The sequence below is a fragment of the Silurus aristotelis genome, assembly GCF_946808225.1.
Source record: "Silurus aristotelis genome assembly, chromosome: 24".
Lineage (NCBI taxonomy): Eukaryota > Metazoa > Chordata > Actinopteri > Siluriformes > Siluridae > Silurus > Silurus aristotelis.
Window position 1 is genome coordinate 9,830,140 of NC_139597.1, and position 72,089 is coordinate 9,902,228.

The 72,089-nt window shown below is 37.5% G+C and overlaps 2 protein-coding genes and 1 long non-coding RNA gene across 12 annotated transcripts in view; all 3 read left to right on the top strand.

Moving 5' to 3' along the window:
- The first annotated feature begins 31,236 nt into the window (after positions 1–31,236).
- Positions 31,237–33,832, top strand: LOC310719351. Its single transcript, XR_014531443.1, has 3 exons — positions 31,237–31,406; positions 32,934–32,965; positions 33,115–33,832. It is a non-coding gene; the product is annotated as an uncharacterized lncRNA (long non-coding RNA).
- Positions 33,833–34,106: 274 nt separating this feature from the next.
- tnni4a (troponin I4a) lies at positions 34,107–38,792 on the top strand (the record flags this gene model as incomplete). Its single annotated transcript, XM_083528907.1, has 5 exons — positions 34,107–34,175; positions 34,371–34,502; positions 36,951–37,040; positions 37,899–38,069; positions 38,350–38,792. Coding segments are annotated over 5 exons (549 nt in total), but the record flags the coding sequence as incomplete, so codon positions are not given.
- Positions 38,793–53,224: 14,432 nt separating this feature from the next.
- Positions 53,225–72,089, top strand: part of cald1a (caldesmon 1a) — a 51,362-nt gene continuing 32,497 nt past the window's right edge. For all 10 annotated transcript variants that reach the window (XR_014531337.1, XR_014531338.1, XR_014531339.1 and 7 more), the window contains exon 1: positions 53,225–53,381. The gene's annotated coding sequence lies outside the window, so the exon portion shown is untranslated. The remainder of the gene's footprint in view (positions 53,382–72,089) is intronic.

A 72,089-nucleotide genomic window follows, 5' to 3' on the forward strand; every position in this document is an offset into this window, starting at 1 on the left:
GATCATAAAGATGTTTTCTGGCAAAACTTAGACGAGCCTTTCTGTTCTTTTTGCTCAGCAGCGGTTTTCGTCTTGGAACTCTGCCATGCAGACCATTTTTACCCAGTCTTTTTCTTATGGTGGAGTCATGAACACTGACCTTAACTGAGGCAAGTGAGGCCTGCAGTTTTTTTGGATGTTGTTGTGGGGTCTTTGTGACCCTGTTGAATGAGTCGTCACTGTGCTCTTGGGGTAATTTTAGTCGGCAGGCCACTCCTGGAAAGGTTCTCCACTGTTCCATCTTTTTGCCATTTGTAAATAATGGCTCTCACTGTGGTTCACTGGAGTCCCAAAGCTTTATAAATGGCATTATAACCTTTTCCACACTGATAGATTTGTTTCTGAATTTCTTCAGAAACAAGGCAGGTCCTATTTAAGAGATGTCTTGACTGTGAACAGGTGTGGCAGTAATCAGGCCTGGATGTGGCTAGAGAAATTTAACTCAGGTGTGATAAACCACAGTTTTAACAGTTGGGCAAACACTATTTACACAGGGCCATGTAGTTTTGGATTTTGTTTTACCTCAATAATAAAAACCTTTATTTAAAAACTGCATATTGCGTGACATTAAAGTGTGATAAACATGCAAAAAGAAAATTCACACCACTGTGTGTGTGTGTGTGTATGTATATATGTGTGTGTGTGTGTGTGCGTGTGTGTGTGTGTATGTATGTATGTATGTATGTATGTGTGTGTGTGTATATATACAGTGAGGAAAATAAGTATTTGAACACCCTGCTATTTTGCAAGTTCTCCCACTTAGAAATCATGGAGGGGTCTGAAATTGTCATCGTAGGTGCATGTCCACTGTGAGAGACATAATCTAAAAAAAAAAAAAAACAGAAATCACAATGTATGATTTTTTTAACTATTTATTTGTATGATACAGCTGCAAATAAGTATTTGAACACCTGAGAAAGTCAATGTTAATATTTGGTACAGTAGCCTTTGTTTGCAATTACAGAGGTCAAACGTTTCCTGTAGTTTTTCACCAGGTTTGCACACACTGCAGGAGGGATTTTGGCCCACTCCTCCACACAGATCTTCTCTAGATCAGTCAGGTTTCTGGCCTGTCGCTGAGAAACACGGAGTTTGAGCTCCCTCCAAAGATTCTCTATTGGGGTTAGGTCTGGAGACTGGCTAGGCCACACCAGAACCTTGATATGCTTCTTACACAGCCACTCCTTGGTTATCCTGGCTGTGTGCTTCGGGTCATTGTCATGTTGGAAGACCCAGCCTCGACCCATCTTCAATGCTCTAACTGAGGGAAGGAGGTTGTTCCCCAAAATCTCGCAATACGTGGCCCCGGTCATCCTCTCCTTAATACAGTGCAGTCGCCCTGTCCCATGTGCAGAAAAACACCCCCAAAGCATGATGCTACCACCCCCATGCTTCACAGTAGGGATGGTGTTCTTGGGATGGTACTCATCATTCTTCTTCCTCCAAACACGTTTAGTGGAATTATAAACCAAAAGTTCTATTATGGTCTAATCTAACCACATGACTTTTTCTCATGACTCCTCTGGATCATCCAAATGGTCATTGGCAAACTTAAGACGTGCCTGGACATGTGCTGGTTTAAGCAGGGGAACCTTCCGTGCCATGCATGATTTAAAACCATGACGTCTTGGTGTATTACCAACAGTAACCTTGGATACGGTGGTCCCAGCTCTTTTCAGGTCATTGACCAGCTCCTCCTGTGTAGTTCTGGGCTGATTTCTCACCTTCCTTAGGATCATTGAGAGCCCACGAAGTGAGATCTTGCATGGAGCCCCAGTCCGAGGGAGATTGACAGTCATGTTTAGCTTCTTTCATTTTCTGATGATTGCTCCAACAGTGGACCTTTTTTCACCAAGCTGCTTGGCAATTTCCCCGTAGCCCTTTCCAGCCTTGTGGAGGTGTACAATTTTGTCTCTAGTGTCTTTGGACAGCTCTTTGGTCTTGGCCATGTTAGTAGTTGGATTCTTACTGATTGTATGGGGTGGACAGGTGTCTTTATGCAGCAAACGACCTCAAACAGGTGCATCTAATTTAGGATAATAAATGTAGTGGAGGTGGACATTTTAAAGGCGACTAACAGGTCTTTGAGGGTCAGAATTCTAGCTGATAGACAGGTGTTCAAATACTTATTTGCAGCTGTATCATACAAATAAATAGTTTAAAAATCATATATTGTGATTTCTGGATTTTTATTTTTTAGATTATGTCTCTCACAGTGAACATGCACCTACGATGACAATTTCAGACCCCCCCATGATTTCTAAGTGGGGGAAAAAGCAAAATAGCAGGGTGTTCAAATACTTATTTTCCTCACTGTATATATATACAGTGGGTACGGAAAGTATTCAGACCCCCTTACATTTTTCACTCTTTGTTATATTGCAGCCATTTGCTAAAATCATTTAAGTTCATTCTTCTTCCTCATGAATGTACACACAGCTCCCCATACTGACAGAAAAACACAGAATTGTTGACATTGTTGCAGATTTATTAAAAAAGAAAAACTGAAATATCACATGGTCCTAAGTATTCAGATCCTTTGCTGTGACACTCATATATTTAACTCAGGTTCTCTCCATTTCTTCTGATCATCCTTGAGATGGTTCTACACCTTCATTTGAGTCCAGAAATCTTTGATTATACTGATTGGACTTGATTAGGAAAGCCACACACCTGTTTATATAAGACCTTACAGATCACAATGCATGTCAGAGCAAATGAGAATCATTAAGGTCAAAGGAACTGCCTGAAGAGCTCAGAGACAGAATTGTGGCAAGGCACAGATCTGGCCAAGGTTCTAAAAAATTTTTTGCTGCACTTAAGGTTCCTAAGAGCACAGTGGCCTCCATAATCCTCAAATGGAAGACGTTTGGGACGACCAGAACCATTCCTAGAGCTGGCCGACCGGCCAAACTGAGCTATCGGGGGAGAAGAGCCTTGGTGAGAGAGGTAAAGAAGAACCCAAAGATCACTGTGGCTGAGCTCCAGAGATGCAGTCTGGAGATGGGAGAAAGTTGTAGAAAGTCAACCATCACTGCAGCCCTTCACCAGTGGGGCTTTATAGCTGAGTGGCCCGACGGAAGCCTCTCCTCAGTGTAGGACACATGAAAAGCCGCATGGAGTTCTCCAAGATGGTGAGAAATAAGATTCTCTGGTCTGATGAGACCAAGATAGAACTTTTTGGCCTTAATTCTAAGCGGTATGTGTGGAGAAAACCAGGCACTGCTCATCACCTGTCCAGTACAGTCTCAACAATGAAGCATGGTGGTGGCAGCATCATGCTATGGGGGTGTTTTTCAGCTGCAGGGACAGGACGACTGGTTGCAATCAAGGGAAAGATGAATGCGGCCAAGCACAGGGATATCCTGGACGAAAACCTTCTCCAGAGTGCTTTGGACCTCAGACTGGGCTGAAGGTTTACCTTCCAACAAGACAATGACCCTAAGCACACAGCTAAAATAACGAAGGAGTGGCTTCACAACAACTCCGTGACTGTTCTTGAATGGCCCAGCCAGAGCAATGACTTAAACCCAATTGAGCATCTCTGGAGAGACCTAAAAATAGCTGTCCACCAACATTTACCATCCAACCTGACAGAACTGGAGAGGATCTGCAAGGAGGAATGGCAGAGGATCCCTGAATCCAGGTGTGAAAGACTTGTTGCATCTTTCCCAAAAAGACTCCTGGCTGTATTAGATCAAAAGGGGGCTTCTACTAAATACTGAGCAAATGGTCTGAATACTTAGGACCATGTGATATTTCAGTTTTTCTTTTTTAATAAATCTGCAACAGTGTCAACAATTCTGTGTTTTTCTGTCAATATAGGGTGCTATGTGTACATTAATGAGGAAAAGAAATGAACTTAAATGATTTTAGAAAATGGCTGCAAAATAAAAAAGAGTGAAAAATTTAAGGGGGTCTGAATACTTTCCGTACCCACTGTATATATACACACACACAGTGGTGTGAAAAAGTGGAAGATAGAAGATGCCACTGGATGTAAGAAGGAAAGTTAATCTTTAATGTCTTTCCTTCTTACATCCAGTGGCATCTTCCATTGTAAATAAGGGAAAAAATATATACATTTATTGGATTAAATTCAGCTGTTTGAGATTTCTTTGTGGCTGCATTCCAGGTTACAGAATACAGGATTATTCTGATTATTAGAATGCAAACTTGTTGTTTGCTTGGAGCAAATTTTTACAAATTTCCAACCTGTACTTTGAAAGTCCAGCTGTATATTAAAATAGGGGAAATTGGTTTTAAATGGTGAGCGCGGGCAACCTAATCTACAAACTAATGTTATATAGAAAACCCAGGTGCTCTTGTAATACAGCTTGCTTCAGTCTGCATCAACTGAAAGTGTGAAAAGAATCAGTCTGGCCAAAGCACAGTGAAAATACACATAACAGTAAAGGTCCTGCAGTGACTCTTACACCTCAAGTGCCATTCCAGATCACAGCAGCAAGGTTGCTAGGCAACACCTCGAGGCTGGTTCACACCACTGCTACCCTGATTAGTTAATTATGAGTGCAAACAAAAATTCTGGGCAAAAGAGCCGATTCATGAAAAGCCCCAGGGGTAATATTCAGCTGACCACTGCCACACATTGAGCAGGTCAAGCCTCCAAGCACAACCACATAGGGAAGAAAAGTAGATATAAATGCTGTAATTTCAAATATAATAAAAAAAAAAAAAAACAATGTAAAAACATTATATTTTGTGGTAATAGTACTAAAGTATTATAATTTGTAGTCTCAGCTGGAGGATGTTGTTCATACCAGACATTTGTTGGCTGATTTCTGAGCAGGATGGTTCATGTGCTTTTTTGAATGAGGTGTGTCTCACTGACCTGCAATCCATGGCACAGACAACTCTGGTCATCACTAACATGCATCATTTCTCCATAGCAACCAGCCAGCTTTTCCTGTGGATGTAAGAACAAATGAGCATTTTTAGAGAAGGAACCTGCTGTGTTATGAGCATGCATTCTGTCTGGCCTGTGCCTTTTAGACTGGGTCAGAGTGGACTTTTATAACAATGCTGCAAAGATGGTATTGTCCTGATCAGGCAAACACAGAGCTGTCACATATAAATTTGCTCTCGAATACACACATCCTAAATGCCACATATTCCAAAAACAGCATATGTCCAAGTCTTACCCTTCCTTCAAAGTTGGTCTGTGATGTTGATAATTAAAGGCACTATACTGTAGAAATAATAAACTGAACTAAAATGTAACCTGCAGTATTGTCTGGTTTGTCCCTGTCATAGCTGCTGAAGTTTTAATTAAAACTATGTTTACAGTGTACAAAAATACAAGAGGCACCTTACTCGCTCTCTTGCCCTAGATTAATCAAGACATAAAGTATCTTGTAAATAATTTTATGGAATTAGCTATGCCTGTGATGCAGCTGGACTAAACCCAAGCAGTACACACGGTCAGATCAATTATCCCTAAGCCTCTCCATCACAAATTGAAGCGAGGCAAGATTTTGACTTCTGCCAGAGATGACCTTTGCTTCAAAAAAAAAGAAAAAAGAAAAAAGAATCTAGCAAGGAATCTTTGGTAGTCTAATTAAAAGGAAATGTCACCCTGGTAATTACAACTAGCAATGTGAATCATCCACAGTGCACGGCTGCCACCAGCTCCGGCTGCCCGGAGATGAGGAGGCTTTGAAGGCTGCTTTTTCAGGCAATTTATTGGCCAGCCTACAGAGTCATACAGGAATGGGGTACGAGGTGAATGTCTAGTCGGCAGACATTTGTCACTGAAGAGCAGCATGGCAAAAAACCTTGACTAAGATTAGAACACACTTGGTTTCAGATGAAATATACACTACCCCAGGAAAGGAGGTGGAGTCAAGGATTTGGGGAGTGTAATTTAACCGATGTGTAAAAAAAAAACAAAAAAACAATTTAGCTAGATTTTAGCCTTATTAAAATTCCCGTTTCTGTTTATAATCTGTTTGTGTTCACTTCTAAAGTATCTTCCATTCATATTGCAATTTCTTTAGATTCAACTTGTCACTGTGCAGAGTACAAGTACAGACCAAAAGACATGCAGTACCCATATGCTATAATTGCTATATATTTGTCATACATTCTAAATTAAACGTCTCGCAGTGCTCTGGAATTGAGATGTTTTCAGGACAGATACGGCAAAACAGCTTCAGAGCAGATGGACTGACTGGTCATCTCTGGTGAGGCAGATGGGGAATGTCTGCTTCACAGCAAAGCATTCATTTCATTCCCAGTTCCAGTTGTAAATTAGCTTTGCTTGCTTTTCTCCCAGCTCACTTTTTTTAATCTGTCAGTCCTGCATCTGTTATGGGATCATGGGAATATTCATTTTGCAGAAAAAACCCAAGAATCAGAATTAGAAATACAGTAGCTTTATTGCTAAGTATGTTTACACACACAAGGAATTTGATTAGGCGACATGAGCTTTAAGTGCAGGAGAAAGTACTGACATTGTCCAACATATGATAGAGCAGATATACATAAAAATGACATAGTAGAGATGGAATATAAGAAAAACAGACAATTAAATATTGTATATTTGTGTGTGTATATATATATATATATATATATATATATATATATATATATATATATATATATATATATATATATATATATAAACAAACTAATAGCCTTATTAAAAGTAAAGAATGAATGAATGAATGAATGAATGAATGAATGAATGAATGAATTCTAAACAAGCAAGTCTTCCCTTGTGTTGCAATTTTAATATCGGTTTGTGTCCAAGGGAAATGAAAAACCTCAAGCTTGCAGGCCTTTGGTGTTCCATGGTGTTCCAGTTATAATGCACAGATCTTCTTCCAACCAGATGCTCTGTGAATCTTTGGCAAACCTTCTAAAAAAAAAAAAAAAATTTAAAAACTAAAGTATCTATATCTGTATTTACATCTATTGAGAAAATGTAATCTATTCATTCCAAAAAAATCTTAGAATATGTAATGTATAAATATTCAGATTAATCCCACTTTCCCGAAAATATACATAACAACTTGTATGGCATTGTCAAAACCAAAATTAGTCCAAAAGTGGAAATAAAAATATCAAATATTTAATATAACATGAGTGTGCTGACCTGCATTGGTCATGACTGATTGATGTAAATAAATAATTACATTTAACATTTAAATCACTTCTGACATCATAATAATTTTTTTATGTAGTTTATGTATGTTAAAATGCAAATTATATAAAATTTCTGTATCTGTTTACATCAGATGTCATTAAGGGCTAATGTAGTTGTCATGTTGTCCTCCCTCTCATACGAGAAGCATTACCCTATATTTATTTACTAGAGAATATACCATCATGTGTTTTTATTACTATTGTTTATGAAAAGGGAATCACTTTAATTATCAGGTATGTCAGGTCACATTCTACTTCATTACTTTACTCAACCTCAGCATTATTAGCATTATTAAAACATGGATGAAATATTTCAATTAAGAAATATTTCAATTAAAAGTTCACAGACTTGATTTGAGAATCATAACACAGGCATCAGCGCTCTGTACAACACATTTATCCTACACTATGTAACGCTCTTACTTGAAAATTATTTTATTTAATACGTTTCTTGCAAGTTGTGGACAATTTTAAAGTCCTTCTTTACTAACCCAGTGTGTTGCAGTCAAAATAGAAATTTCACTACTTGGACAAACACTAATTGGATGTCCAGAATAATCTCTTAATCTGTTTCTCCCTCACACACAAACACACACAGCACTGCTGTATGATGATAATCTCTCTGTCTACTGGGTTTGACCTTTAATGCATTTCACTTTTGATGGAATTATTTGTTCCATTAAGACAGGCGACCAGGCCTAGTAATAAGGTGTCCTCTCTTTCATGCATTGTCCGTATCTATAATTACTTCGCTTACTGGGTGTGAGCAACCTAATATGTTAGGCTAATCGGATAAGAAAACTGAACAAATATAATTGCAATAGATGTCAGAGTTTTAGCTAATCTGAACTTTTGGGCTTGGTAGGCACCTGTCATTGTCTGGTTTAATAAATAATTAAGTCTTATTCACAGCCAGGCAAATGCAACACATTTTTTTTGTCTTTTATCACTAAACTACAAACATAATGGATGGATAAATTACTTCTCAAATTGTAGCTCTACAACCCCCTAGTCTCCTGTATGAGTCATCAGTAATTGCAGACAGTTAAACTCTGGGTGAGAACCATGCAAATGTCAATCAAATGGGACTGACAATTATTTTTCACTTTTGTCTTAAGATTATTATAGAAATGGCTTTGGCTAATAGTTTAATCATATAACATGAATTAGGTACAAACAACAATTTTATATTACAGATGTATTCTAATTATCAATTTTGATTGTTTATGTAAGTATGTGGTATTACCTGCTTTAAGGAATTAAACATCCACTATGATCAATGGATGGATAAGCACAAATGACTACATTTACATAGTAAAATCTAGTCACATCTACCCTGCTCAAAAGGATTAGAGGCTGTTACACCATCAATGAGGAAACAACTGAATGTCATTTCCTTTTGTTTGGGAATGAGATCAATTATTGGATGTCCACTTGCTTTTGGCTATACAGTATAATGTGTTTCTGCAGGTAATTAGAATGCATATATTTATATTTTAACTTAAAATTAAAAGACAGCACCACTGTCTTGACCTCTCTTTATAAGCTTTTAGTGGCCACATTAGTAAAAGACGTGTTTCATGCTTTTGGAAATGCATTCTCAACAACTAAATGTCTTGCAATTATTTATAGCAGTCTTTGTCTATTTAACTGTTTACACAACCATATGAGGGTTGTACTAACCACAGCTAGGATGTCTTTATTGGCATTCTGGAAGAGGAGATAAAAAAAAAACGATGGGTAAATTGTGGCCATAAAGGGATGCACATGATTAGCAACAATAGCCAGACAGGCATTGGCCTTAAAACAACTGCAAATGACAAAACTGGCAATAAGAGACTCAATGTCCAAAGAAAAGCAAACATTCCCTACAACATTACATCAACTCTATCCTAGGATACTTTGGATGCCCGGTGTAGCCTCAGATTTCAGCTGACAGAGGTGAAACCCAGTGTAGCATTTTCCTGGTTTAGCTCATCTGCCTCAAGGTTCAATGTTGTTCATTCTAAAATGCTTATCTGCTTACCACAATTACCCATTTCCTTTCTTATTTTTTCCCCCGCCAACTCTTTCCCACAAGCTTGTTTTCCTCTGTAACAAGACAGCTACCAACCAGTGATGATGTACGCTTACCAATGCTTTCACCAGTGGCAGGCCGTGCATTTGGTACCTGGGCCTTTAGTGAGGATCAATACTATACAAAAGTGCAATATACCAACGAGTGGCATTACAAAGAGAGAGAAATTTCCTATCACCTACATCATCTGGAGCAGTTCAGAATCAATATTTGTCTAATAACATGACAAAAACATTAAAATGTAAAAAAAATACAACCTTTGCACCACTCCTCAGAGGCTGTAAGTCAGTGGTATCACTCGTATTCACTGGTCTGGAAGTGGTAAACAAACCCTTTCCCAGGCTGAGACAAGCTAGCTAGCTTCGGGGTGGGCCGACCTCCTCACGATGTCTAACTTTTTTGGAAAATGAATCTTTAAGTATGTCCGAGACCAAATCAATTTCTCTTCCTCCGTAGGCATAAAAAAGTCGGACTCAGATGTATTCAGCGCTACACACGTGTTTTGCCAGTCAAACTTGGCTGTAACAGTTTCCCTCTGACCAACCAATCAGAGGACAGAAAAATGCTGACGCTATTCTGGGCCAGCTAGCTAACCCTGTGAGGAGAAAATGAAATCTGATTGGTTAAAGAAATAGACAAAGAGCCAGTAGTATTGACTTTGCAGGCCCTGGGCAGATTAGATTGACATGGCAGCACATAGAGGCTGAAATCTAATCGGACAAAAAATCGAACATCTACATACACGTACTGGAAGCAGTGAAGCCAAGAGAAACGCTACGAAATGAAGAGAATAAACTGTTGGGAATAAATTTATACAATTTCATGGAACAAATGTTAGAATTTAGGTTGTAAATGTAGGACAGTGGTTCTGATAGTGTTTAGACCAGCAGAGAAGACTTTGCTGGCCCTGACAGCACACCACTGCCTTCCACCAAGCGTTTTGAAGCCAGCCAACTGTATCTATTTTCCCTATTCTGATGACTGATAAACATTATCTTAACGTGTCTTGACCAGTACCAGCATGCTTTTTTATATGTGGTAAGTCATGCATAATGTGCCCTGACTAAAACCTTAGTCAACTTAAATCATAAACCAAGGAATACTGAATATTATGATTTAGGATCCTGTTGAGTGGCAGATGTAAAGCTCTAGGAAATTATTTGGAGTAAATGACATTTAAAGTCTCTTTCTGTTTTAATTAACAGACACCCCTAATACATTTTTAAACCTTTAGCGATGACTATGCCACACGGAGACGCAAAGGGCCACACTGATCTCCCATTACAAGCACACTGCATCTCACTAAGCTAAGGCTGTGCACATTAAAAGCAAGGGAAGCATTTACCAAATGTTAGTCGGGTATGAAATTATCTGTCTATTTTATTTGAAATGATCAACATTAGTTTAACAGAGGATGAATTGAAAGGCCATATGCCATTCATCCTAGTCCACAAAGCAAAGTGGCAGCTCAGGGAAATGGGCAGGGAACTCTTTCACAAGGGCAAATCTTCACATCATCAATGCCCTCTGTTAGTTTCTGCATCTCCATTGAAAGCTAATTAACTGATTAGCCTGATTTGAGAACCAAATGAGCTTGTCTGTTGGTGCTGGAGCGTCTGCCAACTGCCAACGCAGCGACGTGAATGAGAGAGTGGGGACTTTATATTACTGGATAACTGCTGGGGATTATTGGACTTCTCTGATTGAGAGACAATGTCTGTTCTTAATGTATCTCCTTTTCATAATGTATGTGCTGGTGTTTCATTAGTATGGAAAGTGCTGCTTTAGGTTTGATCACTGTAAAAATGGGTCATGCCAATGTTTTGTGTGTGGTTTGAATTTGTTGAAAATTTCACATATCCCATAAAATTTTTCCCCAACTTGTAGTCTTTGTGTCGAAGTAAAATACCCTTACATGCCAGTCATATTCCAACTATTGTGATGCTGGTCCTCACTTGGTCCTAATCTACCTAAGAAATTAAACAATGTTTATTTTGGCTTAAAACACTAACTGGGTAATTTTCATTTTCCATTCATTAGGAATGGCAATTTCTTTTGCTGAGGCAAGGGAGAGGGGCTTGATTGAATTCTGAATAAAAAATGAATGGCTTTAAAAAAAATTACCCACCGAGAATGTAACGGTCCATTTATTCAGCTGATAAGGCTTTTTTTTATACCCATTTATAAGATATTGGACTTAAAAGTAACAAGTCTAGCATTCAATATATATTGGCTAATTTAATACAATTTTACAAGCTGTTTCCATTATCTTTACCTTTAAGTCCTCTTCAGGGATATTTTTAAAGCAGCGTACTGCTCTCCCAAAGGCTACCATGCCAAATATATGTGTTATATGTTTAATCAAGTGTAGGCAGTGTTTACTTTTCCTTGCTCTATTTATTAGAATGAATTGTTTCTATTGTATATTATACACATTTTATTTACCATTTATGGTGTATCTTTTCAGGTACTGAATCAATAAGGCTGCTGGTTTCTACAGAAAACAAAAAAAGATCTTAGATAGATAATAGTGATGTCTTACACTTACTGGTATAAAGAACATTTGAAACCTATCTTGAGATTTCTGTAATTTCTATTTTTTGGTGGTGCACACCACCACATCAAGGGCAAGATTAAGATTCAAGTTCAGGTGGCATCAATGGGATCATTTATCATATGAATGAGCAGATCTACAGAGAGGTTTATCCCCAGAGAACACCATGACATCATGACATTTGCGAAGATCCTTCCAAAAATGAAAGATGATCTCTCTGTGTGTCAAGCTTAAAGATGGATGTGACTCTTTGTCTCACTGATGTGCCATCTCAGATCTAACAGAGTCAGAGTAATTACGTGCCCAGGGGAACATGATTTATCAGGGATAAGGGTGTACGATTTGGGGGCAGAATTGCATTCTGCCTATGGAACCCATATTTCTGCATGTCAGGCTTTGAGAACCCTAAGTAAATATTTAAGAGAGAACTCACAATTATGTGCAGCAAGTGATTAATGCCAAGCGAAGGGCTCACTGTTTACTGGAGGAGTCGGTGGCAAGCTAATTATAGTGGGTGCATTTAGGCCAACCACAGCATTTAGAGAAGATCCTAAACGGTTTTCTAGGAGCAATACTCTACCTTCATGGCTCCCTTGAGACTAAACAAGATTTACAGTGTTTTCTAAGCCATGTCGTTTGTTTTAGCAGCTGGCAAAATGTCTCACCAAGGTGATAGCAGAAAAAGGTATATGCTCTATGGGCTTCTTGTTGGACAAGCTGTTTGTCAAAAGCTGTCCATTGCTAATTTACGATTGTCTGCTACTTGACTGACATTGCTCCTGCATTCCTTCTAACACTGCCTTCTGCATGTTGAAAATTCACAAGATGGCTCCATTTTGACCATCTGAGCTCAACCCAGTCTCATGGGTTATATGATTACTCACCTGCAGACAGACCCTGAACCCTGACTCGAGGCTGACTACTGTTAACCATAAGGTTTCGGTACATGTACAATTTGTTTCACATTCAATTTGGAAATGTATTATTCCAAAAACTTTCCTTTCAGATCCAAACTTTCCTCTCAGATCTGTTCAAGTATGATCCTAATACAATAATTAAAACCCCAGTGAAATTTTCTTGATGTTTACCACAGGCAGTACACAGAACACAGGCAGAAGAAATTCATCTTACACTCTAATTAAGTCTTTCATAGCGGTATGTGGGGGTGAATACACAGGTCATACTCATGAGGAAAAATATTGGGATGCTTACAGCAAGCAGGATAATACAAGGGGGCCACCAAAAAAATAAAATAAATCAGATGAGTCATTAACAGAAAACACATTAATGCGGAGCTGTGCATGTATCATATTGTGAGTGGTGAATAATGTGGTGTGCATTTTATCCCTCATTATCACACAGAAATATAAAACTGCATTTTAGTTATTAGCAAAAGAAATGTCCAAAGTTAATTTGTGATGTGTTTTAAGTAATTACATTAATCAAACTCCATAAGGGGGTTAGAATGGTCAGGTACTAATGTAAGGTGAGGAGATCTGGGATGTATTTAGCATTTACATTTTTTTCCAAAGGTGTTTACTAGGATTGAGGTCAGAGCTCTATAGCAGGAGATCTTTCATGCCAACGCATGTAAACTATATGGTCATAAAGCTGGCTTTGTGCATAGTGACATCGTCATGCTGGTCTGGGTCTCCTAGTTCTTTAAGTGAAGGGGGAAAAAATGATGATGCCCCATTCAGAGACATACTATATACCAACCTTGTGGTGGGAAGAACCACATATGGCTGAAAGTGTCCCAATACTTTGTAAATATAGTTATTTTACATATACTGGAGTGTGGGCTCATTCTGTTCTAAACAAGAAATGTAAAAAATATATTATTATTCAATTAATAATTATAATTTAATTAATAATAATAATAATAATAATAATAATAAAACACACCACTTAATTAATAATGAATAATTGAATAGGAATTTGCATAGATGAGGACATGTTTGGAAAGGAAGCCTTCTAACCCAAAACCTGTTAATGGCATCTGTCTGCTCTCTAGAACTCCTTCTATGCAATCTTCAGGAAAGGTTCGATGCAAAACCGATAGCATCAGACAGTGGCATTATTCTCTTGTAGCAGTGTGTCTTCAGTATTGGCAATTCATTCGACTTAAATGATTTGAATTAGCACTGCTGACACACACTTAGTGAACGGTTAATGAGAAAGGATCAGGTGCCGTGGGGAGGCGTTTGGACTTTTAAGGTTGACTGATGGATACTTAGATATTATTAATCTTGTTTAAGTAATAAGCATTTGCAAAGGGCAAAATGGAAAAAAAAAAGGTGTGGTTGGTGACCTTTCGAAAGCAAGCGCGAAATTGTGAAAATGACATGATGAAACATGTCTTGCTCCCGTGCACCACCATACACCTGCATGTGTGTTCCAATTTCTTTCTTTTTTTGTTGAGAAAAGAGGGCAAAGTAATGAATAAATAAAGCCAGCTGTTGGATGTTAGAAGTCTTGACAGCTTTGTGAAGACAAGTTAGAATCTTATCAGTAGCTGTCACTGTATATCCATGGCTTGACTTTATCTGTGGAAGAGCAACACCTTACACACATATACAGTATGACACAATGTGACACATACATGTATAGGAGAATAACAAAGGAGCAGTCTTACACTTTTCTAATAAACTTGATTACCTCAATCACTATAAATCCCTGCAATTTATGGGGTATTTTGCTTTTTTGTCTCCAACACACATACATAGTGAGACGTGTTTGAGTCACAGAAGCCCACAGTGATGTACAGTATGCATCAGCATTGACTGCATGCACAGCTCTTGCTTGCTCTCTCTCTCTCTCTCTCTCTCTCTCTCTCTCATGCACACACACACACACATATACATGCACACACACATGCATACATAGTCTTTCCACTTGAGACACAATACCATAGAGGAATAGTGGATAACTTACCAGGCGTGAGTGTAAACATTGCAACACAAAGAAAATGTTATTTCTCAAGGCACTCCTCATGGTTATGAATTCAGATGAGCACATCTACAAGAAAATAACAACTCAACCATGCATCACTTGATACAGAATTTTTAGTAAACATCAACTACAATACTGCTGCTTAATGTTACAATTCAATTTTGGAGTTGAGAACAAATTTAGCGAGAAAATGCTGATGTAACGAGACTTTTTCTTCTAGGGGGCCTAGAGGCTACATGCCTTCAGAGGCTACATGCCTTCAGAGGAGAAACTAAAAGTTATATAGACAAAGACCTCATAGTCCAATACAAAGGTTTGTGTTTTTTGGTTTGAAAGAAGGAGCTGTCTCATGGCAATGGCAAGATCGATTGGAAGATTACAAACAAACATAAATCACAAATAGTGCTGTTACCTCTGTGTGTGTGTGTGTGTGTGTGTACCATTATTTGCATGCTTATACCTGCTATAAAGACCCAGTAATAGTAATAATGTTTTCTGATTATTATTTCTGACAGTAGATTTATTTATTTTTTTTTTTTTTATATATATAAGACCCACATATTTTGAGCATTAAAGTCAGCCATGTAAAAATTAATTACAGTGGGGAAAAGGGTGAAAAATATAGCATAGGATATAATACCTTTAAATAGATAGTGGATATTTGTGACCTCTGAACCTGTGCTTTACTCATGTCAATACACAGGAAACCTGCATAAAAATAGAGACAACTTGTGAACTAAAAAGATTCAGTACAATAAATGGGGTCACATGTTTAGCTGCACTGCATGTCTCAGAGTTGGTGACAACTGAAATGTTGGAGAAAACAACTCTTACAGGCATTTTCTAAGATAAACAGCTAAAAACACGACAAATTGCTTTTTACGTACTATACACACATTTCTATCAACTGCATTTTAGCTTATTAAAATAAATTATGGTACATTTATAGTAGTGTACAATCGTGCTGTTTCAATCACATGGTGATTCAGGACAACAATAATAATGAGAACATGTGTGGCATATTAATTTTGTTATTGGTCGTCCATGCAATTCTTATTAATGCAGATAAATTTTAAAGTGTTGTATTTACTGTTAAAGACGTTGTGTTAAAAAATGTATTCCATTATCAATCGTTACTTTCATTTTTCAAGTAACGGTCTTTCAGAAATAGGATGTGACATTGCAGGCTTTCCAAAAGTCAAGAAAATATAAATTGGCCATTGCATTTGTGCTGAGACAGGGTCTGAGAAGACCTCTGCGCTGGCAGATTTCTAATGTCACACTTGTTTCACACTCAGCCAAATTAGTAATATGCCAAGATTATTTGGTAAATTACCCTTTCGAAGTGCATGAGTACAGAGTCCCTCGACTTTATTTTATGTATTTGTATTAGTATTATTGGGTGATGCATGAAAAATCCAGTAGCAGACACTTTTGTCATCTGATCTGCCATGTATCAAAACAGGACTATGTCTGGGAGAATCACTTTTCCGCTTTGTGAAGGCCAGTGAGATGGCAGGCAGAGTAAATTGAATTGATGGGAGTTGGTTAAGAACGTACTGCAGGCAGAAGGGAGACAGGATGTTAAGGTCATCCTCTGTATCTTAAATAGCATAACAGCTCCTGGGTGCTACTGGTTCAGCCACCCATAATAGCTCATTATTCATGGGTCACTCCATCAGCATCCCTCACATGTGTGATGCTTTTGCAATTTATTCCAAGTCATTATTTTTCACTGAGGCAAAGAAAAACAGTGGGGTTAAGGCTGTGCAATCAGCAGACAGTTATCCGAGTTTAAATGCATTCAGCACTCAAGATTTTAAAACTCCTCCACTGGGCTTTTGGCTATGTCAAAGCAATTGGCACTGAAATGGGTCTTGTAATTTTATGAGATCCCAGGCCTGTTAAAATAATTTCTGTCTATCAGTAGTGTCAGAATCCTGACCTCGCACTCACGCCTGTGTATTCTGAGCTATTATTGATCAAAAGAGGATTTCATGCCCAAAACTGCAGGGAGGCAGAAGATCAAAGTGAGGAGAGCGATTTTTGCTCAAAAGTTGGGTGAAAATTCTGAGTTCATCCAAGATTACAGTATTGATAACACCAGATGACCATTGAGAGCTGAGGTTTTTAGATAAGGCATAGGTTTTTCTGCCTTAACTGAACAGATAAATAAGAGTAAGAATGAATATTTAACAGATGGAATATGAAAATTCAGTTTTTCAGTGCTCTTTGTTGTTGTTGCTGCTATCTCTTTCAGTGCCATAATGAGAGTTATCAGTTTATCAGCTCTGTGAAAGCTTGTTTAGAGGAGGAGGACAGCCTCATTTAAAATAGTGTTTAATCTCTGAAAGGAAAAAAAAATGGTCCCAAGGACATTACTTTCTGAAGAGGTGATTTCATCAGTATGCAGTCTCTTCAATCAGAAAACTCTCTCCTAATAAACATGATGATCACATCAGATGCACAAGCTCTTTAAATAGGGGACGGGTGGAGGAAATAAAAACCTGGCAAGTTCATTATTAGGAGATCAGTTTTACTTATTTTACTGTGGCTGCTTCTGTTCTTTTAATTATTTTTAGCTTATTGGTAATTAAGTCTTAAGAAAGTTTACTGCATAAATATAGGAAATTGAGTTTACTTTGACATTATGTGAAATTCAGTTACATTTGGGTTGGTTGAAAGATAAAGTTGTCTACTATAGAGACGCTTGTGGACAATGGGGTCTAAGAATAATATCTGGGAAAATGCTTCCGTTATATGTTTTTTTATTACAAAAAAATAAAAAAGATACCATTTTTTAAAATTCAATAAAAAAATATACTTTTGAAAACAACCAGAGTAACATATTAAAAAAAATTTATGAGTTTCTTAATATGAGTTATTTTCCTTCATTTGCCTAATAACAGTGTACACTTGAGCTGGCATGGAGCACAGCAAGTGCAAAAAACCTATAATTAATTTAAGATTAAATACAGCGGTGTTTCCTCTGAACACAAGCCAATAAACAAGATCCGGCATGAAGAAAAATCAGGCCTTCTGAATAAAGCAGATAACTTGGGCCATATTACACACAAAACACACAGGTCCAAAAGTCTGAGACCACAATAAAAAAACATAAGCAAATGTGTAATATGGCTTATATATATATATATATATATATATATTCCCTGAGGTTCAGGTTGTTATGTGTCTGTGAAGAGAGATGACAGAGACGGCAAAGAGCACAGTGTTTTGTTGTTATTATGAGTTTATACAAATAAAAGTAGACAATTTACAGATTCAAATGATGTATTGCTCTTATCTGTACGATCAAAACATACAGAGAAATGTGGGTTTGTTTCGGCGTTATGAGGAAAAATGGCAAAAACCGCGCCGGCGCATTTGTCGACCCCGGAGGCTTAATTGCCGGATGTGTGCATCATGGTGGATTTTGGTGCCGATTTGAGACTTGGCCCATCAGTAAAACAAATGTTTACTGATTAAGAAAAAAATTTAGTGGATTTGAATTGAGTAAAAAAAGTACATCATGAATAAATATGTGCTGCGTTGAAGGATTTAATTTCGCCTCTTTCATATTTATTATATATATTTAATTAAAGGGGGACCCAGAAATGGGCACTGCAATAACCGAGCGTTAATAAATATTTGTGACGTTTGAACCACAATTGTTTAGGGGTTTTTGTATACTCTAACATTTATTTTCCCTTCAGTGAACTAGGAGACTCAAACCTATTTCAGCATTACAATGCCCCTGTGCACAAACTGAGCTTTATGAGCATATGATTTATATAGGATAGAGTGGAAGATTCAAACAATAAGCTTTTCCACAGGAAGATTCCAGTTAAAATGTAGTAACATCTCAGCAAATACCAAAAGAATTGGGAGGCACCTGAGCTAATTTTTCCATGTTGAACAGACACTTCCTAAATCCTGTTTTCACTTTTTCATTATGGATTATTAATTGTAGATTAATGAGAAAGAAATCAATTCAAATGACTGTAGTTTCAGGCTACATCATCACAAAATTAAAAAAAAGTGAATGGGGTCTGAACACATTCTGAATCCATCTATCCAGTATTGGCTCCCTGTCAAATTCCAGATTGATTTTAAATTCTAATGCTGACCTACACGGTATGGCACCTCATCATTCGACACAGCTTTTAACTGTCGACACACAAAGGCATGATCTCCGTTCCTCTGATTCCGGTCATTTGATTGTAACTCTTATCCCTTTACGCTCTATGGGTGATCTGGCTTTTTCCTCACATGCAACAAAGCTGTGAAATTCTCTTCCTACTGAGATTAGAGAGGCCCAGACTTTTAGTGTTTTTAAATCTGCTCTGAAATCTCACTTTTTCAGGATAGATTTTTAATTTTTGTGATGTATTCTGTGATGTTTATTTACCTTATTAGTTGTATTATTATTATTATTATTACTATTATTTATTATTATATATTTTTTATCTTTATTTTATTTTTATTTTTTTTGCAGATTACAAACAATCTGAAACTGACAGCATGCTTCACAGTGCAAAAGCTCTTTATGGCTTGATGGATGGATGGATGCATGCATGCATGCATGCATACATACATAAACACAAACACACACACACACACACGCACACACGCTACAGCAGTGGTGGGCCCTGCATTTGGTGCCTGGGCCTTCAGTGGGGATTTAATCCACCTCTTAATACCACCACTATCACGTCACAATTATAGAAACCATCAATACAATACAAAAACACAATATAACAACACGTGGCATTACAGAGAGAGGGAGAGAGAGAGAGACATTTTACATATAGGGGGTAAATACTATTTTACTAAGGTAAGAAATCCAGTTAAGACTCCAAACCTCTACACTATAACCACAACTGTGCACCAACATCATCTGGAGCAGTTCAGAAACAATTTGTCTAATAACATGACAAAAACATTAAAATATAAATAAAATACAACCTACTCACCAGAGATACAGACTCATAATTTGCACTGCTCCTCAGAAGCTGTAATCCAGTGGTATCACTCGTATTCACTGGTCTGGAAGTGGTAAACAAACCGTTTCCCAGGCTGAGACAAGCTAGCTAGCTTCGGGGTGGGCCGACCTCTTCTCACAATGTCTAACTTTTCTGGAAAATTTATTTTTATGTATGTCCGCGACCAAATCAACTTCTCTTCCTCCGTAGGCATAAAAAAAAGTCTGACTCAGATGTATTCAGAGCTACACACGTGTTTTGCCAGTCGAACTTGGCTGTAACAGTTTTCCTCTGAACAACCAATCAGAGGACGGAAAAATGCTGACGCTCGCTGCCCTTTAAGGCGAATATGAAATCTGATTGGTTAAAGAAACAGCGCTATTAATTAAGGAGACCACAAAAAAAAAAGGCCAGCAGTACTGATTTTTGAAAATCTAACATCCACATACACTTCCTGGAAGCAGTGCAGCCAAGAGAAACGCTACGAAATGAAGAGAATAAACTGTTGGGAATAAATTAATACAATTTCATGGAACAAATATTATAATTTAGGTTGTAAATGTAGGTCAGTGCTTGTGATAGTGTTTAGACCAGCACAGAAGGCTTTGCTGCCCCTGACCGCCTGTCACTGGTCTACAGCAGCATCTTGTCGCTTTTTCTAACAAGTGCAACTCCATCATCGACAACATTGGAAAATAAATCTGAAATGGCATTTACTGAATGAGCTGGCAGAGATCGGACACAAAAGTAGGTGAATTGGATTAGACAATGGTGTACAACCTGCAGCTTTAACAGTACTAATTTACAGAGTACTAGAATTCAGTATAATACAGTGAAAGGATTTTTCTTACACTTTGTTTAGATTTAAAGAAAAAGCTAATTAATTGCAGATGACTGTCAAATTGACTGACAGACTATAAGAAAATATTCTTCCATCTGTTTTTTTTTTTTCCACCACTAATGCGTGTCAACATCCTCACAGCAACAAACACTGATTATGGAGGCAGAAATAGGCAATCCCTAGTTGATCCTCCAGGACAAGTAGACTTAAGTATACAGACATTCATGTACCTTGCATCAGGTATAAAGTAGTGTGCATGTAGCAAACTAGGATAAAGAAGCATGCATGGTTTGAGAGAAAAGTTTAATCAGTATGTTTGTCATGATACAGCATCAAACATTAACAGAGATTCTGACCACATTCATGGGATATGAAATATTAATTAGGACCTCCTGGACCCAAGGTTTGATAGGAAGATTAAAACTGTGAGAATCAGATATATGCCGGAGCTGTAATAGTTCTAAGGGCACTCTTCTTTATATGTTTTATAAAAGGCCAGAAATCACAGGTTTATGATCTTTGAAACTGCTGTGGAATTTTAGTTTTTGTGATGTTCTTTGGCTATTGTGAATATTTGCTGATATTGATATTTTATTGTATTTAAAATAAGATATATTGTATAGAATGGTACAAATGATAAAAGAAAACCTTGAAAGCATTCCATAGATGCAGGGCATTTTAGCATTGGTCTGTTTAATGGGTTGCATCAAGAGCATTATTAAATATGACAACAGGTTCTTCGAAGAAATATGCTATAACACTATTATGTTGGTTAACAGGTGAATTAAGTGCATAATATCAATAACAGCAGGGTGTTTGCATATTTGAATGTTTAATGTTCAGACCCTGGAGCTGTGGAGCAGCAACATCACCTGTTGTGCCACTATGCTGCCCTGATGAAAAATAGAGCAAACACACATCAGCTTAATATCCGATAAAAATCGGATGAAAAGTAAGGATGAAATGTGCACATCTGTGTGATAAATAGCTACATCTTACTCTCCTCAGACGTTTCTTTTGGCACCACGGCATCAACTGTAGAGCCAAAGCAGTCATTCTGGATGAAAAACTGTCCCGACTCAGCTCTCAGACTTTATTGCAAGTCTTGGTAAGTGCTTGTACATCTTTTTTCTCTTGAGGCATATTACCCTGAGGTAAAATGAGTGTATGGGGAGGTAACGAAATGCAACCCGCTGCTGAAAAAAGAGCGATTGGTATATCAGTGGTGTCCCATGACTGACAGTATTAACATGAACATTAGAAGTATGGATGGTGATAGAATCCATTTTGGTGAGAAATCAGCAAACTATTTTGCACTGAATATATTTGAACCGGAACTGCTTTATGTTAGACACAGGTGGCAAAAGTACACACATCCTTTACAAATACTCATGTTTTAAAAGACTCTGGTAAAAGATGAAGAACTGACTAAATTTTTTACTCAAGTTAAAGTAAAAAAAGTTTGGGCTCTGACATGTACTTAAGTAAAAAGTAGCCATTACTACTTATGTTTTAGTGTCATGCTGGTAACTGGACGTTATGTCATGTTAATATTAAAGCCATCAATCGAATAAAATATTTATTTCTGCTGTTCTAAATGCACCTTAAATACATTTTTTTTCAATTTATTAATCATCTAATCAACATAGGAATGGATAAATATTGATTCTTTATGCAAATGCTCTTTATTATTTGTGAAACCAAACTCAACATAGAGCATGAAGAAATTATTCATGTAAACGTTTGAAAGTAATTACGGTGTTTTGAATTACGTAAATTATCAGTATGATTAAAAATAGAGGTTTTTTTGTTCCTTATGAGGAATTATCCTCCAGAGGGATAATTGTGTGCATTATGGCGGATTTTGGTGCTGTTTTCAGACTTGCCGCATCCAAAAAACAAATGTTTACTGATTCAAAAGAATTTTTCGGTGGAGCTTATTTATTTATTTTTTATACCTGAGCAAAGAAAATACATTGTGAATAAACGTGTGTTGCGCTGAAGGTTTTCATTTTGCCTTTTCATTCATTCATTTTCTCCCGCTTATCCGTAATTCGGGTCGCGGGGGCAGCAGTCTAAGCAGGCCCCGGCCTTCGACTGCTGCCCAATCCTCACAGCACCGTCCCTTACGGTCCCTCCTGCAGGTGGTGAGCCCACAGGAAGGCGGCCCCACGTCACTCCGACGTCACGGACCTTGATATTTCCCTCGTAAGGGACCCCCGTAGCATAGAGGGTCAAGGGCCTTGCTCAAGGGCCCAAGAGTGGCAGCTTGGCGATACCGGGGCTCGAACCCCAGACTTTCCGATCGGCAACCCAGCGCCTTAACCGCTGGAGCCACCACTCCCTCATTTTGCCTTTTTTTATATTTATTTATTTATTTATTTATTTATTTATTTATTTATTTATTTATTTATATTTGCATTAAAAATGGTCAAACAGAAATGCATGCCGCATTAATCGCACGTTTAATAAAACCAGTGTCGTGAAAATAAATTTGCATTTTGACAGCCTTAATTAATATATTAACACAAAACAAATTAAAAAACGTTGTTACGTAATGAATGTATCCAGGCTGAACAGCCACCATATAAAACACAAGCAGAGAAAAGATGATGATGATCAGGTGATCAGAAATGTTTCTGTTCTCAGTCATGTTTACATCACTGACTCCCTCTGTCTCATCCACGTTAACCCCATACTTATTGTTGCCTTTTGACTGCTCATTGTGAGCTTCATAAATTAGCCTGCGTCTGTGTTGTGTGAGAGCCAGGAAATGATACATCAGTGGTAGAATGAAAAAGCTGTGCAATGACAGGAAAGGCTGATGGTCTGAAAACTGCATGCAATAAGAAGGAAAATTTTAGATTTCACCAAATAGATTAAAACTAAAGTAACGAGTCTGGTTTGAAAATGGAAGTAGAAAGTACAGAAATGTGTGTAAAAATGTAATAAGTGAAAGTAAAATGTTGTCCAAAAAATAAATAGTGTAGTAAAGTACTGATACCAGAAAAATCTACTTGAATACAGTAACTAAGTATTTGTACTTCACTACATCCCACCTCAGATGTGAGACATGCACAGGGTTTAAGTGGAAAACAGTGAAGTAGAGAAATCTAAGAGGGAAATCAGAACTGAAGTCATGACAAAGGAAATGTAATTACCTCCTTAAATTTAAATCAATTTTGCTTTGCTTTTTGTTTTCTTTTTTTTTTTATAGAGCTCCTTGCATACAGTCACACTTAGGTAAATTAAAATAGTCAATCCTGATCCCAAATGGTGATCAGAAAAGAGTTCACAGGCCAAGGAGACAAATTTCACCATGCTCTCTTTGTATGAGGGATGAAACTCTCTCTCTCTTCCCTCTGCTGATCCTGACAGCACTAGTCATTAATTGCAGTCTATGAGTTCATGTATTTGGAAGAGGGCAGAGCTATTACATCGTGAGACAGCATAAGCAGTCGGTCTCCTATATGCAGCATTATTTAAGGTATGGACAGCAGATGCACAAACACACCATGCGCTTTTATGCATGTTACAATATTAGTTGCTGTTACGTCGGACAAGTTACTGTCATAGGCTCCTGAATTTCTCATCAGTTGTGAGAAATCTTACAAAACAACTTAAAATCATGTCATCTTTCTGGGGATTTCCAACGTGGGTTGACAGCACTTTCCGTCTGCCAAAACTTTGCTTTCAGTATTGTGTACATGGGCCTCCCAGCTCTGTAATATAGTCGTTTTTTACAGCCTGTTCTCTGACACACTCACACGGACAAATGAGGAGCCTCCTGACTCAGAAGTCCAGAAGGATGGCAGTTGCAGCACCCACTAATGATCACACTCACCCATGAGTGGCGTCTGCTCTCTAGTTTTTTTATTATTATTAAGGAATCATATGGAGCTTTAACCAAAAAGAGTAATCTACCGTTAATGTTAAAAAGACTCTGGTACACTATCCAGGTTATATGGATCCATATTTGTATGGATTTAAGTTTTCCTTACTAGAATAAGCTTCAAATAGCTTAGTTTAACCCAGTGAAAAATGGTGTGTTCAGCTTGATAACTGTTCTTGGGTTGTTTTTTATCAACTTTATAGTAAAAACATTCACTCTTGCTTCTTGTCTACCTAATCAGTGCAGACAAAAAGCAATTTGTTCCAGGTTAAAAGCTAATTGCCAAACACACATTCTCTTTTCCATTTTGTCATTGTATCCTTAGTATTTGTATACAAGGTCTGAGAAGCAGTGAGCTCAAATAATGAATCATGTAATAGCATGCCCTAAAACATAATCTCATTAAATGAAACAAAGTTTCCTTTTTTTTCCCCTTACAGCAATGTATTGTGTTATCTCACTTAATATCCATATTGGATGAATTAAGCATAAAATTCCTTCAGGGTTTTTAAAGCAAGACTTACTGAACCATCACATAAAAATACAGAATTTCATCTTCTCTTTCAGATTCTCTTTTTGATTGGAGTGTTTTTTAAAGAGGCGGGGCTGGTGCACTGGGAATCAGGTGGCGTATGATGGTCCATGTGCACAATGCCTGCCCCATGGCGACCCCATCCCTACAAAGTGTCTACGAATTGACGAAGTGTCTCCTGGCTTTCTCATGCCCCATCAGTTCTAATGACAGGAGACAGAGGTGGAAAAAGGCTGCATGGCATGAGGGTTCAGATCAGGGTCAATATATCTGCAATGCTGCCACTTTACCTGACCTGACACCAAGGTCACGCCCTTCCAGGACACCACATATAAAAGTATCTAGTAGCTATTATCTAAAGTATCTAACAGATAAAGACATATCATATTGCTAGCAATTATTTACCCCTCAGATAAAAATATGGATACAAATATTTTTTTATTTTAAATAGTAATATATTTTTGGAGATTTATTTTTAATCATTTGCTTAGATGACGCATTGATCCATAACGTTGGATCCCAAATCCCCTTTGTCCTTGTAAGGAAGAGGATGCAGCTGGTTGCTCAGTCCAAGTACAGGAATACACCCTGGATGTCATTCCAGACCTTCCAGCACCAGCATACAAGTGAAGCAAAATTAGCATACTGAAGGTGAAGCTTGCGAACAAAGATTTAAACACAATACAACTTTAAAGGTTTCTCTTATTTGCATTTTTTTCTAATTACTTCCAGCCTCCAATTTCTAACAATACCTATAAGTAATTAGAAAGTAGGCTACCAGGTGTTTTAACAGAAAAATGTCAAGCATGTTGAGCAATTTTATGAGGTAAGAATGCTATAGCCTTCATCCGCCTTGCTAGGATAAAAGCTAGGTGGGAGGTAGCTTGTTGGTGGTAATTAGCAAAAATAATTTAATTGTGATTAAAAAAAAGCATGTGAATACTTTTGTGTTTTTCATCAATATTGTTTGTATTGCTAATCATTTTGATGAAACGTATATACATGTACTGTATATTCCACTTGTATTGCTATAAAATCAGGAGAAATAGTCTCCATTAATAGGACATCCATTGGTAATAGAGGAAAGAACAAGTTGAAAAAGCTAAGGCAGATATGTCCTTTGACAGTTGTTGTTTATTTTAAAGCTTACGGCTGTGAAGAGGCATTTCACTACAAGAGTGCAAGTGTCAGTGCCTGCCAGTGATGTTGGCGAACGCTCCCTTACTCACCCAGTGCTGTGGAAAACAGGTGTCAATCCACCCACAGCGTCTGTCTTAAGCCTGCAAACCATGCAGTGAAAAGGCAATGGGCTCTTTTAGTTGCCATAGAAATTGAAGCTAATAGACTGTATGCAATGAAGACTAACAATGCTGAAAAGGCTTCTTTCAGCTGGTGAAACTATTTTTATCTGCAGACATAATGTGCACCTTGGCTGCCATGTAGTTCTGTCCAAATCGCTGTTCCTCTGATTTGTTTTGGCTGAACACAAAGCAGAGAAATCTAGAGAATTGTGTCTTCTACAATTTTGATGGTAAAAAAAAAAAAAAAAAGAAAAGTATGTTCATGTGCAGCACATTCATCATTGATCACAGGTGATGTGTTTTGTTTGTTTGCTGCTGTGAATGCTACACAAACACATGCAAATCTGACCCCTAGAGGGCAACAGCTAACATGGTGAGCAATTGCAGTGACCTGTGGGAATTCATATCTGTACATGAGACCAAACTACAGAGGTCATTTGTACAACATGGATGCTTGCTCCCAGGCTTGCGGTGTACCAATTCATCTTCGGCACTCAAGGACAACGTGTAGTGTAGTGTGAAGGCTCACACACTGGAGAAATGTTTTGTGCTGTGCCTGCTCTGTGTGTGGGCTCATTTTTGTACCACCTACTATTACTGTGCTATTTGCGGTCAGCATGTGGGCAGATAGTGAACACGTATCAAGAAAGTCAAGGTTTTTCATGCTCAAAACACAAGGCTTGAAATGGGTCTCACTGAACACATACTTAAGGAATGCATTTGAAAACCATTAAAAAATTTGTAAAAAAGGATTATATTTTGGTAATCAAAGACTACACTAATTTTGGTGAACTTCCTGTTAGGAAATCTTGAAAAAAACCTTACCGGAACACAAAAATACTTAAACTTAAACATTGGCAAATGTTACTTGTCAGTTGTCATACCGTATGTGAGAACATTGTGTTTTAAAGTTTCAGAATGTTTTAGTAGCATCACTTTTGTTAACCAACACAGAATGTTCCCAGAACGTTGTTAGGTAAATGTTCTGCTTTTTGCTCTGGTGTCACATCTGTGAAGTCCAGATTTCTTTCTACCACAGCCCTCAAAATGGGTAATGAATGGAGAGCAGATGGTTTTCTAATCTTCTCTTCCATAGTGTATTGATCAATTGCTTATTATATTAAATATTTGATAAAGATGCTGTGACATGATGCTGTGCCTTTGGTCCAACCCAGTGAAGTTGTTTTTAGGTCAGGTGAAGACCTAAATACATGGAGTTCCTAATGAGACATGATGGCATATGATATTGTTTGAAATCGTCCTAGTTAAAAAAAAAAAAACAGCATGCCCAAATGCCAAGTGGGAAAAAAAGCATGTCCGTGGTGAGAGCCCTCATCCATGTTAAACAGCTAGCTTCCTCCTGGGACAGAGAAAAGGAGAACTTTGCCCAAAGGCAAAGCACTCTGTCCTTGCTATCCCCTATTCAGCATCCAGCAACGAGTGCAAAGCACACAACATCACAGACTCCCCAGAACCCTAGTGTCTGCTGTGATCAGCAAGGGTGAAAGCTGTGGGCTAGATGCGTCCTCTCAACTGAATCAATGCTCCAAGCGATGCTTTGGAAAGCAAACAAGCCACTGCTGAATGATGGCGCAGGATGGCATCTCCTTGGCTGTGTGCCCGATGCTCTGATTTGATATGCAAGCCTGCTGATGAATCATAACTGACAGAACATCTCACCTTGTATGATTTATTTAGATGCCATGACGCATATTTTGGAGGTTAATTCATCTAGGTCTCAGCTGAGAACCAACACGGTTTCAAAATGTAGTTGTGAGAGTGAAAAAGAGTGTGGTCTGTTCAACAGGTACCTCAGCTGCTGATTTAAACCAACACACATAACTGTGATTAAAGACTACATTACCCATGGGCGCTACGTCATTCACATGGAGGTCTCTCTCACTGAGTGAAACCGTGTTGCCAGTGGCTATGTTATATTTGACAGAGAGTGATATCAGGATTATCACTAATTAGAGGGCACAAGAGTGTATTTTTCCTATTTGGACACACACACCTGGGACTGACTTAGTGGAAAATCATTAGGCAAATCCAAAGTAATTAAAATTACAGCCGAACAACTTAAATGCACATGTATCTGGGATGGTAATGTCCAGCATTAGGACTGCAAATTAGCAAGTAGTTATTCTTAAAAGCTTGTAAGTGTTTAGTTTTATGTCCGCTTTGTGACTGGAGAAAGGTGCGGAAAATTTCTTTAGACTCATCATGCGCTGTGTTTTACTTGTGCACCCTGACACATAATTAGTGGCAACTGCTTAAAACAGCAGGGCCGTTACTGTCATCATGCTGTAAAAGTGTTTAGAAATCACCTTGGGCTCTTTGTACTAATGGACTATGAAGCATGACATCATTGCCCTCATTGGTATTCCATTACACTGGTGAAGTAAAGCAAAAAAAAAGGAGATTTACCATTTTGCTTCAGACTTGAAGTGTTGATTACTTGAACGGGCTTGTATGTTTGCGGCAAATAGATGGAAGCACTTACGTGTAGACAGTGAATTACTGCATAAAAGCCATTTCCTTACCACAATTTTAATTTTTAACAAGAAGATATCTGATTACTGGTCAAAACAGTCCATACTGTAGCTATGAAGTTTGCACCAGTCAGCTACACTGTAGTTAATGAATATATATTTTAGTATAATAAAAAAAAATATATATATATATATATACATATATATATATATATATATATATATATATATATATATATATATATATATATATATATATATATATATATATATATATATATATATCAATCAGAAAATCTATGGCCTAAGATTGCAGATTGCAGATGCAGAAACAGAGATTGCAAATTAAATATTCTAGCAAGCATCACTTAAGTATTAAGACCACTTCCTGTTGAGGATGGTAATCATTTGCCTCAGAACTCAAGCATGTTGCTTCTTCACAAATTTTCAGAAGTGACCCTCTTAGCACTGTCAAGGAGGTAGCCACAAAGTGTGGAATGTCATTTCATGGTAGAAGGCAGCCCTTCATCTGTGTTTAAGTATGCTTGCTCATTCACTTTCTTGCCCAATAGGCTAACCTGTCTAGCATCCTGGCCAAGCTCCCTGATGATGTTCCCCAAAGAACACAAACAGCTGGTCAGTAAGTCACCAGCTGGCTATCACTTCCATCAGAGGCCTTACTGAATGCACAGCAACTCTGGGCACATTTCCATCTGAATGAGCAGATAGGCTGATAGGTTTAGCGATACGCTGTAGGGTCAATAGCAATTTGAATGGGTTTCCAAAGTTCTTTAGAATCCACCCAGTGATTATAGGTGGACTAATTACTCTAATTTACCCCCTAGAAGTAAATATGTATATGCATGGTGTTCTACAGTGGGCAGGCTTCTAATCCATAGAAGGTATTATTTTTTGGAAAAGATGTAATGGAATATTATTTAAATATGAAGTGGCTTTGACTAAAACAAGTAGTAGTGAGGAAGTGGTAGCTCAGTGATTAAGGTTCTGTTTACTGATCAGCAGGTTAGGAGTTCAAACCCCAGTATTGCCATTTACCATTCTTGAGACCCATGAGCAAGGTCCTTACCTTTACAGTCCCTGGGCTGCTGTATCATGGCTAACCCTTTTGAGATATGTCAAAGAAAGAATTTGACTTTGCTGTAAAGTACATGTGACAAGCATCTTTCTTTCTTTTCTTGGGGGTGGTATGTGAATCCTGCAGTTCATACATCAAAACTAAATCCCTCAGCTTCATTGTTGGTTGTGATCTAGAAGTCAATATTCTAATGAACATTTCTTCATCTCCTATTCTTCCATTCGATTTACAAAGGTGTAATGTGAAACCTGTATAACCAAAGACAAATTTTTTGTACTGTATGTGAAAGCATTCTTGGTCATAACTGGTATTAAAGATCAATGAGTGAATATTCTTAAAGGGTTTTGCAAATACAGTGTCCTGAATTTGAATCACTGTTAGTCCCAAACGAGATGAACTGTAAGGACTCCCTGAAGACGTAGAGACACTTGTTTACACCAATAAAATTGAAATATATAATGGAAAACTCTACTTATTAATAGAACCTGACCTCTAGTAGCAGGCATGTGATATAATGGCACATACAGAGGTTTTCACCTTCACCTGAATGCGTGCTGCACCCTACAAGAATTCATCACAGGGCAGTTTCAATTACTCTACTTCACCATAGCTGCTGACAGCTGCCACATCCATGGAACACTGTAGTCCCCGTGCCTCCCTTCAGAGTCTGCTGGAATGCACTAAGCAAGCCGATTAGTCTCTCAACCAAGAATTTATAATGCCTGACAAGAGAGACTAGTCTTTATCGAACAGAATGTAACTCCTACTATAACGTTCAAATATAGGTTTCTGTATGTTATTATTATTATTACTATTATTATAAAATATTAATTTAAGGAGGAATACGCTCTTTATATCTTAAGCAAACTCAATGTGGTATATAGTGTTTGGATCATTATTTCTTGCCCATTTTTACTGTGAAATGTAGGCATTTTCTGGCTCTTTGCAGCAGTGCTGGTGATATTCAACTGTAATTAAAGCCTTGCTTGGCTGAATTCAAAGCTCTTTAAAAGCAGGCTTCTGAGTGCTGCGGTTGAATTATGGTGTCATGCGGCATCATAAAATGGTCAATTAAACAATTATATATCTGTGGCACCTGACCACGAGCACTTAGAAATCTTTGTTGTTTTTGGAGTGACCAGGGGACCTTCACCTGAATTAGTCTGTATAAGAATTTGTAGTTAAAAATATTTATATATATATATATATATATATATATATATATATATATATATATATATATATAATGTGTATGTGTGTTTTGTTCTCTCTGTCTCTCTGTCCTTGGCCATTGTTCGTGAAAGGCAGGTTTTGAACACTGAAGGGCAGAAAGGTGGTGTGGCCGAGCAAGAGGCGTAACAAGGGGTCTATTTTAGTGAGCCATTCACATGTGGAAGGAGAGGCATCAGTCATCAAAAAAAAAACACCACACTGACCTGTTCACTGCTTGACTGCTCATTTCCACTTACTTCTCATTGCAGGTAAGAACACTGTATCAATGCCTTTTTAATCTTAGCTAATAGTCCAGTTCAGACATAAGTGGAGATTAAGTTCGAGTGTGAAGTGTGTCTTGAAGTGCAGAGAACATTTTCCACCTTAAATGACTCCTTCATCTCTCCTAGTTCATAAAGTGACTCCTTTATCTCCACTAGTTCATTATTTTATTCTTTCCTTAACAAGATTAAGGGCAGCGGGTCAAATGAGGAACCAGAAAGGTTTGTTAAGAGGAGATGCCAGGACATTTTTTTGGCAATGATAGCTTAAGATTCTTTGTCATATACATATCATTTTTCAGATGTTGTCAGGTCTCTTGAATTGTTGCGGTTGTTTAAAATGTTTATTTAGAGGTATTCCTTGCGATCAAAGTCATTGGTGCTTTATTGGTGTTGCTGAACTCTGTCATAAAGCAGGGCAGCACTTGGCCTTCACTCAACACACATTTCCTGGCATGAAAAATGGGAGCAGAGAGGGAGGGAGGAAAGAGCGAGAGACAAAGAAAGATGAATATCTGTATAGGCATGTGAGACAGGTGCAAGTGTGTGTGTGTGTGTCTGTGTGTGTGTCTGTGTGTGTCTGTGTGTCTGTGTGTGCGTCTTGTCTAATTCCGAACTATTTGCATTGATGCACGTCATTTTCCCAAAACCGTGCTGCAGATGTCAGTGATGGAAAAATGACTTCCTGTTTAGGTGGGTGTATAAGAAAACACATCACCATTACACATCATTTCACAAGAATGGTTGTGAAGGTCAGTTGCTCCATCACAACAAACAACAAAGCCCCCAAAAAGGTAGAAGGGTAAAACTGTTCTAGGAGAGTGACTCATAGTTGGCCCTGAGAGTGTGGTTTTTAAAAGAAGCTCGAGTACTCTTTCAGCGTGGACATTCCGACAGTCGTCACAGTCACACCGTGCACACTGTTTTTTTATATGCCACTTAACACATCAGTTGTAGGCCACAATCAAACACTGGGTCATATCTATATCTCCTGGATGACTCAAAATGTCCTTACTTTTTTTTTTTTTCTTTTTAGTCCTTCTGTATTTCATTGTCTAAATTCACCCTAAGACCCCCATTAACCAGAGCATTGTGGTGGTTGTGCCCATAGCAGCAGTAAAGGAGACGAGGGCACACCTTGCTGGCTTGGGGTCACATAATGTCACAGCTGTGCCCTCTAAAGCTCATCCCTCTGGAACATTTTGTTTGAATTCACCACCACCACATGTGGTGGGGACAAAATCTGAAATTGAGCACAAATAGTGCCTGGTTTGAAGATACACCAATATTGCTTATTCTGATGATACATACGTTTTCATCCTACAAACAATATCAACATAAATCTATGTTAGTGAGTGATACTTCTTTTGTGCTGTACATTGCCAGTGACTGTGATCTCTCTTTCCATGATGCCTCGGTTAATCCTCAGCACACGGTTGTCATTTGAATAGCACAGGAATGTGCCACTGTACTCAATACGAAACTATGACCATGAATATTTTGGCTTGCTTTCAGGACACGTAGCGCATTGTGACCATGTCTGAGGGGTAAGGGTCATCTCCACTGACATTAACACTCTGTTTATATGACTTTCACTTAACATATCTGATTGGCAATAGGCAATAATGAATGGGTCAGTAATGTACATATGTTTGTCTTCACTTCTATTTTTGTGTATGACATCATCCTTTGGCAGACCGGTAAGAAACCTTGATGCTGCCTAATGTGTTTATTATACACTCTTACAAAAAAGGTTTAATCCAAAACCAACAGAAGTTATTTGGTTTGTCTCTACTGTACAGCAAAATTTGTTTATGTAAAGAAATAGCTAAATTATTATATATAGAAATTCATTACATAGGAATAATACTCATTTTATATAGTAATTTGATCAAAAACAGTGTGTGGAAATACCTGAAATACATTTTAACAAATTCCAAAGTGCTTTAAGAAGCAGTTTTTGACATTGACATTGACGGTAATATTTAGATTTATAAAAGAATAGATAATAAATCGATAAAACACAATAAATGTCAAGCATTGATTGTACACAGTTTAAGATAATGACATATAATCTTTAATTTACAATGTAATAAAATTTCCTGAAGCAATCATTTCTTATCTGCCACACTTTTCTATTCTATTCTATGGAACGTTTGCAAAGCCACTGTACACCAAAGACAAGTGTGGCAAATAATCTGAAGGGCAAAATATCAGGATAATGGTTTATTTCCATCAGTAATGGTCTGATTAGGAGGCAATTTGCACTATATATTTTAGAAACCCGATTTTTCTAAGAGTGGATTACACATTCTGCTACAGCATGGAAAAACAGTATTCGTTTTTAATTGTTCTACAAATTAATGAGCATGAAAATTCCTTTGCTTGGGAGTTGTGTGACATTTACATTCACTTCCCATTTCTTTACATTCAGTCAAACATCACACATAACAAGTCCTTAGCATCTCATGCCTAATCCAGCACAGCCGTGTCTTTATGCAGATGTGTGGTGTTGTGGAGCATCATGGTGTATAGTAGGTGATAGCAGGTTTTTGCACGACTGAGCTCTCATGTTGGAAATTCCAGCAGTAATCAGCTCTGGCAGTTAATGCATGCTCGATGGCGTCTGTGGATTAGGCCCCATTTACTTCCTAATGTGGCTGGAGAATGAAACAGGAATGACTTTTTTTTTTTGTCTTACAGAAGAAGTCCAAATCGAAATCCAAGTACCCAGCAACACGTAGGCTGCTGCTGAAGGTGGGTATTTTAAGCAGCTTAATCACCACGTGTATCTATTATCCTCTAATTCCTTTAATACTTTGATTAGTTGACTTGATTTGTTGGCTTATTTAGATCATTATCAGATTAGAAGCTTATTTCTCATCCTGCAAAGATATGATTGTTCGACTGTTATGTGAAGCACTAGTGTACAAGCATTTCTGCCTTTCCCAGACCAAACTTCTAAAGAAGGCAGAGAGTCTCCTGGTAAAGGAAAAAGAGCAGAAGAAAATAGAGAAAGACAGCACCCTGAACGAGAGAGTGCCTCCTCTAAAGCTCTCAGGACTCTCAGTAAAAGAGCTTCAGGTATGTAGCATCATCAATGAACTCCATTACTTTTTAGTTTAAATGTGCTATATAATGTGAAAGCTTATAGATACCTTTTATTAATTAGTACTTTTAACATGAATTATGCATGTCTGTATACTATATATAAAAAACATGTTAATGTATTAACCTGTTAGGTCACACCCCCACTTTTGGGACTCACAGCTGAAAATTACCTCCTTTAAAATTTTAACAGTTCTTAACAAAAGTGTTCTACATACACAATTTGGGAATCTTTGGAAAGAAATAGTATAGTAGTAGAATAGTAGTGATTTCATTTTAAATCACACAGTAACACAGACAGACACACATTAAAAATCTATTTAGGCAATTATATAACAGCATTCCTCTATTAAAAACCTTGGACACTTTTTAAACACTGTAAAGAAAAATCTTGCTGTGAATGTACAGTATTTGGCAGTAGTGTTTATCCAGCTTGTACTGAAAACAGTTGGGCAATTAAAGGGGTGGAGAGGTGATTGAATTAGTGCATGTTTGTTTCCAGAAGGAAGAGTTCACTGGTTTAGGCTTTAAACTACAGCTCAGAAGGTTGGAAGTTTAAATCCCAGCATGGCCAGTGGTTCAGTATAGAAAATGCAACAGGAAAAAAATATACTGTGTTTGCCAGACCTTCACTGTAAAAATAAATATGGTAATATCATTTATTGCAATATAATTAAATAAGCCCAACCACCGTATATTTTGAAGACATTAATGTTCATTGTACAATGTTCATTCAAAAAATTGTGTTTGTTTTTAGTGTCAGTGTTTGTGTAATTATTGAACATAAACATAATTTAGCATAATTTAACATTAAACATATTTCTCATATAGTACAATATATATCTTAAACATAAAGATTTACATTTATATACTGTAAATCTATATATTTCTGTCTTCATTTTAGTCTGAAATAGTGCCATTTGAAAACATGTCAACATATTTTCTATAAATAAACAGCAATTAAAATCCAACAATGGCATTACATTTAGTCAAAACAGGTAATTACAGAACTGCACAAATTCTGAACAAAACAGAACAGGTAGGCAAACAATGTAGTCAAATCCACAGCATTTTATTGTGATATTGGTGTTTTTTGTAAATAGTTAAACTCTTTTTAGACTTTATCTCATTTTTTAATGAATTCACTGACTTAATTATTAAGGTAAAAGCTATCTCATGATCATATGTTAACATTAATTATAAAAGTTGGCAATAATTAACACAGCAAGGTGTTTTAAGGTTTATAAATTGTTTCTGACCGAATTGGTTTGTGTTAATATTTATAGTGTATTGATGTTTTGCAATGATGATGATTTTATGTTTTTATTTAATTGTTCTATTCACAGATTTTTTTTTACTCTTGCTACAGTATTTACAGTGGCATTTTTTATATTTATCTTTTAACTGATCAGTTGTATTCTGCCTCAAATGTAAGTCATGTTGGGATAAAGTCATCAGCCAATTGAGCAAATGCAAAGGTAGTGGATAATATTTTATTTAATACTGTCTATTTTAGTTTATACACTAATTAAATTAAAGTATAAACTAAAGTACAGTATAAGCAAAGTATTAGCAGTAAATTAACCGAAATCATATAGGACATTTTAGTATATTACTGTAAAATTTAAATTAAAAAAGGATACAATTAACTCTATATTACAGTGCCTTACTGTATTGCTTTTTTTTTTCTTTTTTTTTTTTTTGCTTTATAGTGTATTGCATTTATATATGTTGATTTCTTTTCAGACAGGATGGACATAGAAGACTCACATCCTTAACTCCTTAACATCCTTTTTTTTTTTTTAAATTGCAAACTGACAAATCTCACACTCATGACTACATACACTCTATTTCCAAAAGTATTGGGACACCTGATCTTTCCTGCTATATGTGGTTCTTTTCCAAACTGTTACCACAAAGCTGATGGCACTCAATTGTACAGGACGTCTTTAGATGCGCTATAATTAAAATTCAACATTCAATTGAACTTGTCATAGAGCTCTGATCTCATCCCTACTGAACACCTTTGGGATGAATTGGAACACTGACTGCACCCCAGGTCTCCTCACCTACATCAGTACCTGCCTTTCATTATACCCTTGTGGCTGATGAACACAAACATCCATAAGCACACTTCAAAATCTAGTTTTCCCAGAAGAGTGGAGGGAGTTATAGGAGCAAATTGGGACTAAATGTGAAATGCAATGCTCAAAAATCACATACCATACTTATGACCCGGTGACCCAATACTTTTGGCAATATAGTGTATCTATTCTTTATCCTATTGTGTTATCCACTGTAGCTGCCAAGAAATATGTTTAATAATTAAAAACTAAATGACACGGAGAGTTTAAGTGGCATTACAAAACTGGTTTCTTAATCATAAATATCTCTTTGCATTATTTAATTATCTATTCTTTGCAGGAACTTTGTAAAGATTTGCACCAAAAGATTGACATTGTGGATGAGGCTCGATATGACCTTTCGGTAAAAGTGGACAGAAATGATTCAGAGGTATTCATATAATTATTCCATATTTAATTAAGTTGGATGCATCCTGTTATATATAATGCTGTTATTCTCTTTTGTAACTTTTTAAAATACTATTAGCATTTTATGCATATCACACAGTTATCTAACAGTAATGATCTATCTAATAGTATATTAGAGTTAGTGAATGCTCTATCCCAAAACCTTCCCACGTCTATTCCACGTGAAGCCCAGTAGCTAATTCAAGAAAGCATACATGCTACTATAATAATGTAATTTGATACTAGGTGCTATGATGCCACCTCAAAGTGAATGAAAAGTGAATCAAATATCAGCATGTCACAAAGACTCCTCTGATGCCATTTCAGTTGTCATCAATTACAATATTTAATTCCTAAATTAACATTTTTTTTAACTTTTAACTTCTTACCTTTAAACATTTGTAGTTGCATTTAATGTCCATAAAAAGTATTAGATTCTGTTATCACTGATGATGTACATAACAGCCATTTCCTCTTCATCTCTTCTTTGTCCCATTTCCTCTCTCATGGCAGAAAAACACTGACATATGAGACACCGACCATAAATGTTAAATATATTTCTTATAACTTCACCATAGCAAAACTTATTATCTCACTGTTAATGAGCTGTTACCATTGAATCCATAAATGAACCAGCACATTATTTTAGACCTGGGATTTAACTCTGAATAAAGTCACTATTGCCAGAGCTGCTGTTACAGGAAATGAAGGAACATCTCTGTGACTAAACAGATTTACTGTGGTAAAAGTGTTACATTCATTGCAGTGGTGGTCATTAATATCCTCCTAAATGTTTTCAAACACATATTTAGACATTTCAGGTCAACATTCTTTGTTTCAGATTCAATCACTGCAGCAAAAGATCTACGAACTGAAAGGGAAAATGAAAAGACCAAAACTGAAAAGAGTAAAAAAGTCAGCGGATGACAAGTTGGGAGCCCTGACAGACACCAAGCTCATGAAGGCTGACTTCAAAGCTAACTTGAAAACTGTGAAGAAGGAGGAGGAAAAGGTGATGCTGATTTCCTCAAGGCTTGCTTCAGTACATTACAGACGTTTAAGCATTATCTTGAAAGCTATCTATCAAACATGTAGTTAGTTCAGTCATATATTCAGCACTTGTTTTTGACATATTCATGCAAATGTTCAATGTTCAAGCACCATTAGGAATAATTGTATGCTCAGAACATTTGTACATTCAGAGCATTCTATTTTTACTGCTCTCCTGCTGTTCCTGTCTTTCTATTTCACTCCAAGTGTTTTTTTTCTCTTTCACTGCTCCCCACAAGCAGAAAGAGGAGGTGACAGACTGGAGGAAGAATGTGGAAGCCATGTCTGGGATGGAGGGCAGGAAGAAACTTTTCAATGCTGGACAGTGAATCAACAACCTGCAAAGATTTTACAAAATGTAAATGTTGCAGACTACTGTTGCAAAACTATGTTTGATTCATTAGAAATATTTCTTCTGTATGGACTTACCTTGATGCATTTTCCTGTGTGTATGTTTGTCAGTTTTGTTGTGGGATTGTGGAATATTCCAAACATGTAAAATGATTAAGCATTTATGCCTTCTGTAGAAGATAGTGGATTTAAAGCTGAATTATGGGGCATATTATGACGAGAGATGGACAAGATGGTTGAACAACATCATATTCCTTTCATACCAACTGTGTAAATATTTGATTAATATTCAGTGTGATTAGGCTGAATAAATTTACTCAGTGTCCTTGCCAAATGTGTGTTGAATTTATCATATACCTGCATATTTTTTAAGCAGGTATATTAAAATCACATGGGAGTTCAAATTTAAGATTCTTTTATTCAGTACTGGTTTGATCCGAAGTTCCAGTTTCTGTTTTTGCAAAGTTTCGCGTTCTTGTTGTTCACATCAAATATGTGATTTCAGTGAATTTCTTTCCCAGTATTCACTAGTTTAGTCCCAGTGAACCTATGCTCAGTGAAGTATCAGACGAGTGGAACTGTTCCTCGTTTTCCATCGTCTTTAAGGTTCAGTGTGTTATGCTGTTTGACATGTCTTTTTTCTGCTCACTACTGTTGTAAAGAGTGTTCATTTGACAACCCATAGCTTTTCTGTCAGCCCAAACCAGTCTGGCCATAATCTCTCATCATCAAGACGTTTCAATCTGTAGAACAAAATGATTGTATGCATTACATGGCTGTTACATAATTGGCTGATGAATGAATAATTGCAGCTGTCTAGTGTTTTTCCCATAAAAGTGTTCAGTAAGTGAAGTTTTTACTCATAGTAAATTTCTTCAAATTTTGCTTATACCCTATGACCTCCAATCCTTTTTTTGTAATATTCATCTAATTACACCCCCCCCCCTTATTCTACATAAACTATCCATGCCAGCCCCCCATCCCACCTTGTAAACACAGGAACTCTGAACTGTCATCATCCGAAAATATTTATTATTATGAATATAAGAAATTTGCATGATGTAATTCATTTATAAAAGAATCCCACTGTGTGCTCTGTAACCACATTTAGAATGTACTTGCCCAGACCATTTATAAAATAATGATGAGATATATATATATATATATAAAATAACCCAGCCATTAGGGTTGCGCAGTGCACTCTTAGTGCCGGTCCCAAGCCACTAAATGGGGATGGTTGCGGATGGAAAAAGAAATGGTGTAGGGGTGAGAGAGGGTGAGAGGAGGGAAGAGTATAGTAAGAGTGTAGTGGAGGTGAAGAGAGTTTCTGATAGGTTGATGAATGTGAAGCTGGAAGTTGAAGGGGTGATGATAAATGTCATCAGTGCTTATGCTCCACAAGTAAGTTGTGAGATGGAGGAGAAAGAAAAATTCTGGAGTGAGTTAGATGAAGTGGTGGAGAGTGGACCTAGGAAGGAAATATCAGTGATTAGGGCAGAATGTAATGGGCATGTTGGTGAAGGAAACAGAGGTGATGAGGAGGTGATGGGTAGGTATGGCTTTAAGGAGAGGAATGTGGAAGGGGAGATGGTGGTAGATTTTACCAAAAGCATGGAAATGGCAGGGAAGAGGTCAGACAGGGGCTCGGTGGTGGCGAGGAGCTGCTGAATGATTGGGCAACTACTGCAGGAGTGACAAGGGAGACAGCTGAAAGGTACTTGGTGTGACATCTGGAAATTGAAAGGAAGACAAAGAGACATGGTGGTGGAATGAGGAAGTGCAGAAAAGCATAAGGAGAAAGAGGTTGGCGAAACAGGATCGGGATCGGCAGAGAGATGAGAAAAGTAGGCAAGAGTAAAAGGAGATGCGGCAGCAGGTGTTAAGGGATGTGACTAAAAAACAGCAAAATGCATATGAGGAGCTGTATGAGAAGTTGGACACTAAAGACGGAGAAAATGATTTGTAGCGATTGGCCAGGCAGAGGGACCAAGCTGGGAAGGATGTGCTGCAAGTTAGAGCAATAAAGGATGCAGATGGAAATGTGTTGACGAGTTTGGAGAGTATGAGAAGATAGAGGGAGTATTTTGAGCAGCTGATGAAAGAGGAAAATGAGAGAGAGAAATGGTTGAATAATGTGGAGATGGTGAAGCAGGAAGTGGATAGGATTAGTAACGAGGAAGTGAGAGCAGCGATTAAGAGGATGAAGAGTGGAAAGTTGGTTGGACCAGATGACATACCGGTAGAAACATGGAGATGTTTAGGAGAGATAGCAGTGGAATTTTTATCAAGATTGTTTAACAGGCTTTTGGAAGGTGAGAGGATGCCTGAGGAATGGAGAAGGAGTGTGCTGGTACCTTTAGGAATCTTTAAGAATAAGGTATATTTAAGAATAAGGAAGATGTGCAGACCTGCGGTAAGTTAATCAGTCATACCATGAAGTTATGGGAAAGAGTAGTGGAAGCCAGGCAGGGCGAAGAGGTGACATCTGTGAGCAACAGTATGGTTTCATGCCAAAGAAGAGCACTACAGATGCAATTTGCTCTGAGAATGCTGATGGAGAAGTATAGAGAAGGTCAGAAGAAGTTGCATTGTATGTTTGTGGATTTAGAAAAAGTTGTGTGTGTCAGAGAAGTATGTGAGGGTGGTGCCGGACATGTATGAGGACAGTGTGACAGCAGTGAACTGTGCAGTAGAAACGGCCAGAGGTGGCAAAAGTACACACATCCTTTACTTAAGTAGAAGTATAGATACTCATGTTTTAAAATACTCGGGTAAAAGTTGAAGTACTGATTATACTTTTTTACTCAAGTGAAAGTAAAGAAGTTTTGGATCTGACATGTACTTAAGTAAAAAGTAGTTATTACTTAATTCTTGTAAATGTTTTAAAGTAATAATGGTGGTTTATATTACGTAAATCATCAGGACACCAAACGGAACCCTTGCTATGTTTCCACACGGACAGTTAATGAGTTCATACCGGAAAACTGTACCTCTTCAAGTCAAGTCAAGAAGCTTTTATCATAATCATACCATTTTGTTGTTATTATAAGTGTATACAAATAAAAATAGACATTTTACATATTCGAATGATGTATTATTCTTATCTGTACGATTAAAAAAGACAGTAATTTAATTCCTTTTTCGCCATTATGAGGGGAAAAACCCACAAAACGCCACCCAGAGGGTAAATTGTGTGAATCATGCCGAATCTGGTGTTTGATTTGAGACTTGGCGCATAAATAAAACAAATGTTCACTGATTAAAACTTTTTGTGGAGTTTATTTATTTATTTTATATCTACATAAAGAAAGGACGTCGTGGATAAATGTATGTTTTGCCGAAGGTTTTAATTTCGCCTCTTTTATATTTAGTTATTTATTTATGTATTTATATTTTTATTAAAAATAGTAAAAACAAAAATGTGCACAAAAATGATAGCGCGTTAATAAAATTCAGTGCTGTTTAAAAGAATTTGAATTTGGAAAATTTTAAAACTAAATAAAAATGTTGTTACCTAATGAATGTGTTCAGGCTGAACATCCACATATAGAACACAAGCAGAGAAAAGATGATGATGATGATTATCAGGTAATCAGGAATGTCTCTGTTCTCAGTCATGTTTACATCACTGACTCCCTCTGTCTCATCCACGACAGCTTTACTTCTTGTTGCTTTCTGCCCTGCTCATTCTTAGCTTCGTAAACTAGTCTACATCTTTAGCGAGTGAGAGACAGGACATTATACACCAGTGGACTGAAAAAGACAAGCAACAGGAAATCGGTTGGTGGACTGAAATCGGCGTGCAGTGAAAAAAGAAATATTGACATTTCACCAAATCAATAGATTAAAACTAAAGTAATGAGCCGGTTTTAAAAATGTAAGAAGTAGAAAGTACAGATATTTGTGTAAAAATATAATGAGTAAAAGTAAAAAGTTGTCTGAAAAATAAATAGTGAAGCAACGTACTGATACCAAAAAAATCTACTCAAGTACAGTAATGAAGTATTTGTACTTCGTTACTTCCCACCTCTGGAAACGGTTCAAGGTGGAAGTTTGTTTGCATCAAGGGTTGGCTCTGAGCCCTTTCCTGTTTGCTGTGGTGATGGACAGGTTGACGGACGAGGTCAGACAGGAGTCTTCATGGACTATGATGTTTGCGGATGATATTGTGATTTGTGATGAGAGTAGGGAGCAGGTTGAGAAAAGCCTGGAGAGGTGGAGGTACACGCTGCAGAGAAGGGGAATGAAAGTCAGTAGGAGTAAGACAGAGTACATGTGTGTGAATGAAAGGGAGGGCAGTGGAGTGGTGCGGATGCAGGGAGAAGAGGTGGAGAAGGTGGATGAGTTTAGGTACCTGGGGTAAACAGGGCAAAGTAATGGAGAGTGTGTTAGAGAAGTGAAGAAAAGAGTGCAGGCAGGGTGGAGTGGGTGGAGAAGAGTGACAGAAGTGATTTGTGATAAAAGTGTATCTGCAAGAGTGAAAGGGAAAGTTTATAGGACTGTGGTGAGACCTGCAATGTTGTATGAATTAGAGACAGTGGCATTGGCTAAAAGACAGGAGGAGCTGGAGGTAGCAGAGCTGAAGATGATGAGATTTTCATTTGGGAGTAATGACGATGGACAGGATTAGAAACGAGTTTATTAGAGGGACAGCGCATGTAGGACGTTTTGGAGACGAAGTGAGAGAGCTTAAATATATATATACATGCTACATACAACAACAATCACAAAAAGCAAATGCTTTTTTGTTTTGTTTTTTCTTTTTACTGCAGTGTGTTGAAAACAATTACACTAATTTAGTGATTTACTAAATTGTACATTATTTCATTTTGATTTATATGGAAAAGTGGCACAACTTACTAGACCTTAGTCCTTACACACAGTTACTAGTCCTTAGCCCTTTGTTTCTGTTTTCTGTGATTGTTGTTGTATGTAGCAACAGGGTTCTGGAGGAACGTTGTTTCATTTCACTGTGTACTGTGTCAGTTATATATGGTTGAAATGACAATAAAAAGCTTCTTGACTTGACTTGACTTCACATTGTTGCATTTCCCTTTTTCACCAGATGGAGGCAACCAAGTTTCGTGTTCATGCATGGTCTCTCGTCATATTCTCCAGTTAGACTGTTTTAGCCTTTCTCCTCAGAAACAGGGTCGATTTATAAGAATTGTCACGATTCATTTCTGATAGGCAAAAACACGAACCAGTGTATAGTTCCAGAGAATTAGTATATGCAGAGTTTTAGTATAAGTCATCCTATCTGTACCGGGTGTTGTAATAGAACAGAGTGAAATAGCAATAATACTATATCAAAAATGGGATTAAGCCAACTGGGACACGCAATCACATCTGACCCACTTACATAAAGTAGGCCCGTGTTTGGTGTTAGTATACCACTGAGTTCCACCCACAGCTGCTTATACTTTTGACTGAAAATCACATTCATATTATTTCTCTGCTGTGGATGAAGCCAGTTTTCAGTTCACAGTGCCACATCAAGTACATGAACATCCTTCACTCTTATTCAAGAGACATGGTGTTGAAGAGAACTTCATGCTGGATATTGTGAAGAGGAGAACAATATGATCAAAAGTGCACCATTCAGACAAATACCATCATGGAGGGACTACAAAACATACTCTCTATTTCATGTTTTATTTTTTCTTAGTTTTTTTGTTGTTGATTTTTTCCAGCACATCCAAGCAGAAATGCATTCTTCTATGCAGACTGTCTCATGCAATATACTGTATATAAAAAAAAAAAAAAGAGAATAAATCACTGAATAGAAATTACACTTTGTAAGGCCGTAATGAGAGAGGAAACAGAAGGAAGGTAAAGGAAGGGTGTTGGAGGGGCACAACATCCTCTACAAATCAGGTCATGTTGATAGAGGCCAAACAAACACAGCAGGGCATCATCATCAGCATCAGCAAGATCTGTGTTCAACATATGACCCGGGTTCTGTCTTTGTCTGTGAGGTCACAAGCAAACATGTCAGTGAACCAGCTGAATATTTGTACTGTGTAAAGAAATTACATCACAATGATTCTATGGTGTAAATATTTTGAACAAGAATATCGTTGTAATCCTTTATTTGTATGCACTGTAAATCTTCAAAGACGACTTTATTTTAGCACTTCTATCAGACTCCAGGATGTTATTAACCTTTTCCTTTTTCCGTTTCAAATAAACACAAGGTTACCCACATAAAATTCCCTTTGTTATCTCTCACCATGAGCAAAACTATCGACCTTTTAACATAAGCTTGAGAGACATGTAATCTTGAACCAGTCAGGTAATGGACATTAATTACACTGTATAATCTATATTACAAATAACACAATTTGGAAAGGTGTTAAAGGTTAGAACTGTATCAAATTGGCAGAAATTGAACATTTAAACATTTAAACCTATTAAGTGCTGTTTAAAGTTTAAAGTTTTTAAGTGCTGTCTAGAGCCCTTAATCAAATATTTATTGTTTAATTTAAAATACAGGCATAGTTTCTCTTTCCCTTCAATGTAGACATTACATTTTGGTAAATAGAAATTAATTTCAACTCAGTATAAAACATTTTTCTGTCATATTGTGTATAGTTGTGTATGTCTCAGGTAAAATTTGGACTATTTAAAATGGCTGCCTGTCAGATTTGAACTCTGCTGAGACATACACACTAAACAAACCTATGAAGCAGGAAGTATGCGCATCCTTTAAACAAAGAGGAAGAAGTTCAGTGCTGTTCTTTTTATTAGGGAACACATCAGCCCATTCAGCCCATTTTTTAATGTTCAAATATTCTCTTAAATCAAACATTTAAACTATGCACTTGCTATTTCTGTAATGAATCTGGGAGTATTGCTAGATTTGCAGAAGGTCCTCTGCTTTTTTCCCCCCTATTTGACATTATGTGTGTATCTTTACATGCTTTATCATTCTGAAGACTGTTCTATTAATACAGCTTTTGTATTTTATGATGAGCAGATGGTCTGGTTTTGATTGGACATAAATGCAGTCTCTGTGGTACTGTTAAATCTCCCACACGTTGTTCTGTGTGACCTTTGCTGTGAAATTGCTTCCAAAGCTTTGTTGTCTCTCGTTGAACTGTTCTGCATGTCACAGCAGTTCAGATCAAAAAGCTTGTGAAAGTGAATGTTCACAGTCAAAGAATTCAACAAGTATGTTAGAGCTGCTGCAACATGCAACATTGAGATTTTATTGTGTTTCAAATTGGCTGCTAAGACACAGCAATCTTAATTATCACTATGTGCTTTGGTTTAGAAAAAGACAGATTATTTTTATACTTTATCCACTTAATACAGCTGCTTCCTAGAAACATTAACTCTCCTACAGTGCAGAGGAGGGACATGGGGTATATCAGTAGGAGAATGCTGAGGATGGAGCTGCCAGGAAGGAGGAAAAGAGGAAGGCCAAGGAGGAGGTTTATGGATGTGGTGAGGGAAGACATGCAGGTAGTTGGGTTGAAAGAGGCAGATGTAGAGGAAAAGGCGGGGGGGGGGGGGGGGGTATGGAGATGGATGATCCGCTGTGGCGCCCCCTAATGGGAGAAGCCGAAAGAATTTGATTAAAGTTCATCTTATTTAGTGTACTGGATAGTGTTTTCAGTTCAACATTATTTCTTTATGTATTATATCTTTTTTTTTTTTTTATATATATTACATCTTTAATTGTGAAGTCAGGACCCCAAAATATTTTGCATGAATCTATTGTTTTATTCAATAAAGGCTGCCAGTTATTTGAAGTCCAAATTTTTAGAATAAGACTATAATGCGGCAAAAACAAGTAACTTTTTTAAAAAAAATTTAAATGAGTAAAAGTCTATTTGCTGGGCCACCTCGCAACCTTGGACAACTCCACCCATAGCTGAGATGGATGGATTAAAGGAAACCAGAGGTTCATTGAAAAGTTGGCAGAATTTTAGCCTGATGTTGAACCCAAGATAAAACTCCAGAATAAAGTGTGCTTGTGTCTAGAATAAACTTGTTTCTCACAATATGTCATGTTTACTAACAGTGCTAACCCATCAAATTTGTCTTCTCAATGGGACCAAATTTATGTTACTTACTAACCTCATAGAATTTGTCTTAAGTTGATTGATGAAAGTATATAGAGCAAAATTATCAGTTCACATTTACAGAATCTTCGGGTTGATCATGAGCTTGGGTTAGGGTCTCATTTGGTTTTGCATGCTCTCACAATATCCCTGTGGGTCTACGTTGGGTTCACTGGTTTTCTTCTTCTGCCAAAACCATGTCAAGAGGTGGATTGGCTATGCTATGTTGCCCCTGGGTGTAAATGAGTGCGAGCCTGGTGCCCTGTTGATTGACTGTTCTTACATCCGGGGTGCATTCCTAAACCTGATTGTGTGATAAGATAGATAAGCAAGTTGCTACATGAGAACTTAAGTGTTCACTAAATAATTTCCTAAATAAGTTGGATTAGAGGTGTGAATTAGCAGGCACACAGGAGTGGGATAAACAGTGCTGCACACACCTCTGTCTAAATGACTATTTTTACATCTGCTCGAGACAAAAAAATTTTAGTCACAGTACATTTACTCAGGTTTTTAGGCTACTCGGAATAGCATTTCCACTCGATCCACTTTGATGAATGTGTTTGTGTACAACTTGTGCTTAGTGATGATGAAACACCAGCTGAATAAAATCCCAAGGCCTGTTACATGTTAAGAGACCCACCGGAGAGGCCAGCTCTCAGGGTCCTGCTGAATGTTTAGTTTTACAGGAGCATTTGCAGTGGACTATACATATGATTTTAATAAATAATTTTCCATAATGGTGGAAAGAAATTAGCCATGAAGTGGTTGGTATGGACAAGCACAGGGAGAGTTCAGGGCTCTAGCTATCTCATTTGAGCAGTTTCAAAACCCAAGTTTCCACACCAGAGTGTAACGTTTCAGGACATCGAGATTTATTCCATCCTCAAAGGCAAGATTTGCAGAAATTAAAAAAACACATGGCACTGAGCTACTTTTACTGCCAGCTCTCATTTTAGCTACTTTGTTACAAAAGGGTACATACGAGTGTTTTATGCAAAAGTGTACTATAATCTGTAGTACAAGCATATGATTTTGTTACTGTAATTCAATCATTTTTTTTGCATATATACTTTTTACTTGAGTTTTTTTCACATAATAACTTTTGTAACTATATTTAAAAATAAAAAAACTTTAATTCATCCTAAATTCCTAATGAAAATTAAAGCCTGAAATTAACACTAGGCATGTCTCACTAACACTGGACAAGCTGAATATTGAAAAAACTCCTTCACAGTCTTTAACTGTCCAGTTTTGGTGAATCTGTTCCCATTGTAGCCTCAGATTTTATATGGTCTTTTTCTATTATAACTCACTGACAAAATGTGTTCCATTCTAAAACGCTTTTATGCTCAGTACAGTTGTAAAGAATTGTTATTTGAGTTACTGTAGGCTTCCAGTCAGCTAGAAACATTTTGTTCGTTCTCCTCTGACCTCTAATCATCAAGGTGTGTTTGCCTGCAAACCTGCTGCTTACTGGATTTTTTTACTTTGTGCACAAAGTAGTATAAACTCTAGAGATTTTGTGCATATAAATGCAAAAATATTATTTCTGAAATAATGAAACTAGCCCATCTGACTGCAGCAATCATGCCATGTTCAGAACCACTCAAATCCATTTTTTTCTAATTCTAATATACAGTGTGAAAAGTTAATCAGTCACACCATGAAGTAATAGGAAAGAGTAGTGAAAGCCAGGCTGAGGGAAGAGGTGACCATCTGTGAGCAACAGTATGGTTTCATGCCGAGGAAGAGCACCACAGATTCATTATTTGCTTTGAGAACGTTGATAGAGAAGTATAGCGAAGGTCAGAAGGAGTTGCATTGTGTGTTTGTGGATGTAGAGAAAGCATACGACAGGGTGCAGAGAGAGAAGTTGTGGTATTGTATGAGGAGGTCAAGTGTGGCAGAGAAGTATGTGATGGTGGTGCAGGACATGTATGAGGACAGCGTGACAGCAGTGAAGTGTGCAGAAGGAACGATACCCTGGTTCAAGGTGGAGGTTGGATTGCATCAAGGATCAGCTCTGAGCCCTTTCCTGTTTGCAGTGCTGATGGACAGGTTGACAGATGAGGTCAGACAGGAGTCTCCGTGTACAATGATGTTTGCGGATGATATTGTGATTTGTGGTGAAGAAAAGAGTGCAGGCAGGGTGGAGTGGGTGGAGAAGAGTGGCAGGAGTGATTTGTGATAGAAGAGTATCTGCAAGAGTGAAAGGGAAAGTTTATAGGACTGTGGTGAGACCTGCGATGTTGTATGGTTTAGACACTGTGGCTTTGACTAAAAGACAGGAGGTGGAGCTGGAGGTAGCTGAGCTGAAGATGCTGAGATTTTCATTGGGAGTGACGAGGAAAAACAGGATTGGAAACGAGTTTATTAGACAGACAGCACATGTAGGACATTTTGGGGACAAAGTGAGAAAGATCCGATTGAGATGGTTTGGACATGTGCAGAGGAGGTACATGGGGTATATCGGTAGGAGAATGCTGAGGATGAAGCCACCAGGAAGGAGGAAAAGAGAAAGACCAAAAAGGAGGTATATGGATGTGGTAAAGGAAGACATGCAGGTAGTTGGTTTGAAAAAAGCAGATGTAGAGGAAAGAGTGGTATGGAGACAGATGATCTACTATGGCAACCCCTAACGGGAGCAGCCAAAAAGCCAAAAGAAGAAGAAGAAGAAGAAGAGGAAGAAGAAGAATATAGTGTGAATATTATACACGTCTTGACCTGTATATGCATGATTGTATGCATTGTAATACTATCACACAAATGGTCGATTGCATATGTAAAAGAAAGAAAGACTGGGTTGGTTCTTTTATATTAAAATGTATTACACAATATTAATGAGAAAATAGTTAAAGACATTTTGACATTGGAAGCTAATTTTGTTTGGAAAAAACATATTTTGAAGTGTTTTTTTTTTCATTCAGTGGTTATTTTGACCGTTGGTTTGGTGCAGGAATAGTTCTAAATGACCACTGGGAGGATTTTATTAGGCAGCCCAGGCAACCATGGTTGTCATAGCTACTGTCTGTTTTCTCCAGGCTAATTGAGAGAGGGTCAGCACGCAATATCAGCTTCAACCTTTATGACCAATATCATGATGACCTGATACACTGAGTTCCTCAGGCTGTGTGAAACTCCCAGCAAGCAGAGAATGTGACAGGTGATATTCACCACTGTGTTTTCTCAAACGCTCAGGCATGTAGAGAGACGTTGATGAATGCAGGCAATTGAACCATCCTCAGAATGCAACTGCACATAAAAGTCAACAATTAGGCAAATAAAAAGCCATTCATGACTATTGTGTGAATATACAGGCTAGAAATAGAACAAGGTCACGTGTTATCGAGTACAAGACAAGATTCTGGCACATTGTGGCCTTCCCTGTTTTCGTACTGGGTTGCTGAAGTGTTCATAGCACCAATGGTCTATTTTGAACAAATTAAGACATAGGCACAGACAGACCCTTTCTTTCAACAAGGCCATTTCTGAGTTCAAATTTTATTTCAATACTTCCTTAATTGCCTTATAGGTCCAAAGTCCATAATGATCAATGGAGACTAACAAAATCATATCTAAAATGCATTTCTTTAAACATAAGCTTACTACTGAGCAAATTATGTGGAGTTACTGTGAAAAATATAAACCAGGTTTAGTCTCTTACATAAAGAAACTATAAAACATTTGGCATCATCATGTTATTTACCAAATTGTGGATCAGAGGAAAGGTATTTCACTGCTTGCTGTTAATATATTCTGTGGGAACTTGTCAAATGTTTTTATTTCATTTGTGCTAAATTATTTGGTTGCTCCTATTTCATCAAAGGCCTATGGGCAAAGCAAACAAATTATTATTCCCCATGGTGGTGTTTGCTGGTTGGATTTGCAAAAGTTTGAATACTGGGTGTTTCTCTATTCTTTTTCATATAGCCAATATACACACCACACCATCACACACAATAAGAGAAAAAGTCAATTTAAGAAACACTAAAACATCTGTTCACTTACTGTACAGTATTTGCTTCTCATCTCTCCAGAATGTGTGCGAGAGATTTTTTTTTTACTTCAGTCGTTTGTAATTTAGTGGTGTTTCATATTGTTTACCAGCTGTTACCTTAGATGACAAGGTACCAGTGCTTTTGTTTACAACGTTATTAAAATGTCACTCACACAATGCTTTATCATTCGACATTATAAGCTATCGTTCCTACCACACGAAATGTTTAGCCAATATTGTGAGAATGTTTATAAATGTTATAAAAAAAGGACTCATGATACACTGACATATTAATAGAACCATAACATTAATAACTACATAACTTTCTGTTTTAAAGTCAGTTCCACTCTTTTTATCTATTATTCAAATCAAGCACCCCACATCCTGACAACCCACTCTGCAGAAGGACAGAATTATAGCCTAAGAACAGAATGCACAGAATGAGCATTGCAAATATTTATTACTTGGCCCCAGAGAAACTAAGGATAAAATCTAGTGAGTTCCTTCAAAAAGCCTGGCTAAACTCAAGCATAAAAAGATACCTCATGTTGGATTACTTTATCCTTCTGAGGGTATCGCATTTGCCTTTAATGGTACAGGTCTGTGGGTAGTTTGGGCACCTTTTCCGAATTTTAAATTCAAGGTGTAGTGTTTCTTTTACTTCACAGCATATATTAGCTGTATATTTAAGTGTTTAAACAGACCCCGTCTTTTGCCAAGCTAAACGTTGCCTATGATCCGCACAGACAGTGGCTTCGTTTTTCAAATGAGGCTCATGAAGGATCACCAAAAAAGGGCATTCTGCAAAGCCAGTCTGGCTTCATTTCTCAAAATGTTGCATGTATTGGTATTTGAACTTTCTTTCTCTCTTTTTTTAGTGCCAGCATGACAGATCGTTCCTTTAACTGTTTCGAAAAAATCCTGGCATGCTTTGTTTTTGGCAAGAAGAGCCAACATTTTAAAGCCACTGAGCGGTCAGTGAGTAGACTTGGCTTGCTTTGAACAGTTCTGTATATAGTGATGTGGAATTTACAAGTCACTGTTCTTTTTAAGCAGATTATAATGAAGACTGTTGGGTGAATCCATTCAGGAATTGGCTCTTCTGTCTCTTTTCGACAGATTTACTTGATTTCTATTTAAGCCACTGTTATATATTGGGTTCATCCTGTTGACAGGTCTGTCAAAGGCAATTCACCTTTACAGTAAAAAAAATTGTAAATATCTAATTGTAACCATTAGATGTTGGTCTTCTGAGAAGTATGAAATAAGTGGCTAATTTGTTGTACAGAAAAAAAACACCAGTTTGAAGCCTAGAATCTTTTACTACACAATTCTGCTTTCCAAGGAAAAATTCACCGTGAACAATTTGCATTTTTATCTTCATAATTAACATGTGAGCTTAAGTGGTGTGCAAGAGTTTGCAAGAGTGGTTTTTTTCTTTGCTTTTGCCAAAATTATGGTTTATTTTCACTTTGTGTTAAGGTTTTAAATGGCCTATATTACCCAAAATAATTAGCTGATAGTGGTATCAGCTCAAGAGAGCACTACCAGCAGTGCTTCAGCGCTTTAGTCTATTCAATTATCACGTTCTCATCTCTACATCATGCTCATAGAAGTGAGTTTCCAAAGCTTAATGACTAAACCGTGTCTACATTTATATTTATGGCAGCTACCAATAATTCTTTGTCAACTATGCCAAAGGTTATACTGGGCTGCACTAGATTTCTTTTTTGATCTCCACGACTTCAGTATAGCACTGAATGTTGAAATGGTGAATGAGAAAAGAAGCTCTTGTTTTACTGTGAATTAAAATTGTAATCATTTCTTTTTAAAATATTTAAATTGTTTGTTTATTTATTTATTGCAAATGTAATGCTATTATTGTCCCTTGTGATGTCAGCAAATTTCTTTATGTTTAATGAAAATTCAACCCAACAAATCACCACCAGGATCGAAACACATCACAACTGCACGCTATGGCCAAAACTCTGTGGACATTCTCGCACCCATATGTTGGCCCCATCAAATTGTTTCCAGTTTGTATGTGTTTCCCTTGTACCCTGAAGCATTTTGAGTTTCCCTCCAGTGGACCCAAGAGCCCCAAACATGCTCCAGCATAACAATGCCTTTGTGCACAAGCTCTGACAAGACATGTTTTTTTTGAGTTTGGAGTGGAAAAACTTCAGTGTGAGTCCTGACCCTTATCCCCACTGAACACCTTTGGGACAAACTGGAACATCCCTGAACTCCTCATCCAACTGTCTGATCTCACTAAAGCTCTGATTCCTGCATGACCAAAAATCCACACAGCCATACTCCAACATCTTTCCTGGAGAAGTGAAGGTTATTATAACTGCAAAGTCTAACTATATAGTCTGGAACATTATTTTCAAAAAGGTATGAAAATCAGGTGTCCACATACTTTTGTGACATGGTGGAGTTTTCCTTTAATGACTGATTCAGAAGATTCTTGAACATCTTTTGGATTCCAGAAAATACTGATTTAAAAAACTAAACCTGAGCATACTGCTGACTCAGAAGAAAAGTATCTGTGCTCCAGATGAACATTCACACCAGTTTTGCAATACATTATAGTGTAGTTTAGCTGAGTGGGCATGGCGTTTTGATTAGAAGTCGTGTCTTAGATTGTTTGCAGGCGTGATGAATTTCAGACATGTCGTAAAAGCTGTGTGAGGCTGGTGCTGGGACATGTTTAAAGGGAGGAGCTTTAGGAGAAAGCGCATCTCTAGCCGAACCCCGAGCTTTTTTCTCTGGAGTCAACAGACTGAGCGGAAACCTCGGAAAGGCAGCGTTTTATAGGCTAAAGCTCAGCCAGGTTCTCACTCAGTGGCAGGTAAGTTGTGGAACATTATGGAAGTTGTAACTTTATCAACTTCAGACGCCCTGATACTTAAAGCTGCAGTTGAAGTTTTGTTGTTCATCCGTTGTTGCTTATTCGCGCTCACCACCGCATGCTGTCAGCTTTTGTTTATAAATTTTTTTGTTTGTTTTTTGTTTGTTTTGTTATTCATGTTGCAGTTTAGTAAAATGCCTGGCTGCATTACTGCATTATTCGCATTGTGATCATGTTTGTTGACGTGATGAAGAACATGGAAAGATTTTTTTTTTTAAATGGAGAAAGAAATTGGACTGATCTGAATTCAAAGCCTACATTTCCTTTTGCATGCATGCAGGTTGAAAATATTATAAAGTGTGTGTGTGTGTGTGTGTGTGTGTGTATGTATGTGTATGTATATATATATATGTATGTATGTGTATATATGTATGTATGTATGTATATGTATGTGTGTGTGTGTGTGTGTGTGTGTATATATATAAAATCATATCATATTTTTGGTGCCACATTTTCAATTCAGTTCTTAAAATGTAGGTTCAGGATGGTACAGTGGTGCAGCAGTTCAGCTCTTTTGTTCTTGTGGTGTTCCTAATGTTACTTCGTATCCCTGGGCTTTCTCAGGGTTCTACAGTTTCGTCCAGCCTACAACAAACATGCTTGTAGGTGTACCTGTTGCACTAAATTGTCCCAATATGTGCGGTGTTGTCTATGTTGCAGTTTCTTGAAGTGCTTTGATTCATTCCTGCATTATCCACATGGTGATCCTTTTTGTTGTCCAGTCAAATATGTCATGATGAAGTGATCATCGAAGTCAAGGCTGGAATAAAGAACATGGAATATCGTTTATAACGTCACCTTAAATATGGGTTTAGTGTGGTGCAGCATTTTAGTTTTGAGCTCTATCTGTGTTTCTGAGGTTACTTTCTCTGGGTTCTTCAGTTTACTTCAGCCTCATACAAACATGCTTGTAGATGGAATGTTTTTTTTCCAAGGTGTGTGGTGTCCAGCGATGAGAAGACAACACATCCAGGGTGTGCTCCTTCCTCTAGCCTAGTGTTCTGGGGATAGGCTCGGAGTCCCTGGAGACCCACCTGAACGGGAGAAAGTGTTTTAAAAGTGAATGAGTGAAATTCAGGTTGTCAAAATGCTTAATTATGGGCTAAGTGGCTTAAATAGCGGCAGTCATATCTGTTCTTTTTGATTCTTGTTAAATTGAATGCATGAATTTTTCCACCAAAACTTAATTTTATAGTTTTATTAATATAAAATTTAATTGGATTCCAATCATTTTCTCTTTAGAAATTCTGACAAACTACATCAACATTCAGGTGTGTACATTTAAACCTGAGATATAACCACCACAATTCTGATTGTGTAGTCAATATTGTTTTTAAAACCATTCACAAATACATAGCAAAATTCCCAGTGAAGCCATATATTTGTGCTGTATAAATCAATTGCATGTGTCTTTTTTTAACGAACATCTGTAGTGTTGAATTGCTCCTGCAGTACTAAGTGATTGTGTTTATTTCTCTCCTGCAGGACTCGCTGTAGGTATTCATTTAGAGCCTAGAATGCAGTTGAGCAACATGTTATCCGAACCCACAGCCTCTTGAGCAAACTTTTCTTTCTTGTCGTAGTAAATTGTATAGTCGTGGTAAGTTTATTTATTTAATCATTGCATGCGGTCCCTAATTTCGACCAGGCGTGGAGGGCTGGAGTCCAGCCTCGTTAGAAGGTGTAATTTCATTGCACCTTATATTGAGTGAATTTTAAGATGCTGCTATGTAACACTTTTCTACCGATCTCACTATTCCATGTTGCACCATGTTAATGTCCAGCCTACAGTTTGAAGTTGGTTGTTTGCTTTCTTCCATGAACCACTGTTCAGTTATTCTGTTTTAGGGTACTCTGTCTGGTGTATTTCTTGTATACTCTTCACTCGTCTCATAGCGTCATGTATTTGCACTGCATGCAGTCCTATACTATACAGAGCAATACCAATAAAACCCACTTGACTTGAGTTGACTTCTGTACTGGATTTTCGGACCCTTGATCTTCACTTACCGACACTTTCAGTAGCATCATCTGTGCTGTATGTTCTGGCTGGATTCCCGATCCTTGTTCTCGTCCCAAAATATTTGCGGTGCACTTTTGCCAGTCACGAACATTCTTGTATTGTTTCATCTGTTTTCTGTTGTGGGATTGTGGACAGGATGGAGGATGGGAGGGTGGTTTGCTTTGCTAAGTGAATTCTCAGGTCTGATTTAGTATGCAGTAAAGGCGCTTGTTAATCTTAACCCAACTGACCGTCCCATAACATGCTGGCATGGGTTCAGAAATACCTTTTGGCCTTTTTTAGCAGGCCAAGATAATTAAATGCACTAACTCAATGACATCCATGTTAATCATTGTAAAGTTCAGAAGTGCAAGGAATCTTGCTGTATTGTCCAAACTGATGGTTCAGGCATGTGTATAAATGCTGATCAACTATATACTGTAGGTAGCAGTGAGGTCTCTTGAGCAGTGAGCCAGGACAATAATTGGCCACGAAACAGGATCTGATAACAATGTGGTGTTTGGAAAATATGATGGGAATGCCCTTGCCTTATAAGGAACAGATTGAACCTGGTGACAGACGATTGAAAAAGGCTTTGGAATGCACCATTTTCTCTCTCTTTTTTTTTTTTTTTTTTTTTTTTTTTTTTTAAAAAACACTCCCACTTTGTCTCTGTCTCCTGCGTGCTCTCTTTTCTTTCGCTGTAATGTGAGGGCATGTGTAGAGCCCAGAGGAATCTGGCAGTAATTCTGCAAAGTGATAAAGAGGCTTTGCCATAGGCCTGGCTCAGGCAGGATGTAGAGAACACTACCCTGTGTTTCCGGAGTCTAGATCCTCCAGGTCCAGGCTAAAGAACACAACTACAGGACCGAGGCTGATCTAGGAACAGAGTGGCCTGTTTAAGCTGTTAAACTGACCCAGTGTAGGCTTGACTCAATACTAAACAATTTTTTTTTTTTTTAGGCTAATAACCTAAATCAAAAAATTTATCAACTTGCATTAAATGAATGTTTGCTTCGTTGCAGTTTGAATCTAAAATTCTGTCATTATTCAACCTGCAGGTGATTTGTGTAATTAGGACGTTTTCATTCAAATGATTCTCAAGCTATCACACAAAATTGGAATTGCTTGGGACATGCATATGTCTGGATATAAGAAGTACCCAAGGGCAAATGAAAGTATGTGTAAGCATTTTGTAAATGGACCCCTGTGAAATAATACTGCAAGAATGTTTACTTTCTTTGTGAAACCATTGTGAAAGTTCAATTAGCTCTCTGTTACAGTGATTAACACTCGTGTCCGAAAGCTCAGGGGACACGAGTCTAGCAAGTCTGACCACATCGTGTTGTGCACTAGTCGTCCTCTGCTTTTGAGCTGATACCCTGTACTTTGTAAGTGGAATGAGTTGGGTCCTACATATCCACTTGTGCAACTCGGTACTTTTTTTTTTTTTTTTTTTTTTTTGTCTGCTTTGAGGTCTTTTAATGATCTGTTTAACTCTAAACTGGTTATGACGATCAAGGATAGGGAGGAAGGGAGGGCACCAATCTTGGACATTCCTCAATTGTGAGATCAGAGCCATCTGAAACCTTAGCTCGTGTTTATTTAGGTTCCTGCAAATATCCAATAATTGCCTTGCAGATGTTTTGATTGTAAAATACTGTATAAATCTGAAATTCCTCTTTTTTTTTTTTTTTTTTTTGCTCTCATTTTCAACTCGTTCTTCAGTGGAAAGGTTTTCCTTTTTTTTTTTTCCTCCCCCCCTTCTTTTTCTTTTTTCCTGGTAATTTGACGTTGTGGTCTGTTATTCTCCGGCATTGGTTGCAGTTTTCATCAGAAAAGTGGGAATCTGGAACAGAAACGTTGAGTTGGATCGAGACTGTGTAACTCTTAAGTAGGGAGACTTGAAGTAAGCCAGAACTGCTGATGTGCAAGGATTTCTTTCGGATGATGGATAACGCTGACGGATGAGTTCTTTTCGCTCCATTGCCCGAGGGTGCAGCCATGTTAGATTTAGAAATAAATCCTCTCTGTAGAGGGCACACAGTTAGAGCTGTAGGTTAAGCGTATACGGTCATCCTGGTCATATGCACAGTGGCATATTTTATAGCACATATTTAAGTCACACAAAATCTTTTTCCTCATGCTCCAATACCAATCATCTACTGTAAGTTGTCTTTGTGTGATTGCAAGTTCCCCAAATGCTGTATTGATTGATTTAAATTCTTGCTGATGAGCCAGACTCTAAATGTCTCCTTATCTGATAAAACAGTTACAGGAAATGTCAGAGCGAGTCCGTTTCTGTCTCTCTTCCAGCCTCTTCCCAATGGGGACCTCTGCTAGTCAGGCCCAAAATAAACAAACATCTAAACAGAGAATGGCTAATATGCTCTTGCTAAAGTCACAATTCAAGGCCTGCTTTTGTAATGATGGGTATTTGAGGAATTTTAGGATGCCTATAGACTGACCATTTTAAAGGAACCATGGTACAATGACTCATTCATGCAATTATTCAATCAGCCGAATCATGTGGCAGCAGCGCAGTGTCTAAAATCATAGAGATGCAGGTCAAGAGCATCTGTTAATGTTCACACCAGCATCAGAATGAAGAAAAATGGGATCTCTGTGACGATTGTGGCATGTTTGCTGGTGCCAGAAGGCCTGGTTTGAGTGCTTCAGAAACTGCTGATCATCTGGGATTTTCACACAAGAATCTCCGGGGTTTACACAGAATGGTCCAAAAATATTAAACAAACCTCCAGAGAGCAGCACTTCATTATAAGGAAATGCTTTGTTGATGAGAAGGGTCAGAGGTGTATGGCCAGACTAATCCAAGCCGACAGAAAGGCTATGGTAATGCAACCACTCTTTACAGCTGTGGTAAGCAGAAAAGCATATATTCACAGAGCATGAAACATTGAGTCTTGAGGCAAATAGGCTACAACAGCAGGATTTACTGTACTTATCCCAGCCAAAAACATCAGAATTACTCAAACTGGACTGCTGAAGTGCATAAAAATGCATTGCACAGTTATATGACTGGCTGATTGCATAACTACATAAATGAGTAGGTTGGTTTATGATTCATGATTTTATGCAGCATGATGGTGCAATGTCATTTCAGTTTCATTATACCAACAAGAGGCAAAAGAAATTGCATTGCCAACACAAAGTGGATGGGCCAAGTGAATTCCTCGAGCAGAAGCAAAGTACAAGTCAATACATTTTATTTTCCAAAAATTGTTCTCTTTAGTTGGATATTGATTTGTTTGTATTTGGCATTAAAATGGTCTGTGTTCATTTTAGTTTTATTAGTGTTGTCCGGTTACCACCCTCATCCCATAAACCTAGCCATCTTATCCCTAAACTGTCTCTAGGTGTAACTCTGTGTACAATTGAGATGTGGATAGCTGCATGCACAGTGTTCCTAGGATAGGCTCTGGATCCGCTGTGGAATTAATGATGTCTTGCTGATGCTTATATATTTCTTATGCAGGTGTTGTGGTCATTTTAGAGGTTTGTTGAAGTGTTTCCATTAGAAATGGCTCACTAACAGTTTAAAGTGGTAGTAATCAATAATCAGTATTATGAAAAATGACTTTGCAATGCAGATAATAGGTAATATGCAAATGATGTAGCTTTTTTTTCTGAACTTTGCTGGACCAGACCCCGCTTCTGTTTTAGTGATCTTTGTCAGTTAACACATATAACTCAACTTATCTCCTGTTTACAAAAGCCTGTATGAGCTGCATTTCATTGGGCCATGGAGCGACAGCATAAATCTCTCTGGTGATGTGGTCCACAAGGAGTGGAGTCTGATCCTGTTGCTCTACACGGTGCGTTAAATATGTCTTGACACCTATATGTAAGCTGTACCTACTTTTTAGTCCTATGAGGACACAACAATCCAGGCAGTTTGTATTAGTTTATCAAGAATCATGGCAGTGCTTTAATTCATCACTTTGCATTTCCCTTTACAGAATCAGACAGCTGGCACAGATTCAGTGGCAGAAACGGGTTCCTTGTGAGTGGCGTTTAATTAAGAACGCTCTTCTGGGAGAGAGGCTGGCATCTGAGAGCCTCTTACCTCATAAGAAACGTGCTAGTAACGACTCTGTTCCAATCACTCGCGCTGTTATTAAACAACACGGGTCTGGCTTGCTTAAAAAGGGGTTTTATTAGCGTTCGGCAGCAGTTCAATTGCAGGGTGACCTAGTCACTGGGCCTGCTACACATCCCAGACATGACCATTGTGATTCATTCAAGAAGCTATTGAGGGTATTTATGTGCTACTTATACCATCAGTCAGTGAAGATATTCATAGTTGGAATGAATCAGCTTCTCAGCTTCTTAAGCTGACAGAATGGGGATAATCACGCTGTCAGTTCTTACAGTTGGTTACAGTAAGGTACACAGGCGTGTAGAAGAGAGTCGTGTTAACGGCTAAGCAGAGGGTACAGTGACATGAGTACAGGGTTACAATGGTCTCAAGCTGTTTACACTGGTTTTAGTATACAGACTGACAATTGGGGAGTTCACTCTAATTGTGGGCATGTTCTGAATAATGAAACAGATTGCACCTGCATTTCATTACAAGAGGGGAAAAGATGCCCCAGACATGCAGTGTGCGTGGAAAGACGGATGGGGTGGCTGCGTCGCACAGGCTGCCCTCATTAAGGTCAGATTTAATGACTATAGCAGTGCCATGTAGAACAATGAACTCTTGTTACATTAACGGCTGCTGTCTATGTGCGTGGGTATGTGTGTGTTTTGAGAGACATTGAAATCGTATAAATGCACACCTTCTCTATGACGGACATCTGAGAGACCACCTTGGATAATAATAGCCTTTTATTAGTTCAGGTGTAACTTAATGATCAGTAATTGCATCCCAGCTGCCCAGACCTGCCTGAAGTAACGGTAAGTGTCACTCAGTCAAGCTTGCTGCCGGCAGAACCATACACCACTTTGTGCCTGAAAGTGTTTATGTGGCACAGGTGGATCGCTGGAAATTAGAGTTTTTATAGTACAAGGGTGTCGGAGTTCACAGCACTGCAGACTCTACCTCATTTAGCACATACAAGTTGGGTAATCACTGAGGGCTCAATGCGATGTGTTTTAAGAAAAAGAGTGCTCAGAGGCAAATTACAAAAATGTTTTTTTTTTTTTATATATATATATATATATATATATATATATATATATAATTTTTTTTACTTCAACACAGACATTTTATTAAGTCACCATCTGGCAACATGAATTTCAAACAGAGCAAAATATAGCAATGTCAAATACTCTTCTTTATAGCCAAGAACAAATAATTTATGGCAAAGTAATAAAGTAAGCTGTTGTCAACATTCAAATATGTTAGTTTCTGGATCTTCACAAAGGTTTCTGATCTGTATGACTGAAGTGGAGGCAGGAAGCATTAGAGCTTTTGAAGAGCGCTTTAGAATCACTACACTCTAGGATTATAACAAATCAAGACAAGTTTAAATACATTTATAGGCCACATTAAGCAAAACAATATTATAATTATGACCATAAATGTCTTTCATTCTTAATCCATTCTTAGAGTTTAGCATATATATTCGAATAAGCATTCGACCAGCTAAGCCGATCCTCTGGATAATTGTAGGCTCGTCTTCGTATCGCTATAAAGATGATTATGAGGACGTCGCATGAACATTTAATGGATGGCAATAATCTGCCACTACTCTTAGACATGAATGTTTAAACTTTATTAAATAAAGGTAGCAGACTTAAAAATAAAAGGCTAAACAAGCCTAGTCTTGCTTGATAGTTATCAACTGCATGCTTTCAGCAAATTCCACTGGGACAGGATCAGAAATGCTTCTCCTTTCTTTCATATCTTACTCCTGAGCAAAATGGCTTGATGCCTAGCAGCCTGCAATCTCACAAGCTATTCTTCTGTGTTCAGTGTTAAAAGGTTTGCTTATTTGTGGAGCACAGATAGGCTGAAATAAGCCAAGAACCTGGAAATCATTAATGCTTTTTAATTCCTTTTGTTTATAAAACAATATTTTATTGTCTTTACCATTACCCCAGTTTATTACATTTAAAAATGTTAAATTCAATATGCAGGTTAAGAACTGCAAGTTGTTTCAACATTGTAAATGCGGAATGAACCTGCAGTCACGAGAACAAGCGGCTAAGTGAACAGAAGTTTAGCATTCCCGATGCAAATTTGCAACACATGGAAACGGCTACATTTGAACACTAGCATGTAAAAATCCACTGAATTACTAGTCACTTGCTCTGCTCTACTATCGTTCAAAAATTTTTTATTTTTTACAAAATTCAATTAAAGATTAAATTCGAATGTGTTTTCCTAAAAAAAAAAAAAAAAAAAAAATCAGTGCACTACACACTGTTATATGTAGTCTGGTCTGAGGCTTTCTGAAAATGACGAGACTTTAGATTTAGTGACGTTTTACTGTGTCATTAGCAATGAACTGCACACACAGGAAATAAATGATTGCACTGTCATTGTTACTTACAGGTTAAGAGTACAGCAGATTCTATACAATGTATTAGTTTATTTTTGTACTGATCTATAAAAAAAGACAGATATTGTACACTCACAAGCGATAACGGTAGCAGTCACTATATGGCCACAAGAATCAAACCTGGAGTGACATCAGTGACTTATCATTTGCTGGTGTGAGTGCAAGGTCAGTCCATATGTCGGAGAGAGAAAATGAATGCTCTGGGTTGGCTGGCTTGATGGCCAGGCAATTACACAGAAAAAACAATAAAAGCCAATATTTCAGATGAGTAAAGTAATCCATCACATGACTTTAAAGCGCATCCAGTGTCTAGTACAAAGTCGGTTTGTCGGTTTAAGAGAGAGGGATGGACACAAAATGGAACCAATGTCACAAGAAAAATAAATGTACTCTTTACGCAGGCAGATAGTCAGGACGTGCACAAATTCTGTATCAATCACCTTCATGGAAGAACAATATGGGTGTACAGTATATTATTATTTTTTTATTATTCTAATCATAGGCTTGTGCTTACGAAGACATGTGACAGCTGCATATTTTTGAACTGCTGATGCATTACAAGGCACTGTAACACACTTTGAGATAAGATGCTATCTGCCCTCTTCTGTGTACATGAACTGTTTAGTGTATATGCCATTACTCCTTCCCAGAGAGCACAACTAATTATATGCTCTCAGTTTTCTCAGACAGATCTACTCACCCCTAAGAAGTTTACTCCGAATACAGCTGTTGATGTTTTATTACATGTTAAAAGTATCAGTCCCAGATTTTTTATAAATATTGCTGTAAGGTTTTGATTGATTACAGCATTCAAACAGATGAATTAGACTAATAAAAAAAAAAAACATTGTTTGAAATAATGCAGGACGCTCCTTAATTGTTTCACATCTAAAATGTGTTTTAATTTATTTCAGGTTATAAGACAGACCCATTATTAAATAGTATAATTGCAGTGTAAAGTTTTGCATATTGCAGCCTCATCTTGAGTGGCACTTGCGTTTACAAACCCTCTACCCTGCTGACAACAGCAGTCACTGTCAATACAAGTGAAAGAAGTGACTACACAAGTGTAATGGGAGGAGCACAGAGGGAGGCACAGGAAAGGGTTCTACACAAGAATGTGTGGTCTGAATATCCTTTGCAGTTGAGATTTTTATATATATATATAATATATATACACACACACTTCCCTGCGGAGTATTTGCAAGCATTCCTGAACTTGGGAGAGTTTTTACCTACGTTGTGTACATTCCACGGAGACATGATTGATGTGAGGCACAAGCTTTGTTTGTTCTAGAGTAAAGAGTATAAACTAGAACGTGTCTTTTGTGCTCCATGCTTCAAAGTACAAGGACTTTTAAAAGCATCTCTGCAGCCAAACTCCCTGCTGCTGTCATCAGTCTGGCTGATCACTGACAAGAGGCCATTCCTGACCTCCGGATCACTAACCCTCTTTTAAATGATTTTCAATCATTGTTCTTTTACAAAATCTCCAAAAAGGAAGCTCGGCCTAGGTTTTAGTCAGCCAAAGTTCACATAGTAGCATCACTGGACCATCAGATAAAGGCAATAGGACATCATATGCTCTGTCTTGATGATGAAAAGCCATTAATAAACCGATTTAGATTTTAAGCTGTGAATATTTCTTATCTGGTTTAATTAATTTTTTTATATACAATTGCACATTTACATAAAAAATCTTTTGTTTTTGTGATTAGCATGATATGGGTGCTGTTCTAAAAATAAGTGATGTAGGAGTGTTGTGATGTGGCTCAATATTATTTTCCAATAACAACACATCCCACATCCCCAAGTGTTTTATTACGGTTCATACCGCAGCATTTTGCCAGCAATTTTCCTGTTTTTTGTTTTTTCCCCTAGTATGAAAATTACGTTATTTATTTACTTAAAATATTGTAGATGTTTCTTTTGTTAGTGGTTCCTGTGATGACTTGCATTATAGCAGCTATAATCTGTCAATACCTCATGTCCCTTTTTTGATGTTCTTGTATTAAGAGCTAAATAGTGAATAAACATCTTATAGTAAACATGATTAAAAAAAAAAAAATAAATCCCATTTTTTACACATTACATATTCCAGCCAGAATTACAGTCCAGGTTATGCTGTAAGTTTCTTGTGCAGTAAGATATCTGGCTCTTGATCAATTTAAGTACTCAGTATGTTGGACTACAGTCATAGACCTACGACATTTCGGAGATATGACGGTCACCTCCGAAGAAAATAATTTTTTTTTTTTATTTATACTATGTAAAAAAAAAAATGAAATGTGTTTTACAGTGCCTCTTTAAGTCTGCGTCGAAACGCATCATAGAATAGTCATTCTTCTTGACTTACGACCATTTTTTCACTAACTATCTACGTCGTAAGTTGGGGTCTACCTGTACAATATTGATTTATCACACAGTCGCAGTCCAACAAAGACATCATTGGACATTCAGTACTATTTCTCTTCAGGGACCAAGCAATCATTCAAACCTCGAAATATTTTCACATGTAAATAAAGCAGTAATGATGATCAGTACCTGCATCTTGCAAAGTGCCTTCTGCATTGCTGTTACATGTTTCATATACTGTAGGACATGACAGCCTTTCAGTCTGTGTGATCTCATATAAGATCCTAAATCACTTTTCAGTTCTCCCTGTCTAACTCAACATGTGTCAGGACCATTTCTGCTTCAGGGCCATTTCTGCATGGTGTAGCTAAAGGATGGCTGTCAGCAAGAGGTATGTTTTACAAGGCATGTCAGGAACTTTTCAGCTTTATATCAGAACAGTTTTATGTGGCATGAAATGTTCCAGCAGGGTAGGTCATACGTGGCACGTGCTCCAGAGCCATGCTCTGGCTTTTTTAATTACCACAGAGAAATTAAGTGATAATTTGAGCTCCTCTTGTCTGGGCTGAATGAGGCTTGGGCCATAGGTTCTCTCTTTATAAAACAAAATGAATTCTATAAAAAGGCTTTTTTTTTAATTTTATTTTTTATATCGTATAACTAGCTGGTGTGAATAATTGTTCCCCAAATGTGTTCTTGAATGAGATCTTGAATGGCCTGTTAGAGCGCTGACTTCAACCCTATTTAACACCTTTTGGGATGAACTGGAACAATGACTGCAACCATCAATACCTGACATTCCTTACACCCTTGTGGCACAAATCTCCGTAAGCATGCTCCAAAATTTAGTGGAACATCTTCCCAGAATAGTGAAGGTTATTATAATAGCAAATAGGAATAAATTTGGAATGGGATGTTCAAAAAAAGCTCATAAAACTTGGTCAGGTGTCTATTATCGTTTTGTAGAACCTCAATATATATAAATTTACATTTGGAGATGACTAAACAACAATATTCTATAACGCAACAGTAAGAAATTCACTACAAATGCGAGATCAAAAACAGGCCTCATGTTTTAACTATACTAAATAAGATATTTAAAATTAAATTAAATATTGTATATAAAAAATTAAATATAGATTTCAGTAAAGTGCCAGTTATTCCAGTGAATCTCATGTTGTCCCTACTTTTTGCTGAATCACCTATTTCATTTAAATAGCTGTATGTGAATGTCATTATGCACGGCTTACCAATGCAGGTATTATTTGTCATACTGGAACAGTGAAATATATACTTTCTCTAAGAATATTGCATCTGTTGCTCTTTACTGTGTGTACTGTATAGTCTACACCATTTATAAAGGCAGTAGGTTGTGTTGTATTTATTGGGGTGGATGGTGGCGCTTTATTTTAGAGAAGACTTTATATTATAGGGGTTATAGCAGTGTGGTAGAATTCAACATAGTTAAAATCTTGAGTGTGATCTTTCAGAAGGTGTGGCTGATTACTGTAGTCTGTACAATGAACTACAATGAACAATATATTCGGTAAAATTGTCTTTTATTTAGTAGACATTTATGGAAGGACTTTTTGAGGAGTACTTTTTTTACAACAGTAAATTTGTAAGTCAGTAACAAAAACTGAAACCACTTTAACCTATTTCATTCTTCTCTACTCCATTCTTAAACTTCTTACTTTATTCTCTTGTACTCTGACATACAATAACTATACTTTTTGTTAAACTGTTCTAGAATCTGCTCTTCTATAATGTGTACTAATCTATACTCTAGTCCAGTGTATTCTGATGTGCTCTATTTTACTCAACTGCACTGTCATTTAATCTATACTAATCTACTGTAATCTACTCTGATCAGCAATGCTTTAATCTGTTTTACTGTAATCTGCTCTATTCTAGTCTACTCCCTTCTCTAAAGCATTTTGCTTTATTGAAATCCATACTATTCTAATCTCTACTTGCATATATTAACTACATTAATTAGTGCAAATCATAGTAATTTGGTCCAGGCCTACGGTACACCTGATCAGATCATTTCCACATGCAGGGATCGAAGATTGGTTCACTAAAGACGAGGGAGGCTGGTTGACGGATTGAATAATTTGGACAAGTGTCTCAATTTTTTCCACTTATGTAACTGTTTTTAGTTACATAAAAGCCAAAAGTACTGAAAGTTAAAACCCCTCCATTTTGAACAAAAACGTTGGAGGAAAAGTGTTTTTTCTTTTTTTTTTTCTTTTCTTCAGATCTCATATTTCTGTGTGTGTGGAGAGATTTTTTTTTTTTTTTTTCTTTCTGCTTGAGAAATGAGAGGTTTTTGCTTGGTTTGTGACAGCTTGGGCACTGAGAGAGAGAGAAAGAAAGTGTGTGTGTGCGCGCGCACGTGAGAGAGAGGGAGAGAGAGATTCTGACACTGCTGTCATTCACTTTGTGGGCTGTAGATAGAGCTTTCCCACTCTGTGGTCAGTGTGTTTGAGTGCGAGGGCTCTATCTTACAGCACAGCATGTTATAAACCCTCTCGTTTTTTCTTTTTTCTTTCTTTCCTTTTTTTTTCCCCCCTGAACTTACGGGAAAGGGAGCTTATTTCTTACCATATTTGGTCATGTGGAGCAGCACCAATAAGCAGCAGACTTTTGATGCTGTATTCGCATCAGGTTTTTTTTTTTTTTTTTTTTTTTTTTTTCCCTTCTGAGGATCTTGCATGCCAGTGCTGACTGATAGAGGTGCAATCTCTGGAAAGTGCACGAGCACACCATTTTAAAGCAAACCTTTTTAAAATAAAAATTTTAAAAAAGCACATATCTTAAGAATGAACTGAGAACGAACACTTTTGGCAGTTTTTCAGAGCAAAGCCTCTGATCCTTACCTTATTTATCTGATTTTTGAAGAACGAAGGGGATCGTAAAATAAATAAATAAATGCTTTTACCGGCATTCTATTTTGTTGTTTTATAATAAACTTTTTTTTAATTGTGGAGAATAATGTGGATTTAAGAGCATGTTTGTGGCTTGCGACAGATTTAGTAGCGCAGATTTACAGCTCTCCAGCTCAAAAGTTTCGCCATGATGACAGAGTACAGCCGAATGATGGGCCTCAGTGCCGAGTTTACGTGCGAGATCCCAGCTCTTTAATCTTAGTAATGAATAATACCCGAATCGACAGTGTCATTTCTTTCTCTGTTATGATCAAATCGTAGATGTGTGCTAAAAGTTCAGGGTTAGGGAACGTGAATGTTCATCAAGGTCTGTGCAGTTGCAGGAGCGTTTGTTTGGTGAAACATCTGAGACTTGTTTGATCTATAGGTAGGTAATTTAAACCTAAAAGTCCTAAAGTGATTCACTGGACAAGGCTGCGTGCTTAGGAATGTGATCCATTGTCTGGGAATGTGGGAGTCTCGATTTCCATTCTCAAATAGCGATGGCTAAGACTCTTTTCAAAGAATTTCCTTTTATTCGTTTAACCTTGTCACTTTGATTAAAATAACCAATCGTACATGAACTGTACTGATTTTTGTGTATAGTACCGGTATGTATTTTTTTTGACATGAAATTCTTAGCTAGGCTGAATGGCTGTCATGTTAAAATAAAGGTGTTTTTATATGAACATGTCTTGGAAAGGAAAGCTGGACAGCTGAAGGTAATCATTTGAAGTCATAATTGTAGGTAGCTGTTTTGATGAGTTATTATTTCGAAGACATTCACAATTTAAGTTTTGAATGATAAAAAAAGTCTGAATGGAAACTGAAAAGGGTTTTTTTGGCTTTTAATTATTGTTAATTTGGAGCATATTGTGCATGCTTCAACTATATAGGATGTGGCAGTATTTCTTTTAAGCACAACAGTTTAACTATTCTGATGTTATATTTTCATTTCGAGACCCAACTGGAACTGTATTTGCTGCAGTGTAATTTGACCATGTATATAGATTTGTCATTAGGGTGTTTTTTTTTTGTCTGTGACCAACAATAAAATCTAATCAGCAAAAACAAAACTTGTTGATCAAGATAAGAGGCAACTTTTGTCCGGCTTGTTGATTTCTCTGTTTGATTCTTTGTCTTTGCTGCAGCGTGGCGCACATTTGCTTGGTGACAGCACTGGAATGCAGTCACCGCTTTTTCCTGCCAGAAAGTCCACTGAATTTATAGCTGAACATCCTGCTCTCGCGTTCTCCTTCTCTCTCTCGCTCTCGCTCTGCAAATGTGCTGATGCATTATTATCGAGTTCAACGCACAATGCACGTTCTCTTAGGCAGGGCCGATTTTCAGCCAACTGACCACCGCCAAACAAATCATCCCCATGATGACAGATGGTACAGCCCATGTCTGTATCCTGAGACGTGATGTGGAGGCTGAAGAGGACTGTGAACAGGAGTGCACAGCGTCTTTCCGCTCCTATTTTTTTTTTGGTCGGTGCTGCAATAAGCCTTTTTAGATCGTTGTCTCAGGTCTCATTACGTCTCTCTTATAAACACAGCAGTGAGATAACGATGGCTGTCGCACTGCAAAGTTTTACTGCACTTGGCCAGGACCTTGAAAAGAAGCTTCTGTCACATTCATTCAGATAAAAAAAAAAGCACAGGCAGTCAAAGCATGTCCAGTCTAGCATTGTGGGAGTGTTAAATGGCACTTAGCATCTTAAATATATCTATAATTCTCTGCTAGGATCTAGATCAGACACTCGCTCTGCTTTGAACTATGAAGAGCATCTGCATTTGTGGCTCATATGAACACTGCAAAGATTGTCACGGATGCTTCTACGTGGACAGCCAAATGGTTTGCGCTTCTCCTGTAGATTTGTACTGCCTCTTATCAGATTTCACTGCATAATCATATTGAACACCCTTTCAAAATTTTTATTTCTGTTTGACTTTATAATATACAGTAATGATTGATTTATGGTTGTGTTCTTACTTGCTGTTAAGGTGAGGCCATCTCCTTCTCCATCTCCATTCTTCCTCTCATAAAAGCTTGCCTTTGCAAAAAGGTTACTGCCTGAATACTATTACTAATAATGATCAACATCAGCAATCAGAGATTGAAGGGAATGATTCATTTTCCGAAGGTAAAACACTAAATTTTAAGACAGTGTGTCGAGTTGTTGCTCAGACATGGCCTATGACCTTGTTTGGTGACACATTCACAGCATTAAATATATTCACAAGCTTTGTCGAATATCCAAGAAATCCAACTGTTTTGAAGATGACACTTTCTTTACATCAAAAACACTTGGCACTTTATCACACTTAGCAGGAAGAAGAATATTGATTTAATGTTGATTGGTTAAGCGGTTATAAAGTAAAAATAATAATGCTAGGTGATTTTACACTTTATGAAGTCTGAGGTTCTGGTCCATTTTTCAGATCTGGTGTTTGGACTGAATGCATCATCACATTTAATTTGAATGGTAATTAAACTAATAGCTAATCATATCTTTAGTGATTTTGGCAGAAGATATTTGGAGTAGCTTTTCCTGAACTCAAATAAATAAAGCTCTTCTAAAGCTCTTCTCTTCAGTGTTTTTCTTAAGCCATACCCCCAAACCACATGCATTTTGCCAAAAAATGTGAAGGAAAAAAAAAGATTGAATGGTAACTGAGAGCTGAAAAAGGGTGCAGAAAGCAGCGTTTGCTGAATTGTCAGGCAAATTGTTTAACTGCCATGTAAAGACACCTCCTTTTAAACAGTTTGTTGGATCTTTTGGGGTTTTTATTTCTGTCCTGTTTACAGACATTAAAATACTGCCTCTGAGCAGACAGTGTATTAACAGCTGTTAGAATATAAGAACAACTCCAACTTAAAATTCACTGACCCCAGCTTTATTGAAAGATTCAGCATTTAATTGGCCGGTTATTGAGTGAAGGTCAGGAGTGAATCAAATTATGAGAAAAATGTGTGCATTGCTGGCATAGCTGCCAGGTGTGTGTGTGTGTGTGTGTGTGTGTGTGTGTGTGTGTGTGTGTGTGTGTGTGTGTGTGTGTGTGTGTGTGTGTGTGTGTGTGTGTGTGTGTGTGTGTGTGTGTGTGTGTGTGTGTGTGTGTGTGTGTGTGTGTGTGTGTGTGTGTGTGTGTGTGTGTGACCTTGTTAAGATGCTGCTGACACTGCACATTTTTAAGATGCTCAGCTGCACCTGGCTGGCACACACCTGCTAATGCAGAGTCGACACAAAACACTGGAAAGACTAGCAATAATGTGTGTGTGTGTGCGCGCATGTATAGTAATACACTTAAGAAGCAGAACGATTCATTCAATGTTCAAAACACCAAACTTATGTTTGACATGTAATAAGTCTTATATAAAAAATATAAAGGAATCAATTAATCATTAATTACATCTAATATACTCGCTGAATGCTTGATTCTGATTGAATGGAATGTGTTTAATTCAACAGCAGCTCTGAGTGTTTCCAGCTGCAAGCTTTATATTCGTGCATTATTTCTAACGTGTTATCCTTTCTATAGTAGCAACATACACAGGGTGTCGGTGTCAGCACTTTAAGTTACTTTACGTTAAATGCCATATGTTCTATACAAATCACATATAATTGAAACATTACACTGAAGTCTTCTGATGTGGTGGAGACATGGGACAGAGGATTGTGCGGTTTCTCAGTAACAAGACAAGTTGTGTGTTGTTTTTGTCTGAGACTGCTGGTTATGAGCACTGGTAGAACCTTGAAACTTGACAGTTCCAGATGAGCAGGCACAATAATGATTAAAGGGGCAAAGGTTATAATTTGGGCAATGCATACAAAAAAAAAATAATAAATCTGAAAACAGCAAAATAAAGTAGCTCATTTGCACTGTGCTTCTAGCAGTCTCATTATTGAGCCTTGTTCTGAGATATTACTGAGAATGAGAAACGGGTGAATTGTTGTTTAGCTAAATTGAAGGATAGTAAAGGCATTGCAAGATCCTTGGACAGATTGAAGAACAGTGGTTTTTGGAGTAGTAATGCAGCATGTGACGTGGTGTTTTTTTTTTTGTTTTTTTTATATATATATTAAAAGACCTTATCAGTTTTAATCACATATATATATATATATATATATATATATATATATATATATATATATATATATATATATATATATATATATATATATATATATATATATAACATGTAAATTTACATATAAATGAGAAATTTTTCTTTGTGGTTACTCTTGTCTGTTTCAATCCTAAAGATTTGAGAGCTTATTGCTTAATTTACTTCAGGGTGATAAGCAGTTATTGAGGCCGAGTGGCAGTACAAGGTAATAAACAGTTTATCACATTTATAGCAGAATAGATATTAATGTGACACTTCTCTGTTTCATGGCTGTTTAAGAACTCTTTGGCGAGAGATAAACCAGGCCAGTAGCACTTCCGATGCCAGGCATCCCGCCATATCTAACGAGAGTATGTTAGCACTGCTTTGCCTTACTGAAGCCAGTCCATGATAATGGACCTTTTATTGACAGACATGCAAATAAGGGTGACGGTTTATGTTGGCAGTGCAATGGCTTTTCTGGAGAAGTAAATTTAGTCTTCGGTCCGAGCATTCCAGTAAGGCTACGCTCCAGAAAGCAGTGGGAGGTAGATCCAAACATTGTTATTTAATCCGTTTGGCGGTAGGGGTTGTGCATCACATCAGACTTGGCTTAGTTTGTGAAGAGCACTTATGTCGTACGGAGGGCCATACCAGCAAGCTGCAGACAGAATGCTAATGGCTAATTTTGCAGGCTGAGCTTGCAGTCATTGACGCTGCT